A 72,089-nucleotide genomic window follows, 5' to 3' on the forward strand; every position below is an offset into this window, starting at 1 on the left:
ACTAATCAATATATATATATAATGATGCTTAATTTTTAAAGTGTCCGGATTGCCGGGTCGAGAGCTGTGGTTAATTTGGATACTTGGGTCGGATTGTGGGTTGACCCGTTTTTAAATTTAAAACGGTTAAAAATAAAATTAAAAATGCTAGAGGTATGTTTCGAACTTGCAACCTAACAAAACAAGTACAACTCTTTAACCAACTAGGCTACAAAGACTTTATATTTTAAATTCAACACCAAATTTGATAAACGCGGGACGTTTTAATATTAATATAAGTTCAACTTTTTAACTAACTAATCTATATATATATAATGATGCTTAATTTTTAAAGTGTCCGGATTGCCGGGTCGAGAGCTGTGGTTAATTTGGATACTTGGGTCGGATTGTGGGTTGACCCGTTTTTAAATTTAAAACGGTTACAACTAAAATTAAAAATGCTAGATGTATGTTTCGAACTTGCAACCTAACAAAATAAGTACAACTCTTTAACCAACTAGGCTACAAAGACTTTATATTTTAAATTCAACACCAAATTTGATAAACGCGGGACGTTTTAATATTAATATAAGTTCAACTTTTTAACTAACTAATATATAATGATGTTGAGTAAATGGATACTTGGGTCGGATTATGGGTTGACTCACCCATAAACTTAAAACGGTTAAAAAATGTCAAAAAATGTTATCCGTAATTTGATAAACGCGGGACGTTTTAATATTAATATAAGTTCAACTTTTTAACTAACTAATCTATATATATATAATGATGCTTAATTTTTAAAGTGTCCGGATTGCCGGGTCGAGAGCTGTGGTTAATTTGGATACTTGGGTCGGATTGTGGGTTGACCCGTTTTTAAATTTAAAACGGTTAAAAATAAAATTAAAAATGCTAGAGGTATGTTTCGAACTTGCAACCTAACAAAACAAGTACAACTCTTTAACCAACTAGGCTACAAAGACTTCATATTTTAAATTCAACACCAAATTTGATAAACGCGGGACGTTTTAATATTAATATAAGTTCAACTTTTTAACTAACTAATCTATATATATATATAATGATGCTTAATTTTTAAAGTGTCCGGATTGCCGGGTCGAGAGCTGTGGTTAATTTGGATACTTGGGTCGGATTGTGGGTTGACCCGTTTTTAAATTTAAAACGGTTAAAAATAAAATTAAAAATGCTAGAGGTATGTTTCGAACTTGCAACCTAACAAAACAAGTACAACTCTTTAACCAACTAGGCTACAAAGACTTTATATTTTAAATTCAACACCAAATTTGATAAACGCGGGACGTTTTAATATTAATATAAGTTCAACTTTTTAACTAACTAATCTATATATATATAATGATGCTTAATTTTTAAAGTGTCCGGATTGCCGGGTCGAGAGCTGTGGTTAATTTGGATACTTGGGTCGGATTGTGGGTTGACCCGTTTTTAAATTTAAAACGGTTAAAAATAAAATTAAAAATGCTAGAGGTATGTTTCGAACTTGCAACCTAACAAAATAAGTACAACTCTTTAACCAACTAGGCTACAAAGACTTTATATTTTAAATTCAACACCAAATTTGATAAACGCGGGACGTTTTAATATTAATATAAGTTCAACTTTTTAACTAACTAATATATAATGATGTTGAGTAAATGGATACTTGGGTCGGATTATGGGTTGACTCACCCATAAACTTAAAACGGTTAAAAAATGTCAAAAAATGTTATCCGTAATTTGATAAACGCGGGACGTTTTAATATTAATATAAGTTCAACTTTTTAACTAACTAATCTATATATATATAATGATGCTTAATTTTTAAAGTGTCCGGATTGCCGGGTCGAGAGCTGTGGTTAATTTGGATACTTGGGTCGGATTGTGGGTTGACCCGTTTTTAAATTTAAAACGGTTAAAAATAAAATTAAAAATGCTAGAGGTATGTTTCGAACTTGCAACCTAACAAAACAAGTACAACTCTTTAACCAACTAGGCTACAAAGACTTCATATTTTAAATTCAACACCAAATTTGATAAACGCGGGACGTTTTAATATTAATATAAGTTCAACTTTTTAACTAACTAATCTATATATATATAATGATGCTTAATTTTTAAAGTGTCCGGATTGCCGGGTCGAGAGCTGTGGTTAATTTGGATACTTGGGTCGGATTGTGGGTTGACCCGTTTTTAAATTTAAAACGGTTAAAAATAAAATTAAAAATGCTAGAGGTATGTTTCGAACTTGCAACCTAACAAAACAAGTACAACTCTTTAACCAACTAGGCTACAAAGACTTTATATTTTAAATTCAACACCAAATTTGATAAACGCGGGACGTTTTAATATTAATATAAGTTCAACTTTTTAACTAACTAATATATAATGATGTTGAGTAAATGGATACTTGGGTCGGATTATGGGTTGACTCACCCATAAACTTAAAACGGTTAAAAAATGTCAAAAAATGTTATCCGTAATTTGATAAACGCGGGACGTTTTAATATTAATATAAGTTCAACTTTTTAACTAACTAATCTATATATATATAATGATGCTTAATTTTTAAAGTGTCCGGATTGCCGGGTCGAGAGCTGTGGTTAATTTGGATACTTGGGTCGGATTGTGGGTTGACCCGTTTTTAAATTTAAAACGGTTAAAAATAAAATTAAAAATGCTAGAGGTATGTTTCGAACTTGCAACCTAACAAAATAAGTACAACTCTTTAACCAACTAGGCTACAAAGACTTCATATTTTAAATTCAACACCAAATTTGATAAACGCGGGACGTTTTAATATTAATATAAGTTCAACTTTTTAACTAACTAATCTATATATATATAATGATGCTTAATTTTTAAAGTGTCCGGATTGCCGGGTCGAGAGCTGTGGTTAATTTGGATACTTGGGTCGGATTGTGGGTTGACCCGTTTTTAAATTTAAAACGGTTAAAAATAAAATTAAAAATGCTAGAGGTATGTTTCGAACTTGCAACCTAACAAAACAAGTACAACTCTTTAACCAACTAGGCTACAAAGACTTTATATTTTAAATTCAACACCAAATTTGATAAACGCGGGACGTTTTAATATTAATATAAGTTCAACTTTTTAACTAACTAATATATAATGATGTTGAGTAAATGGATATTTGGGTCGGATTATGGGTTGACTCACCCATAAACTTAAAACGGTTAAAAAATGTCAAAAAATGTTATCCGTAATTTTTTTTTACGATTTTTATATTATTACTCGTGCTAATGCACGGGCTAAATGCTAGTTTAACTAATAAGATAAATTAAACTAGCCATTTTATCTAAATCTAAATAAAAGTTTAGTCCAAGGGTTATTCAATTCAGCTTATAATCATGAATAAGTATCAAATTAACCAAGATAACTAGTACATCATCTATGAGAAAAGCAATTAGACATATTGGGTTCGTTTGAAAATATTTTGTCGGTTATTTCTCGTATAGATCCATATTCAAATCAAAATCGAGAAACTGTAACAATTCGAGATGTAAGAAACAAATTCAAACAAGATCAGAATTATTTTGCTCTAGCAAATAACAAAAAAAATCTAATCAAACTTGAATAAACCGAATATTATAAAACATATATATGATTATTTAACAATTAAACAAATAAGATAATCAAACTAGCCATTTTATCTATATATAAACAAAAGTTTAATTAGGTATTATTCAATTTAGTGGTAAAACTCAACTTAAGAAACTAAAATATTATGGATTCGATTTCATCTAAAAACACTTGAGTTTAAATAGGGCTGTAAAGTATAATGTTAGTTCTCTTTTAATCAAAAACAAATTAACTCATAGTAAGATTTTTTTTATCAAAGAAGTGAATAAACCAATCCAACTTCTAATTTTCAAATTTGTTCCATCAGGATGCACACCCTACAATGAAAAAATCATCGAAAAACATCTTTTGGACTATTTCTCACATTGATTCAGATTCAAATCCATATCGAGAAACCAAAATAATTTGATGGTTTCAATGTAAACAACAAATTCGAACAAAATCAGAAGATTTTGCACCAGCAAATAACAAAAAAAAAATCAAGCATATTTAACAATTTAAATAAACAGAATATTATCAAACATACATGATGGTTTAACAAATAAGGTGTATCAAACTAGAAACTAGCCCAACATCTCGATTTCAAATCTGATTTATCAAGATGCACACCCCACAATGAGACAATGAATTAGACATATTGAGCTCGTTCGAAAACATTCAGTTATTTCTCATATGGACCAGATTCAAATCAAAATCGAGAAACCAAAACAATTCAAACAAAATCAGAATAATCTTGTACCAACAAACAACAACAAATATAATCAAACATACAAATGATTAGCAAACATTTCTTGTCGATTAACAAATAAGATGAATCAAACTAGCCATTTTTATTTTGATCTAAGTAAGAGTTTAATTAGGGGTTATTCAATTCAGCTTATAGTATCAAATTTACCAAGATTTTAACAAATAAGCTGAATGAAACTAGCCCAACATCTCGTTTTCAAATCGAATCCATCAAAATGCACATCCCACACATTCCCACAATGAGAAAATCAGTTAGACATATTGGACTAGTTCGAAAACATCTTTTCGGTTATTTCTCACATGGATCCTCTATTCAAATCAAAATCGAGAAACCGAAACAATACGAGGGTTTCAATGTAAGCAACAAATTCTAACAAGATCAATGATTTTGCACCAACAAACTACAAAAATAGACATCAAAATGCCTTGCCTCAAAAGAAGTCAATATATATAGTTTGCTTCCTTAAACACTCACATCAATAACTCAAGAAACAAAAACAAAAACAAAACAAATGCAACTCCAGTCAGCTTCTGTTCATCATCCCCCACAATACCAATCTAAGAACACAATAATGTCACCTATGTGCAGTAACCAATGTTTCAATAAACCTCAAACCATCAAATTTAGGGACAAATTTCTCCTCTTTCACAGAAGTTACACTCGAATTCATACCATTTCCATTGAAACTCTTCAAAAGAGTTGAAGAAAACCCCTGAAATACATGATCATTTACAAATCAATCGGTTTATATTCCTAGATCTGTTGAAAACATCAGAAATCAAAACAATCGAAGAACCCAAATGCAAGATAAGATCGATAATCAAGAAACAGTACAAAAGCCATACGATGAATGAAATACAGAGAGATTAAGAGAAAATCAAACCTCGTTTGAACAGATGTAGGAGATATCGCGGTTGTTTTCGAATGAAGAGAAGGTAATCATTGTAGAAGCTGCGATAACCGACGCGAAAAGAGTACAAGGAACCTTCATCGTCTGAAACAAGAACCGATCTTTAAAATGGAGATGAGATTCCGAAATTCTTGTGCTGGGTTTTGTTGAAGAAGATGAATCAGGTCGAAATCCGACGAAAGTCGCCGGATCTCGCCCTTTTCTCTGATCTCTCTTCACGCAACCTTTCGATGTTCTTGATTACCTTCTTCTTCTTCTTTGCTTCGATTCGACGCTTTATAGGTTAATGATGGGCTTAATTCAAACGAGGCCTTAAGTTGAGACAATGTAGAATAAAATAAAAATCAGGATTATATTAATTAATTAATATTGAACCTATCACTCCTCATTAATTAATATTGGAAGATATTTAAATTTAATGCGAGAAAATATTTATATATTATATTAATTTAAGACTAAAAATTGACTTATATATTATATTATATTTCAAGAGTAAAATAATATAATGTTATTATATTTGATATATTATTATAATATTTATATTATTGAGAATTATATTTATTTTAAAAACATAAAACGTCAAATTGAGCCATTTACTGGGTTGAAATTTCTGAATATTTTAAAATAAATAATTTATATATATATATACTTATACATAAATAATTTATGTTTTTAATTTAATTATCAAAATTTTAAAAAATTATAGTAGAACTCTTATTTTCTCCTGAAATTGAGTAATTAAATTATTAATATTAATATTTATAAATATCACATATATAATTAACAACTTTTAAAATTAATATAATATAATCTTTATTTGAACCTTGATAATGAGGTCAAATTATAAAATTTGAAAAATAATTGTGTTAATACAGATGAATATATATTTTTAATTATTAAATTTGAATCTTTTCAAATTTTCTCTATAAAAGATTTGTTTACTCTCTCATTTATTATACAATTTTTTTTTTGTTATGAACTATTATTGTAATTGACAAATATCTTATTTAATTTGTTTAAATGTAAATTAATTTTTGTATTAGGAAATATTTATTATATTTCTAATTTAATATAAATGAATACCTCACATGATTTGTTTTTTAAATATTTATTAAAAAATAATGACAACACATGTCCCATTGCCACTATGAAACAAAACTGAATTAAAGTATTGTTTCAGTTCCGACTTCACACATTAGCGTGTTAAATGAGGTGACAGTGATATAGAAATTTTTATTTTATTTTATTTTTGGTAATAAAGGAATTATTTTATATTTTAATAAAATGAGTTTGTTTAGTGGAGAAAAATAAATAATTATTGTTGATAATTTTGAGAGTGAGTGATTATTTTTAATAAAAATAATAATTATTATTTTAATTTTTTTTACTTGTTTCTCTTCCTTATTTTCAGATTAATTTTTTTTTTAGCATTTTATGTTTTTTTAATTCAATGCTTTTTTCTTTTTCTAATTTTTCATTAACTTCTACATTATCCTTATTCATTATTGATTCTTTCATTTCATTTTCTTATTTTTTTCTTAGCTTTCTATTTTCTATTTTTCCTTAATTTATTTTGCACATTTAGTTCTAGCATGTTATAAAATATTGCAGAAAATACATCTATTTGGCCTACATTCATATGAGATTTTCATGACTTTGAATTTTCATTTTTTCTATCAACAACTATCATGTTCTTTGAAAGTGTACTTTGATGATGCACTTCAATGTTTATTCTAACAAAAGTAAGGTGTTTTCCTCCTTCTATAATTGAGACTATATATAATGGTTTTCCCAATAGACTAACAAAGTGACTTAGAGTTTCTGCATTATACATGTGTGTTGGGATGTGAACCATATTTAGGCTGTTTCTTTTAGCTTGCTTAGAATGTTTAATTCTTCAAATCATTTCTCCAGCTTCATACGGTTGGATCAAATATAAGTATGCTCAATTTTCAGAATATCATCCAAGTTTGTTCCATTTTGAATTGCAAAAAATAGAGATAATTGATGTTTGCAGAAACCTTCTAGTCCCTTCCACTCTCATTGTTTCGTTAGTGTTTCCTTGGCGATAGAGAAATATACACCGTTCTTTCCTATGTAGTTTCCAACAAATACATTTTCCCATTATGGACGCATTTCTTCTCCACTTCAGCGGACAATTTAAATTCAAAAGGAGAGTTGGAAATCTTGACTTTTGTTTTAAACTCACTCAAGTGGATTTGACCTTTGTATATAATTGCAACCCAACTACCGTTCTTGAATATAATCGCAACCCTAATTTCGCGACCCAAAGAGGCAAAGACCACGACCAAAGATTGTTAACGCTTGTCGGTCGCGCCGATTGTGTCGACGGTGTCAATCGTGCTGATTCTTGCCCGGAATTCGTCTTCGTATCTTCGGATTATGGCGACAGTGAAAGCCTATCCTAATCTTTTGTGATGAAAAAAAATTATATATATATATATATATATATATATTATATGATTAATTGGTGTTAAGGAATTATGATAGTAAACATTACTAAAATAATAATAATAATTATAGTGAATATGAATCAGCTGTGTTCTACTTCTATATGTAGATCAAAAGCACTATTGGTATAAATGTAATTCAACCTAAATTCATTTATTTGTTTTACTAAACAATTTTTTTTAGTTATTAGTCATAAGTGAGTTAATAATCCCTTTATCAAATAAAATTTAATCTCATACTCTTCATATGTATTTTATTTGTTAAGAGATAAAAATAAATAAAACAGAAAACACAAAGCCGAGTTTCAAGGACAATTGGACCTAAGCCGTAATCCAACAAAACATTGTCTTGATAAATCCTAAATTTTGATATAAACCCAAGTTTCTCAAATAATGATTTTGTTATATTATGAATAAATTTAATATTTTTAAGATAAAAGAAGAAGTTTTAACCACAATTTTATTCGAAGACTAACCCATAAATAATGTTGGATGGAGCAAAAAAGCAACTTAGAGAAAGGTCTCAAATCCTCGCAGTTATCATCCTCCCATCTCATCCTTTATATATACCACAATTGTCTTTCTAAAAAAAATAATAAATTAAAAAAGAGAGATAATTTATTTCATAAACCTTGCTTCTCCCTATTTTTTTTTTTAAATAAAAGGGATTAACAAGTTCTTGATAATAATAATAATGAATTCGATGTTTAGTTCATTCGACGCGGTTAGTGCCCAAGTTTTATTGGGCCACACATTCGAGACTGCATTCACCCTTAATTCTCAACATCACCATCGGAAGAAATCCTCACCGTCTATTCCGCCACCATCTAACGACGCGGATGGCTCAAAGGTTGCCACTACTAGATTCGCACCCGAATTGGACGGCTTAAATTGTTTCGAGACTCTTGTTCCTTTCTAATCATGGTTCTTAATCTCGGTTGTGTATGGTGAAAAAAATTGATTCTTAAATTGATTCGTGTTGAAAAAATTTAGATATCAAATTATTATTTTTTTTACCTATTTTCCTATCATAATGAGATTTTAAAGGGGAATCAACTAAAATGTTTTTAATTTTTTTTCTCTAAACTAAAGTTAGATTTTAAATTGATACATTTTTTTTATTGAAAATTTGCCTATCAAATCAAATCTTGTTTGAATATTCATGATTATTAAAGATATATACATCTTATACAAAAATTGTGTATGACTTGTTTTCAATTGGTATCATTTTTTTTTTCATTTTATGAGGTTTCTTTTATTTTCCTTATAAAATAATAAATAAATTTTTAACTTTCGTTTTTGTCTATAGCTCCTATTTGTAAAACTATTTTTTTTAAAGGGGCGTGATTTTTTATTTTAAATGTATTATTATTTTTATCTTTTGAGATCTTTCTCAATGTTCTAACATTGGAGCGAAATGTAATTTATTATAAATATTTTGTTGTAGATAGATTTTATTTATATATATATATATTTTTTAATTTTTGACATATCATTACATTTGTCATTATTTTTTATATATACAAGAGTATATTTATATCTATTCCTTGTCATTCTTAATGAAAATTTTCAATAAATAATTTATTTATTAAAAGAGTTTGGAGTATAAATACATGTTTAGGTAATTTATAGTGAAAATTTAATTTAAACAAATTAAATATCTCAAAGTTTAATTTTACTAAAATCGTATTTATAAATAATTAATAATTTTGTCAAATTGTATAAACAATTTATAAAAAAAAATTCTCAATTAAAAAGACATAATCATTATTTGGTGAGGGTCACTTAAAAAGATGAATTCATTAAGTTCATAAACAATAAGGGTTCGAACAAACTAATGAAACGATGTCGATTATTTCATTACCAATTAAAATTACCCATAGACGATGATCGTTAAGAAACACAGAAAAAAAAATCCTGCCAAATTATATGGCTGAAATAATGAGAAAAGTCATACAAATCATGATATGATATAGGTAAGAATGTCTCGATATAAAAGATCAATTTTAGTAATTTTTTATTAAAAAAATAAAAAATAATTTTATATCCGATAATTTCGTCTATGTTATTGTTATGAAAGGTGATAAATACAAAATCAAGAAATGATCACCAACACAATCGAATGTATCAACTTAAAAAATTGGGGGTACTAGAGGAGAAAAAAATTAAATTTAATTTTTAACTTTGTTATATTTTCTTTTTTTGATAAATTCAAAAAATATAATAATTTTATATTATAATTAATAAAAATAATATATTTTAGTTGTTTAAATGTTATACTATTAATGAGAAGAAACAAATATAATAGAAAAAACCATAATTTCTTACAAAAATATATTTTAACTTCTTTATAAATTCTTTTAGAGAGAAAACTAGTTTTTTTTTTAAAAAAATAAAATATCTTACATTATATATATACCTATAATAAATATCTAACTGTTTTTTCTTATTTCCATGACTTTGTTTATATGTTAAATAAGACCCACTCTAACTCTATGCAAATTGTTACACTCTAATTCTACGACAAATTGTTACACTCCAATTTTACGACAAATTATTATGCATATTTACTTCAAACTTCTCCAATTTTATGCTAAACAGAAACTCAAAACGCAAATTTCAGTCAATTTTCTCTCATATTTGCATTCATACGGTTTACAAACTCAAAATTTAATTAAATTTTAAAACGACCTTTAAGTTATTAGTTTTTTATTTGGATAATTTAAATTTTTATATAATTTATTTAAACATTTAATTTGATCCTTAACTTTTAATTTAAATAAATTTGTATATTTAACTTTTTTTTATATAATTTATTTCTATGTTTAATTTTTTTATCCTATATATTTTTATTAATATTTTTACCTATCATAAATTTATAATAATGAAATATATTGATAAAAATATAACAAAAATAATTTTATTAAAATAAAACACAAAAAATAGAAAAAAGAATTTGTAATGCATTAATTGATTATTTGTGAGAGGAGAACACTAATTTGGAGAATTGATATATCGTATATTTTTTTTTTAATAATGTATGTTTTTGTAATAATGTTCTCCTTTAGTGTAATTTGTATTTATTTATTGATGTTTAATTTATTTTTTTAATAATATTTATTTTAATGTAATTTTTTTTCTGCAGTGTAATTTGTGTTTATTTAATGATGTTTAATTTATTTTTTACGTGTACAAATTATTAATTTATAATTAATTTTATCATAATTTTTTTTATTGGGTATAAGTTTTAAAAAATATTGAATTTAATTTATAAAGTTATTAAATATTAAGGTAGTTATTGAAAAAATTTAAAAGTTTGTATAAGAAATAATATTTTTAAAATATTGTTTTGAATTTGATAGAATTTTTAGATCGTAGATGAATTAACGTGACATTTACTCGTTTTGAATTTGAGAATGAAAAATCACATTTTCACTCACTTATTTAGATGATCTTATCCCTTCTTTTATAAAATTAAGAATTAACTCTTAAATAATTTGAATATTAGAAAATTAAACATTGAATAAATTGAATCAAGATGTTTAAAAATTGAATCAAGATGATTTTTAAGAGACTAATTTTGAATATTATTATGTTATCCGAATTAATTTTCAGACATTTTCACTAATTTGTAGAAGAAAAAAAAAATTACATATCAACCTTGCCAGCAAAAAAGCTGGATTGTCACTAAAATTTTTTTAAGTATGTTTTAGTTTAGATTTAAACTTTTATGTCACACAAATAAAATTTTAGTTAATAAGACTCAATTTAATTGAAAGTGTTCTTAGTTAAATCAAATTTAAAATTTTATTCTTTTAATTATAACTCATAATTTTTTATTCTATGTTTATCATTTCTATAGTAACTTATTTAAATACATTGAATTTTTTTTTAAAAGTTTTGATTTGGGTTAGTTTTGAGAATTTATAATTTTTTAATAAATTTTTTATTTAATATTTTAGTTAATAAATTTAGTGATATAATTAATAAGATTGTTGAATAATAATTTTTTTTTTTAAACTAATAGAAATCACAATAAAAAATTATTAATCTTTATTTCAATAATTATTTTTAATGAAAATATTAATATCATCTTTGCTAAAATATTTCAAATAACTAAATTTTATAATTGCTCAATTTGGAAATTTTGTTAAAATATTTCAATTTAATAGCTTTTATATTGTCCAAATTTGAAAATATTTCAAAAGATGGATTTGATTTTCTTTTTTATTTAAAAAATATATTTTTAATATTTTATTGGTATTTAGATAAAATAATTATTGTAAGATATTTTAATTATATATTAACAAATCTAATAACATTTATCAAGTATAAATACTTAATTGGACCCTTATAAATAATTATTTTATTTATTTTTAATATTTTATTTTTATATTTAAACGACACTCATCTATATTATATTATATTAAATATATTTTAAAAGAAAAAAAACTCAAATTTATTTTTTTATCTAACAAAAGAAATTTTAATTTGCAATATTAATGTTTGAATATATAAAATAAAAAGGAAAAAATTGCAATAATAAAAATGAATGAGTGGTGACAAATACATCAAAAATGAAATGAAAATGAAGAAATGAATTATAACAAGTGTAAAGCTATGAGCTTTGATTACCGGCGTGTGTCTTTCCTCTTTGTTTTCTCCGCCTCCTTCTTCTTCTTCTTCTTCTTCTTCTTCTTCTTCTTATAGAGCTTTCCTTCATCACAATCTCATCTCTATTTCCTCCAATTCTCTCTTGTAGAATACACCCACAATTCCTTCTTCTTCTTCTTGTTACCGATTCAAATCGGCCACAATCACAATGCCTTCCGCTTCCTCCGCCATCATCAACACCATTCACTCCATCCCTCGCAGTTTCGATCCCCCTTCCATCAAACCCATCTCTCAATTTCTCGGATCCACAACCAAATTACGCCCATCACCTCTCAGAACCCATTCCTTAACATCATCATCAATCAGCCGTCAATCTACAATCGTCGCAGTTTCTGATGTCGTCAAAGAGAAAGACCTCAAGCACAAATCATTGGTATAAAAACCCAGATCAGTTAAATTGTTTCTTCTCTTTCTCTTTCCCAGTTTCCTCCATTTGAATCTTCATTTTTTGTTTTGTTTTTGCAGCTAATCACGAAAGAGGAAGGATTGGAACTATACGAGGATATGATCCTTGGAAGAGCATTTGAAGATATGTGTGCTCAGATGTATTACAGAGGTAAAATGTTCGGATTTGTCCATCTTTACAACGGACAAGAAGCTGTTTCAACTGGGTTTATCAAACTCCTCACTAAAGAAGATTCAGTTGTCAGCACATACCGTGACCATGTCCATGCCTTAAGTAAAGGCGTCCCTGCACGCGCTGTCATGAGTGAGCTCTTTGGAAAGACAACTGGTTGCTGCCGTGGTCAAGGTGGATCCATGCACATGTTCTCCAAAGAACACAATGTCTTAGGAGGGTTTGCTTTCATCGGAGAAGGAATTCCGGTAGCTACAGGGGCTGCATTCACTTCTAAGTATAGGAGAGAGGTATTGAAAGAGAAGAATGCTGATCAGGTAACTTTGGCTTTCTTTGGAGATGGTACATGTAACAATGGACAATTCTTTGAATGTTTGAACATGGCTGCTTTGTGGAAATTACCAATTGTGTTTGTGGTGGAGAATAATTTGTGGGCAATTGGGATGTCTCATTTGAGATCTACTTCTGATCCTGAGATATGGAAGAAAGGTCCTGCATTTGGGATGCCTGGTGTTCATGTGGATGGGATGGATGTTTTGAAAGTTAGAGAGGTGGCTAAAGAGGCGGTTGAACGAGCTAGGAGAGGAGAAGGACCGACTTTGGTCGAATGTGAAACTTACAGATTTAGGGGACACTCTTTGGCTGATCCTGATGAACTTCGTGACCCTGGTTAGTACTACTCTAAATTTATCACTTGTTACTATGATATGTTGAATCAGTTTGCCTTCGCCTTAAGTTGACTTTGAGTAAATCCATAATGTCTCACATAAATGATTTAGTTTAGCCTTGCTAATGGTTGCAAAGAAGTGTTAGAGTTTTGGTGACCCAAATGAGTTTGTCGATTCAAGACATAAGAAAACCTAAATTTGCCATAACAATGCTGAGTTTCCACTTATATCTTGTTTAATTTACGTAGTTTTTGCATTTTACTTTGTCATCGAATTATTTCAATAAATCATATAATTTAGAAACACTTTATGGATAGGCCTGGCTGGATTTGGATCCTGATACTGATGAGAAACAGTCAATCAATTTTTGAATGTGTGTGACCTCATCTGGATCCAGATCCAGAAAGTTTTCCAAATAGGCCTTAAAAATTCACCCTTAACATCACACAATCCCTTGCTCCCTTAAGCCATCATTAAACTAGGAACCCAGTTAAGGTTGAGCATACTCCACAGTAGGGGTGACAATAGGCACCTTACTTGCAGCCTAAAATTCAAAAATATCGGCATTGAACTAATAAGCTTGTGGATATTGAAGTTCCACAAGCGATACTTCATGATAGTGTGTTTGAAGTTGTTGATTGAATTCCTTATGATATGCAATTGAAACATGTTATTGCTAATTGTAAAAATATGGATTTAAATGTGGGCGTTGTTCTTATTTTATCTTATGGTTTTGAATTAGCTTTCTCCAGATTCTTTTGAATTGTACAAGATTAGTAGGTTCTGACTTGGATTTGCATTGTAGATTTAGGCTTTAACATTAGCAACACCTTCGTATTATAGTAGGTTCTGACTTGGTTAGTAGCTTCATACTTTGGTTTTTGCATCTAGATCCAGATATGTAAACAAATTTCTGAATTTTTGTCACACTAACTTCATAAACATGTTGGCAAATATGATCCCATCTGAATCTGGAAACACATAAGTGACTAGTATAACTTAACATCCTGATGAGATACTTAGAAAAAAATGTTTTCAAGAAAATTTATGTATGTTTTCTCGTCTAGCTCTAGCTCTAGCTCCAGCTCCAGAAAGTGTTTCTAAATGGGCTTGATTCGATATTTAACCTTCAATCTTGAGTTTGTGTATAATGGAAGATTATATATTGAGTTGTTTCACAATTTTTATTGCAGCTGAGAAGGCTCACTATGCAACAAGAGACCCCATTACAGCCTTAAAGAAATACATGATTGAGAACAAACTAACCGGAGAATCAGAGTTGAAAGCCATTGAGAAAAAGATCGACGAGCTACTTGAAGATGCTGTGGAGTTTGCAGAAGCGAGCCCTCTTCCCCAAAGGAGCCAACTTTTGGAAAACGTATTTGCAGACCCAAAAGGTTTTGGAATCGCCCCTGATGGAACTTATAGATGCGAAGATCCAAAATTCACCGAAGGTACTGCTCAGGTCTAGTTCTTCTATCCATTCAGTTTTCTCGTTTTTCGTATCGTGTTTTCTATTTTGCAGCTCTTTGTTTGAATGAATTATTTAATTGTAACTGTTGTGTTTTAAAGAGAATTGGCATTGAGTCCTTAACTCATATGTATGTCACCAAATTGTAGTCTTTTCATTGTAGTATTTTAGTTTTTGACCTTCCTTTTAATGTTGTTTTTATTTGAAAATGTAGTTGTATTGGATTTATATTCGCATTAAATCTTTTTTCAAATTACCCATTTATTGAGTTTCTTTCATCAATTTCACAAAAAAAAAAAACTAATTGTATTTTTAAATGGTCATAAAAAGTTTGAATCTACAACTTTATAATTGTGGTTCTAGAAGAGCCTTCAGAACTCAACCCTATATTATATAACATTGGATATTTGAATTGACATATTCAAGAACCTTTCATTTTTCTCTTGAAAATCATAATCTCTTGCCGATCTTCGCAAACCTTCTACCGACGCCAAATATGACAGCCTTCGTCAATAGACCACGGTCCAAGCTGCAAGCAAGTGCGATGGCTCCACCAACCAAAAGAATTTTCTGTATATTATTCTTTCCTACAACCTTCTCCGAATCAGAGGAATCCAAATTCGCGGTTTCAATCTCCAATGAGCCTCCTATTGAATTTTGCAAGGCTTCAAGGTAAAAGGAGTCTACTTTGGTTGTAATCCCGGCCAAAAAAGCACAACGAGAAAAGACTTTTGTCTCTTGTTGGTATAAGCGAAGGCCACGATCAATCTTCTTCACAGCTCCCCACATGCCTTGTCTAACTCCAAGTTTTGCGATTTCCCATGGAATACCCATGTCTTCGTGATGAAACAAAATCACCTCGCAATCAGTCATACCACCTTTCTTTGACTCGACTGATGAAAAAAATGCATAAGTTTTAAATTTGATTGAAAAAGATGGAAATTTTGACAAGGGTTTCTTTCTTGTAATTACCTGGGCGAATACACCAGCTTGAGTAATATAAATCGACTCGTCTCGGTTTGTTACGTCTTGGAACAGTTGAGGAAGGTACTCCCTTTGTGATGCAGTAGTATGTTCCTTCTGATTCCCAAATACGTCGACCAATTATGTATTCTCTATCACTACAGAAGAAAGGAAACTGAAACCAAACATGAAGAAAACCTTTCAGAAAACTTGATCAAACCAACCTTAGCAACAACATAGGATCTATTAAGGGTCATCCTAATTTGGATTATGTTCCCAAACACTTTATGTTTCTAGATCTGAATTCAAATCCAAATCCAAATGAGAAACCGCATGTAAATTTATGAATGTTTGACTATGTTTATGTTTCTAAACGTGATCTCATCTGGATCTAGACAATAATATGTCAACGAATTTATGAATATATGTCTAATTCAGTTAGGTTCTAACATTATCTTGTTCAGATATTCTTAACAAAAAAAAATAAGTGTTCCCAAATAAATTTATCGACGTTTTCTTGTCTAAACCCAACTCCAGCTTCAGAATTGTAAGTGCAAACTTATATTTTTCATTTTAAATCATTTTTTTTGCGATAAGTACCCTTTCAATTTTTCTTATTGCAAACGAATATTCATTTAGTTACAATTAAATTTCAATCTATTTTAGACAAATAGTATCCATTGGAAGTCATACCTTGCGTACCCATTGAACAACCATTGATCCATTAGAAGGAAATTCCTCCAAAATTTCAGCATGAAGAATCATATCATCCCATTTCATTCGGAATTCATCGTCCCAAAAGAAATCCCTCACCATCTCGGGAGTGATATCCTCATACACCGTTCTACTACGATATTGTGGCGGTCCATTCTACATTTCAAACATAATCGAGAATTACAAATGTAAGTTGTCAGCAACAAACAAACGTACAAAACAAAACACCAACAAATTTTTTGAAAAGAAATCGATACCTCATTATCTCTACGCCAAGCTTGATAATTCATTCTCGTAGCGGATTTATCCATCATTTGAATCCAAGCCGGCCCATCATCTTTCTCCTCCACAAGCCGATATAAATGTCTCAAGTCATCTTCATTAACTACACTTGATTTCCCTTTCTCTACTTGTGATGAACTAATAATCCAAGTAAAATCATTGTTAGATTCTGTGACATAAACTCGATAACATTTCAAATAATTACAATCCTTTATCAAATCATCCATAAAAATACTAAATTACCTACCTTTTAGTAATTTAACTCAACATAGAACAATATTTTCATTTCATAATCTAGATTTTTTTTCAACTTTAAATAACCCTAGATTAGTATTAACAACTTCATTCAACTCAATCCAATCCAATCAAATACAATTTCATTACCTGTCATCAAAACTTGGGGTTGAAGAAGACGATGAACTCTCATTAACCAAACCCGCATCAGAACTCCAAGAAACACAGCCAGGAAGTTGTAATTTCAGAGAATTCAGATAAGGAAAAGACCCAAAACTAGTATTTGTGATGTTTGAAGAAGAAATTGAATCCAAACCATCAACAGACAAATTTACCCATTTAGGTTTCCATGACCATCCAACCAAAACCCCAACAAAAACAGCAATCCATATAGGTATAGTCAACACAAACAAATCAATCATAATATCCCAAACTGTCGGACGCTGTAAGATCTCCCATAAAACAGATGTCAACGCCATAAAGAAAACCCACGATTCAATCACCGGAAAAACAGGCGACGAATCGAGGGTTTCAGAGGGGAAAGAAAATGGAATGAAAGAGTAGATATTTAAACACAAACAAATTAAATAATAATATACTAATATGTGATAAGGGTTTAACAGAGATTATAGCCGCGGAAAGAAGAGATGAAGACAAAAGAAGTAATGGTTGAGGATTGAAGATGAAGATTGAAAGGATAGAGACCTTTATCTTCTTAGGGTTTATCCAAAAAAATCAAAAGAAAAACAGAAAATGGTTTATAGATCCGAATCAAAGATGGAATCTTTTGTTGGAGAAGATGAAATTAATCAAAATTATAGAGAGATATAGAGAATGGGTATAAGATTTAAGAATGAGATAGTAAGAAAACAACTACTTTAAATAAAGGAAGTGTGGTCGGTTCTTCCTTCTTCCTCATTGGTAAGCCGCGTTCTCATTTTCCACGTTCAAAACTCAAAATCTCAAAGTTCATACATTAGACTATTATCAAATCAATACTCTTCTTATCTTTAATCCAATTTTAAAACCCATTATTGTTTGGAGATAGATTTGACTAAATGTATGTATCATCAATAAATTTGTAAGATTGTAATATGAAATGTATAGTATAATTAAAGATGAAAATTACAACTATATTTTCTTTTAAATTGATTAGTAATTAATTCATTAAGATTAAGATGGAGATGGTATTTATATAATTTATAAATACCCATTTTTTAGTATAATTAAAGATGAAAATTACAACTATATTTTCTTTTAAATTGATTAGTAATTAGTTCATTAAGATTAAGATGGAGATGGTATTTATATAATTTATAAATACCCATTTTTAAACATTTATCATAATTGTATGATTTTTTAATATATTATACTATATTTAAAAAATATAAAATAATATTTTTTTAGAATATAATATAAATGCTGTAATGATAAATTCATTTATTACTTTAATTCATACATAATATTTAATATTGTTATCTCTAATCGTACATGATACATCATATATTGCATTATTTATATTATAAAACTTATCTCAAATTATTCTATATCACGAGTTCGATTTTTATTTAAAACGTATTGAGTTAAAGTAAAAATCATAACGGTAATGATCTAGTTTTCAACGTTAAAAAAAAATAATCGTGAAAAAATATTAAAAAAAAAATTAATAAAAGAAATAGTACACTATAGATCTTTAGAGATTGATATTAGCATAATTGAACATTGATTTTAATCCGGGAACTTCTAGCACACTTATACTAAAAAAAAGAGATGAAACTAAGGTTTATTAAAAATTTGAAGAGTATAGTTATATTTTATTAAATTAAATGAGTGATCTTTCTTATATGTATAGTCAAGTCAAATGTATTATACATCATAGTTCAATTTGCAAACTAGCCAGAGTCATCTAATTTGACCATTAGCTACTTAGCTTTACACAAAATTAAAAGTAAAACATTGGAATTATATGATAAAATAAGATTTTTTTGAAATTTTTATATTGAAGTTGTTGAGCTTTGAAGAAAAAAAAAACATTTTACAAAAATGCCAATTCCTTTTCCTGCTGGATTTTGTGGGAGCATGTATTATTCTCATTAAGTCAAAGATAGATTATTCTCCACTAATTATGAACCCTAATTCAATAGGTGGGCGTGACGGTGGTCATACAATATTATGTGTTCCTATTCATAAATATAATCTATTGACTTTGCCTTTATGCTTTTCCTATATTCAAAACTAGTTTTTATTTTTTAATTTTTTGTAACCAAAGTTTATTAAACGGATAAAAATTAGTTCATCTTATTCATGATATATACCTTAATTTAAGTAGTTTTTAGTAATAATAGAATTTAAATGTTTAATCTCTTGACCGAAACTCGTTTTACTAAATTTTTCATAATTATAACAAGTATCTTACTATTAGCAAAAAGTTGGAAACGATTTAATTTGATAATTTTCGTACTTCAAATAAATTATTGGTATCAATTTTTTAAAATTTTCAATATTAAATTTGTTTGGTTATAAGATCGTTCAATAAATTAGAAAGAAAAAAATATATAATAATAAATTAAATATGTCTAAATTATTATTTGATGTTCGAATTTTGAACAGGTATTTAATGCTCAAATTTTAATATTTATAACAAATTTAGGGTTTTTTTATCCTAACAAACATCTGTTTATAGATATCAAAGTGGTGTTTCTTTGCATAAGATATTTTATTATTTAAAAATTTATATATTAATTTTTTCTTTGGCAAACAGTCTGTTTAAAAAAAAGTATCATATAATTATAAATATTAAAGTTCCATTTTTAGATGACACGTTTAAAACTTCGAATTTTATATAAATATATAATATACATAATAATTGAAGCTAATTAAAGATAAAGTATTCAAAACTTAGACACATTAAAATAATACAATATTATATTAGAAGCAGATTTCATGTTTTAAATGGTATCTTATAATTTCAACCATCACCACTTGCTATTATCAAAACTACTAGTTGAGTACATTCCATTAAAAACGTTATATTTTAAGCTTAAGATCGTGTTAGCTTCGTAAAAAAATTTTTAAAAAAAAATGATTTTTCATTACTTTTGTAATCTACATTATCATTGTAAGCTATGATAATGATTTTTTAAGTAAATAATTATGACAATTTGACCTATTTGGGGCAGGTAAAGAAGAGATTTATTGAAGTTTATTGTATAGGAACTAAGAGCAAAAGTCTAAACCTATATATATAATATTAGAGTGGTTAGTGATATTACATAAATAAATAATTTTGTAAATAAAGTTTGTTCTTTCATAATAAATAAATAATTATTGCATTCCTTAAATAAAAATGACTTTAGTTTGTTAGAAGAGCTATTATGGTCCAACAACTTGTTTGGTTAATGTATTTACATTGAATCTCACCTCTCTAAATTAGAATCTGATTTACATATTATCATTGTTTGGTTCATTAAGGATTTTATTTTTTTAAGAAAACCTCGTTTAAAATTGTATTAAATGATGATGAAGTATATATGGTAAACAATCAACCCTAAATCTGTCTTACTTATTTCGTTCCATTGTTATTTGAGAATCAAAATTAAGTCAATTTTATTAAATGTGTTCGAACTTTGAAGAATTGTATTATATGAAGCTCGAAATATCAAAATTTTAGTTATTTTAAAACTTTTCTTAAATGATTAATCATTTTCTTTTTTTCTAATTAATTTATAATATTTTTAAATTAAATGATATTTAAAGACGTTTTGGACGTACTTTTTTAAATTGAGTATTGTTTTTAAATTTACACATTCTAATTTGTAGAAGTTGTTTTTGGATAAAACTAAAAAATGTATAATTTATGGAAAGAGTTGAGAAATTTTGAATAAAGATAAATTTTGTATTTATTTTTCAAATAACTTCGTAACGATATAATTTTATGAACGGTCTATTAATTTAGACGTATTCTTGTTTTAAATGAAGTTTTTTTTTTTCTAGATATACTCGAATACATTTTGAAAGCCTTTAAAAAACATGAAATGTGTAAGAATAATAGAAAAATAATAAATAAAAGGAATTGTTAATTTATTTATACAAATATGATCAATTAATTCAGAAAAGTTAAACCATGTCCGTTTTTCGTTTCTGAAATGGCTAAAATGTGATAGATTAAGATTGATATGACACAATTTAATATTCGACCCTTATTTAGTAAAAACGATTCAAGTTCAAACCTCAAATAGTAATAGGTCTTCCTTGTCTATGATTCTAAGCAAATAAACCGGCTCCACATTTCTTGATGAATAGATCAAATATACATGATTCGTCTCCACATTAATGATACCTCTATATTGATGGTCCTATCATATATCTCAATCCTCAAGATCTTCACAATATCTTTAAAGAGAGAAAAAAAATCAATAATTTGCCTATCATTTAGGCTAGTGGCCTTTCAACAGGTCAATTTCCCAATGTGAAACAACAAACTGTAGAATCTAATAATGGCAGCCCTTCACAGTCTATTTCACAAATGCAATGCATGTTTATCACATGCTTATTTGAAATTCACATTTTATCTTGTAAGATAATAATAGATAAAATAATCTAATATCAATCGAAAACCAAAGTGTTCATGTTCATTTCTATCTCATTTCTTGTCCATTGAACAAAATGGCACCAACTGTCCTACAGATAAAAAAACAAAAAGTTGAGCAGTTGATGAACTACACAATGCTCATATTGATCGATAGGTATGTACTCTATATGATCTTTTATTTATCGGTATCAGAAACTGGTGTGCCAGATCGCTCCATCGCCTTCCCCACATCGTTGATGAACTTCCATCATTCTCTCCACTGATTTGCATATACCGCTACAACTCCAATCAAATGTCGCTGCACAGGGATTCCCAGCTTGTGTTTTCCATTCACAATCTACCAATTAAAAAATAATTCCATGTCAACTTTCAAGAAACCGCGAAACATTGGAGAACACAGAGCTTTTTGAGGACTTATTTATTTATTTAAAACCACGGACGATAAGGGATATGGAATAATTAGTAAAACAAGACTTGGAGCTTGTTCGGTTTTGGGTTATTTGGATAACCAGATGGTTATTTGAAAATTGTTTGGTGTAGGTTAATGAAAATTGGGGTATTATGGTATAAATATCAATTTGGAAACACACTCTGAAGCTGAAACTCGAGTATGAATTTGAACGAGAAAACCTCAAAAAAGGTTTTGAATAAATGTCTGATCAAGTTACTTTCCATACCATTATAACATCTAAATTAACATCCGGATGAGAACCAAACAAAAATATTTTCAAAGCAATTTATAATGTCTTCTCATCCAAGTTCAGACCATGATTCAACTCCAGGAAGTGTTATTTATAAAAATAAAATTATAGGGTATTTTGATTGATGATTTAAATGATGTGACAATGAAACTCAAATAACCTAGATTTAAAAAAAAAAAGAAAAGAGGAATGGTATTTTAGTTATTTGATTGATGATGTTTGTCTGTCTGTCTTACCAGGTGGTGAACCACAACAAAGACTTCGATCATCAATATGCTCAACATCTAGACCGATGAACCAAGAACCGAGAGAGACATCCTCGTTTGCATACTTATGAAGCAAGTTTCTGCAAAGATATAAATCTAACAATCACAGACAATTTCCTGTTTATTACTAAATTACCAAAAAAAAACAAAATATATTTACTTGTTAACCGAGATATAGGTGGCTAAGTCCTTCGAAATAGCGTATATCTGTCCAGTGGCATGCCTAAAATACTTGTTCCCATCCTCCCCAAATTTCCAATATTCTGGTTCATGGTATTTCACCCCTCTGCATGCATGTGGGTATTTCTTCGAATTAAATGAACATTAATTTACTCTCAAATTTAACTCTAGAAAGTTCGATTGCCCTACTTCTGTGAAAGGACAGGTCCAGATTTCATGCAACCGATATAAACACGAGGTTTTGACCGATGACGAGCCAAAGTGGATCCAACCATACCTGATCAGTAAAAAATAAATAAATTATGACTTACCAATAGTTGAGCCATACAAGAATGTCTTTATAGTATTTATGCTGACCTAGGTTAACGTGCACATCATCGTCAACTTTCACATAGAAATCCGCGTCCCATTGTGAAGATGCTGTTGAAAAGTAAATTTGGGTTTTTGACGATAATTCGTGGTAACCTTCAATATGGTTCTGCAATATATGGAAGATTGAGTTTTCAGAAACCGTGAATTGATCAACAAATCATCGCATATATCATTTGGAAACACTTTCTGGAGTTGGATCTGGATCTATGATTGTACGAGAAAACATCAACATATTTATTAATATATGTCTAATTATCGACGTCAACAAAAGTATTTCTAAGGAAATTTATCGACATTCTACATCAGGCTCATTCAATGTTCATGTATAAATATGCCATTTTTTTCTCTTTATGTCAACTGATGTTGTGCAATAAAAAACTATAAATTACCAGTGGCAGGAAATCTTGATGTTGTTTTACTTCTGCTTCAATAGCACGATCAAGAACGCCGCCAGGGCTTGCGCTGTATGGAAACGAAGAACACATGATCGAGGCTCGTATTCACTGACACAATGTATAATCAACTTACCTATGTCCTATAACAAATCTTATGATGATGCCCTTTTCTTTCTCCAACTTCATCAGTTCATCTCCTACAAGAAAATATCAATTAATGCAATTAGATATTGGTTCATTAGAAAACATCTTTTATGGCATAGATATCATCCAAGTGTGGATCCAGATGTATCTGAACTTAGTCTTACACAGATTCATAAATTTATTTAAATGTCCTTCCAATAGGGTTACTAGGCCCCATTTGAAAAAATTTATGGAGTTGGATATGAGTCTGGGATTGTACAAGAAAATGTTCATAAATCCTTCGAAACACCTCTTTTTGCCAAGTACTTCATCAGAATGTTGATTTAGATAAGATTATATTCTGAAACATAACTTAATTGGAAACATATTCATAAATTTGTTCACGTTTTCTGATCCAAACTCATACCCAAACTCAGATTCAGATCCAAAAAGTGTTTTCAAATGAAATCATTGTTGTTTTTTATCTAGATCCATTTTAAGCTACAAAAAAATGAATTTTGACTAAATTTAGGTTCCAAATGTTTAGTATCTAGAACCGAATCCAGATACAGAAATTCGATCTGGGAGATTTTTAGATTTTTTGGAGTTTTCTAAAAATCTCTCCATTGTCACATTACTATCATTCTAATCATCAAATCACTTATTTAATCAATTAAAATACCATTACTGTACTTTTATTAAATACAAAAAGACATTTTTTTGGTAATTTATCTTATACAAGTCTCAAATAACTAGTTTTTGTATCAAAATAAAAATCCAAAAACCCAAGATCAAACGAGCCCTAAGTGTTTCCAAATTTGGAAATGTTCAAATAAAATCTATATATATAGTTAGAATAACCTTGAGGCATCCAAGTTTCTCTGATTGAATCCCTGCGTTTTCTGCTGCTAAACGCGGTCATAATTCCCATGACAAGAAAAACTTTTGGTCGATTACTGAACAGTTTGGATCCCTCCTCATCAACATCATCTTTGGGAGCAGCCCTGGCTGCAGCAAGCTGCATCTCCAATGAAGAAATAGTTTTGTCCAGAGTCCTAATGTTTGTAAAAAAAATCCATACATGGATCTTGTTAGAAATAGAAAAATAACAATGTAGTAAAATCAAAGATATTATTATGATTCGGGTTATTCTCTTACATAATTGCCTCATGTGTTTGAGAAACTTGTGTGAGAATGTCCCTTCCATCCAGCAAATGGTCCTGTAATTCCAAAAATAGAAAGAAAATGCAGCCATTGAAGAATTTTTCAAATAAAAAAGGGCTCTTGAAGGATATTGTTAGAATTGACTTGCCTTCTTCTTCTCGCTGCATTTGACAGGGATTGGAAGTTCTTTGTTGTCATATTGTTTCCTTGACAAAGTAGTCTCATTTGTTTGGTCTGACGAGTCCTCCAAAACCCAAAATCTAGAAGGAATAAAACAGTTCAGTACAACAAATTAGTATAATTTGGTAAGATTTATGTGACCCTCAACTAATACAACAGTCCACGATTATTATCACTCAGTTCAATATGGTAAGATCAATGAGAATGGTAAACACCTTAGTCCAACCCTCTTAAACGAATTCCTCAAATATTCATGTTTAACCTCCCGGCTAATTCAAATGGTAACAATCTTGAAATATGCTAATGTCTCAACTTCAATTCACACTCGAAACACCTTATTTAAAGTAGGAGGTTATGAGTCATGACAGTAAAATGTTGTGCTAGTCTCTCCAATAAAACATTGATGTTCTAACGATTCTTTCCTTCTCCTTCTCCTTCTCCTTCAGCTCAATCTTAACATACTCATTTCAATACAGTACATCAATGAGAATTGAACCAGAAACTTCATGATGTAAACCCCTTAGCTATAAATAAACTAGCAATCTTGAATTATAAGGTTAAGGTCTCAAATGAGAACTCTTCAAGGAAAAATATCATTTCTCAAAAAGAAGAAAAAAAGAATTGATGTTCTAGTAATTATTTCATTCTCTTTAAGCTCAATCTTCACATTTTGTGCTAATCTTCTCTGTATCATTCAATTTTTATCGCTCAATCTTAACATACTCATCTCAATATAGTGCATTCAATGAGAATTGAACATAAAACCAAATTCAATTCTCCATGAAACCACCTTATTTGAAGTCAAAACTGAAAGTTGAGCTAGTCTCTAGTCTCTACATTCTCGTCTAATGGAGTTAGGTTATTCAACTGACATAGAACAGCACAACTTCATCATTCTTAAACAACATAGATCTCTAGAATCAAAACATAGACCACGAATCAAGTACTGTAATTTCTCTGAAAATGGGCATGGCTAAAAAAAACCCATTAAGCAGAAATTCAGAACCAAACAAGATCAAAAGAGAAAAAGGGGGGTAAGAATTAAGAAACCTGTTAACAACGATGATACCGAAGCAGAAACTGGCAATGCACAAAACGAGAACCCATCTAGAAGAAACACCAGAGGGAATGGGTTTGTGCTTCATCCCCATTTTTTGTAATCAAAACCCAGAAAGCAAACGGCAAAAGCTACTTATTTTTTCACTTTCCCAATGGAGCTTGAGACGAATAATAACCGAGCAAACATCATAAATGTAAAGCACTTGATCGTATTCAGAGGGTGGAATCGAAGATCTTAGTATGAATGTTTTTGAAAAACAGAAGAAAGATTAAAGATTTAGTGAAAATTTAATGCTTCTTTGTTTATAGAAGACAAAAGAAAGACTGCAGCTTTCACTATCTTTCTGCGGGGACAGCAGTGGAGCAGGCAAAGAAGCAATTATGAATTTACTATTTCACCCTTTAGTGGTTTCTTGAACTAATAAAGGTTGGGAATTTATGGTGGGTATAATAGTAATTAAACGTTTCACCAAATTTTGTTGGTATGATATTTGAGCATGTTTGAATTTGAATTTATTTTTATTTTTTTGAAAAATAATGTTTAATAATTATAAAAAATATTATTTTAGATTTTATTACGATTTATTAAAATTAAAATTTAATAAAAATAAATAATTTAATTTAATTTTTAGAATGATACATATATAAAACAAAATATCCAAAACCCATTATATTAATACACTCCATGAAAAAATGTTAATATATTTCTTCTTTCTTTTCTCTTTTTTCTTACAATTATTTGTTTCTATTTAATAATAAAAAATATGAATATTAAGTTTTTAATAATACATGATTTGCTAAATTGTAAAGAGGAAATTGAAGAGTGTTAAAAAAATTAAAAATTGTCAATCTACACATTTGATATGAAAAGTGTTAAAATGAAAAGTGTTTAAAATTAAACTTTTAAAAATATATATATTATTTTTATTTTAAATACAACGAATAAGCATGACATGAAAAAATAAATAAATATTTAAATAACTCACAATCTTTTATATATTTCTGAAATAAAATATATCAATTTATTAATCAAAATTTTTTTGTCTATTTCTAAATAAAAATAAATTTTATTAAATATTAATAACTCAATTTGGTGAGAGAATGACTTGGCATAATTCGAAAAAATCAAATAATTTCTCTTTTTTCTCTTTTTCCTCCCCCTTTTATATTTTCCAATCAATGAAGATGATGTCAAGTTATTCCCTCACCAAATTCTCTCTCTATCACTCCTCTCTTCATAATTTGTATTAAACAAAATTGTGTAAATAATTCAAATAATTGTTTAAATAAACCAATATCCATTGACACTCGCCCCAATATTTTTTACTCTTTTCTTTCCTAAGCTCTTAATGATCATTATCTAAGAATGATAGCTTGGAATATCTAGTGATTGCTAAATCCACCCATTTTTTAAAAACGAAATTTAAATTTATTCATTATGAAGATTTGTTTCTCTTTAAAAAACATGTTTATATGTTAACTTATATAATATAATTTGTTTAGAAGTCTAGCTATATTTAGAAGTCTAGCTGTATCTAAAATCTAAATCCACTGGATAACTCAAAATAGAAATGTTCAATCTCTATTGACTTAAACTCTACGTTAAAATAAGGTTATAATCGTAGAAAGTAAGGATATAATTGTAAAAAACGTATTGTTGAACAAGTAAAAAAAAAATAATGTAAATATGAATGATAATGGGTACCCGTATAACTAATACCCGGTGGTTATGATCAGAAATGAGAATGGTAGAATGTTATTCGATCGGGTTCGGGATTGGGAATAAAGAGTATGTCAAACCCGAAACTCGATACTCTGACAATATTAATATTAAAAAAATATATAATTTTTTTTTAAAAAAAAAGATGAGTTTTCAAAATTTTAATCATTATAATTATTAAAATAAATATATATCATTTATTATACTCACCTATATTTCATGTAAACCAAAATATTTATTATTCATCATATTTATATTTATTTCCCTCTTCATTTTACTCTTGAATATCGTTATCTTTACAAAATGATTTTCTCTCTCCTTATTCTTAAACTTTAATATCATTTTCTCTACATGATATTATTTAACTTTTCTTAAACTTTAACATCATTCTTTTACAAAAGGTTATTTATCTCTCTTATTCTTAATCTTCAACATCATTTTCTTTACAAAATGATATTTACATCACTTTATTTTTCATTATCAACATCATTCTCTCTAGTTTTTTAATATTATTTTCTCTAAAATTTCTTCAATGTTATTCTTTTATCTCTCCTCATTCTCAATCTTCAACATCATTTCTTTTACAAAATTATTATTTTCCTATCATTATTCTTAATCATCAACATAATTTTTCTCTTAGTTTTGTAATATTGTTCTCTCTAATTTCTTCAACATTATTCTTTATAGTTTATTCTTCAATTATAATAATTAAAATATTGTTATATTTTTTTGACTAACATATTTTTTTTTATATTATTAGTATTAAAGTTATATTTTTTATTTTTTCAATATCTAAAATCTTATAATTATTTAATCGGGTAATGGTGTAACCATAAAGGATTGGGTACCCAAAAATTAGGGATGGGGACACAAATAGAGATACCCGTTGGGTTCGAGATCGGGTAGTATAAGAAAAATCGGGTTCAAGGATAGGTATCTCACTGCCCGACGGGTAGGATAGCCGTTGTCATCCCTAAATGTAAGTCATATTTAAAAGTAATTAAATTTTATGTGGAAGATGATTTTCTCAAAGAGAAATTATTTATACAACACCTTTATACAATATCTTTATATAGCACCTATCTAATTTGACCAAAAATTTTTTTATCTCTTTTATATTTTTTCAAGATATATTTTCTATTTTTGCCAAATCAGGTAGGTGTTGTATAATGATGCTGTATAAATCATTTCGCTTTCTCAAAATAGTTTAAATACTATTTTTAATATTCTTCTTAGTTTAAATGAAATTGGTCTATCTTATAAAATTAATATTTTGAGTTTTATAACTTAATTATGCTATATTGTTTTTTTTTTTCTAATGATTTGGTGAGTTTTTATCTTAAAAAAATATTATTGTTGTTGAAAAAACAAATTATTTGGACTTTTAATTTATGAAATTATTATAATGTATTTTGTATTAATTTTTTTAAAATAAAGTAAAAAGTATTTAAATATTTTAATTAATGAAAAGAGTAGTTTGATAATTGGATTGATAATGGTGTAACAGATAAAAAAAAATCTCAAAATACATATATCATTTATCTTCTTATTTCTTATTGTCTATCATATTACTAGATTCATTAACTTAAATAATAAAATACTTATTTTTTCTCTTCAAATTATTCAAATAACCCTAAACATAACAATTCCGAAATATTAATCCAACTTTACCAAGATTATATATATATATATATATATATATATATATATATATATATAATACTATTCCAATTATTAGATTCCAAATTCAAAAATTAGTAAATAGTATTAAAATAAACAGATTCATATATATATATATATATATATTAATTATTTTAGGCAATCAATTTGAATTTTGAATTTTTGGCCCGCAAGTTGCATTTGTAATGTGTTTGCTTGGGCCTATCTTGGGGCACGAAATGGTTGGGCCGGTGACGACTGTAAATTTGAATAGATTTGGTTGTATAAAAATAAATTCATTTAAGGAATAACAATATAAACACTGATTTTTAAAATAGTGACAAAAATAAAATAAAACAGCTATCCACGGTTCTAACTAAGGATGACAATGGGTATCTGTATATCCGACACCCGTGGGTATCCGATGGTCGGGTTCGAGTTCGGGTATTTTAAATCGGGTCGGGATCGGAAATGGGGACTGAAAATGATTACCCGATCGAGTTCGGGGATGGAGAATATATAAAATCCAAACAGATACCCAAAAATATAAATATTATATATATATATGTATATGTTAAAAATTAAATTAACTTTTCAAATTTCAAATCAATACAATCCTTATAAATTTACATTAAATATATTAATTAATTAGTTATATCAACACTCAACACTCAACCACCCACTCTCTACGTCATAATTAATTTAATTTATATTCCTCATGACTCTTAATATTTCTTTCTTTAATAACAAAAATTTTCCCTCTCTATTCATTTCTTATTTTCAAGATTAACATCTCTTATCTATTTTGTTTCAACATTTTCTCTAATTTTTGTTGAACTTCTCTTTAATTTTTGTTGAAGTTCATATATGTATATTGTTCAATTTCTATAATATAACTAGTAATTAATATTTTCATATGTATTTTTAATATTTAATATTTAGTATATTTAGAAAATAATAAATAAAAATTCATATTTTAATCGGGTAATGAGGTACCCGGTGAATCGGGGATGGGGATACAAATAGATATACCTGTCGGTTTCGGGATCGGGGATGGGTAATAGAATAAAAATCGGGTTCGGGGATGGGTAATTCACTACCCGGCGAGTAGGGAAGGGGCGGATCCATGTACAAAGTTACCTGGGTCGTAGCCCGGGTAGCCTAAAATACTTTGTATGTATTTGACAATAACGACGGGTTTTCCCGTTGTTATTGACAAGTTTCATGTCGCTAAAGTATAACATTCACATTAAAACTTGATATTATTATCAAGCTAGTCCGGATATATTTTGTATAAAAAAAGTTAGCTCGAGTAGATTTCAAATCCTGGCTCCGTCCCTGGAGTATGGTTTCCGTTGCCATCCCTAGTTCTAACATAGCAGCCTTGGATACCCAGACTCTTCGAGGTTCTGATTTCGAGTTCGTAAAATGGCAAGTTCCGATCGTTTTGTTGAATATGTGTACAAGCTATATTTTTAATCCGCGAAAATTAGTCACGCCACCCGAAATAAATGCAAAATCCAACTTCTTTTTATTTTATTAATAAAAATATAAAAAACTAGTGAATGGGAAAGAAAAAAAAAAGTTAAGCTCAACACATAACAAAATAATTAATAAACTTAATAGGTCAAAGACATTTTTATTTATTTATTATATAAGAATTCAATTATTTATTAAGTTAGATAAAAAAAAAAAATAATAAATCTAGGACAGCTAACTGTCAAACTGTCAATGGAGTCAATGAAAGATGATCAACTCACGAATATAAAATAAGAGCAAATTATTGGGTTCAAATACAATATAAAGCAATTAACTTAACTTAATTACTACTTTTGAACCATTTACTTTGATATTTGTTTTTGTTAATTTGAGGAAATTAGCTTCCCTTCACCATCATTATCCCTAATTCAACATGATTTTTTATTCAAAATTTTGTAACCTTTTAAACTTTAGTGGTTGATTAAGACAATTTAAAAGTTAGAATATGATAGTACAATGTTACCAAAAAAAAGGGTAATTTTCATAAGTTGTAAATCTTATATTCATGAATTGACTACCTTATAAAATAATAACGATTAAAAATAGAGTCACAAACAAATCATGTATCAACAAACAAAACATGAATCAACAAACAACACTCTTGTTGAGTTAAAAATTGTATGTATAAATTAACAATAGAATAAAATGCTTGTTAATGTTTTTTTTTTAATTGTTTAATTTTAATTTTTTAAAAGTTTATATTAAGAATGAAAAAAATCGTTTAAGCACACAACGATAAAATATGACATGACATGAAAATAAAAAATAAGAAAAAACGATATTCAATAAATTATCGAGCTCGTAAATCATAAAAAAAAACGATTAAGTTTCAGACAAACTTTACTGGTTTCTTGAACGAATTTTAGAAAATGTCATAATATATAATAATAGTTATTATGAATGATACGCGTCAGACAACTATGATTATTGAAAGCTCGTCGATTTCTCTCCAACCAGATAATCCACTAAAAAACAATTGGGATAATAACTCAAATATGTAGGTCATCAATCCAATTTTTTCAGAAACTACCCAAAGATTCGAGCTCAAATACCAGTCACCCATCGACAATGCAAAACTAAGTGAGTTGCCGATTAACTTCTTTGTGACTAGTTATAATACAATTTTTTTTTTTTTAATGTAAGTATCATTTTTTTAATTTATTAAATTATTATTTTTATATTTAAAATTATATAAAAGTATTTTAATATTTTAACTTGGGTATATAAAAAGAAATAAAATGTGATAAAACCAAACAAGTTTAGATGGATCCAGAAAATTAAAGGTTTAATTTTTCACACCCAAGAAGAGTCACAGTCTGCTAGCGCGGTTTACCCATACTATCCACTTCGTCTCTTTGCGGTCATAGGCTCTGCTATGAGCTCCAAAGATCGTGTCTGTCAATGTCAGTGAGATTTCTAGAGCGATATCATTAATAATTTGGTTAATTCCCATCTGAATTTCAACCATCCGAAGCTTGAAGGTAAGCCCTAATGCCATTTTTCTTCTTCCTTTTCTATTCAAACAAATGGGTTATCATTGATATTCAATACCCTTCATTAAATCTGCAGATTAGGTCTTTTATTAATCGAAGATTTCTGTTTTTTGTTTGATTGTGGATTGATTCTTGTCATTTTATAGCCAACGACATTTCAACCTTTTCCCCTGAGTTATTTTATATGGTTGTGTGGATCTTGTGATGTTTGTTCTTGTTCATGGTTATCAATAAGTTAATGGGTTTTCATTTATGAAGTTGGATTCATTCAATTCTATGGATCAGGTCATAGTCATACCATATGTCTTTCTTTTTCGTTTATCAGGACAGTAGTAACGAAAATGGATCATGTTTCTTTCTGTTAGTTAGGGTTTCATTCATCTGACTAATGGGTTTTCTATTATGATTTGAATCTTAAATTGGGTTGAACTTGATTTTGAATATTTGCGTTTAAAATCTGTTTTCAGTTTCTATCTTTGACTGTATTGAGGTTTGATTGAGCCAATTGATTTGACTAAAACCTTATCCTTTTTTTACTTATGATTGGATTGTTCTTATCATTATGTATCTGGATGATGAGAATGTTTGAAAACTAAACTTAGTCAAAATATATTGTCTGTTTCTCATCTAGATTTGGATACAGAAACATAAATTATAACTGTTTCCTAATGGGTACATGCTTGGAAGATAGGTAACTCAAATACCCTAAATTTATTGGATTTATCATATGAAATCTTATCTAACTACTTAGGAGTTGCCTAATTTCTCCTGTAAGATTGATAAACTATATCCTTCTCTGTTCTTTTTTTGTGTTTAAATATGATTTTCTGAAGTTGGGCCATATTTTCTTCTCAGATGGAAGTGCATATCAATGAAGATGAACATACGACAAGTGGTGTTATCGTTAAGAAATTTTGCGGGGAAGTAAAATGTGGGTTCTCAGATTCCAAGAACAGTTCGAATGAAGAACAAGAACGTACAGCCTCTATGAGGAAACTAGGTATCGCGGTTGGACTCTGTGTCATCTTTATGGCAGTTGAAGTTGTCGGAGGCATCAAAGCTAATAGTCTCGCCATTTTGACTGACGCGGCCCACTTGTTGTCTGATGTGGCGGCCTTCGCGATTTCCTTGTTCTCGATATGGGCATCGGGGTGGGAAGCAAACCCTCGACAATCCTATGGTTTCTTTAGGATTGAGATACTCGGGGCCTTAGTTTCCATTCAGATGATTTGGCTTCTTGCGGGTATCCTTGTTTATGAAGCCATTACGAGACTCCTTCACGAAACGGGTGAAGTCCAAGGATTTCTTATGTTTCTCGTCGCTACTTTCGGTCTAATTGTCAATATTATAATGGCTGTCTTATTAGGCCACGATCACGGGCATGGTCATAGCCATGGGGACCATGATCATGATCATAATGGGCATGGTCATAGCCACGGGGACCATGATCATGATCATCACGAGCATGATCATGGAGATGAGGAGCAACCACTAATTAAAGATGGAAAGAAGAAAAAAACGAGAAATATAAACGTGCAAGGGGCATATCTTCATGTGCTCGGAGATTCGATACAAAGTATTGGCGTGATGATTGGCGGGGGACTTATATGGTGGAAACCGCAATGGAAGGTTATTGATCTAATTTGCACACTTGTGTTTTCAGTGATTGTGTTGGGAACGACGATCAATTTGTTAAGGAATATCCTCGAGGTTTTGATGGAGAGCACTCCAAGAGAGATTGATGCGGGTAAGCTAGAAAAGGGAATATGCGAGATGGATGAAGTGGTGGCGATTCATGAGTTGCATATTTGGGCGATTACGGTTGGTAAGATTTTGTTAGCTTGTCACGTGAAAATCAAACCTGAAGAAAATGCAGATTTGGTACTAGATAAGGTTATAGAGTATATTAGGCGAGAATACAATATTAGTCATGTTACTATTCAAATAGAACGGGAGTGAATATGAATGGATCGGAAGAAGTGTCGTTTGAAATCCAATTGTGTCTGTCTTTTCGGAATCAAGGTGGTTCTAGGGTACTTTTTTCGGATGGTTGTTATGAGTGGTTTTGGCTTGAAGATGTGTCCAATTACTATTATGTTGAAGTAAGCATTCCAATGTTTTATTTTTAATTCGTTTCAAAATGTTTGGTAGTTTGAATGAAGATGAAATTGTGTTACATTGCTTTTTATGTGCAGTCTTAACCTTTGTCTATAGTTATGGATGACATTCATTAAGTATTGTTATGTTAATTGAAAAAGCTCAAAATAAAAGAAAAAGAGGATGATTAGAATTTGGCTCTTGGCATGGAGATTCTATGAGGAAAATGATAAGTTTGGGGTAAGGGCAATTCAGGCTAAGTATGACATAGTAGGGATGGTTTTCAAAGAAGGTTTCTTAGGCTCTGTAGAAAACACCCATTTCAGTGTGGTTTGGTGGTGAACGAAAATTTAACTGAGTTTTGGTGTGTAATATAGTCCTTTTTTTTATGTTAACGCAACTCATTCGGAGTTACGGCTAAACCCCGAGTTAAGCACACATAACCCGGCACTCAACCATCTTATGATGTTTTAACCTCATAATACGACAATTGATGACATGTTTGATATTATCAATGCAAAATTTGTGAATGTCTTAGGTTTAAACATCTATTTCAGATAACGATGATAAAATAAAAACGATAAAATAAAAAGATATGCAAGTTTAATGTAATTATCCTTTTGTCGATTATAAGGAGTGGGTGCTACAAAAATGCATTTTTAGTGTAAATTGTAATGTTTTATAGGAAATCATGACATGCTAAAAGAAATTGTATCCATAAAACATACAATAATTTTGGACCAAGAAGAACATGAGAGAATGGAAGCAAAAGAACATCAAAAATAAAATAGTAAAAAAATAAAATGAAATATTCACAACCACTTCAATTATGAGAATAACAAATTGAATGATTCAAAATTCAACAAGGTAACAATGTATAGATCAATGTCAACATAAGTTCTTTCAAAAATCATGATGTTCTTAATTAGTATTTTATATATTTTTGATATTTAAAAAATCATGATATTCTTTATTAGTGTCTTACATATTTTTGTTATAATATCTTTTTATGGTTAAATGTTTTGAGCATTTTGAATGTTTATAATGTTGTAAGTGCTTTTTAATTCATTTGTGTTAACTAATATTACAATTTGATTTGTAATGGTTTCTTTTCTCGCTTTTTATTTTTTATTTTGTTGTTGAACATTGATTTTTTTTTATATATAAAAAAAACAGAGTGATATTATAGATGAGTTTTTGATCCCATATTCTATCAACTACTTGGGATATTGTATGATTGACTAAAATTAAAAATGTAATCAGTATAATGATAAAGAATATTCTAATTTAAATTGAAAACAAGGCCTAAAAATGGATGAAAAAGCTGTTCCAGCTGTTTTTTTTTAAGTGGAAAAGTGGGGGCCAAACCTCTCAATGCTCTTCTATATTTTATTAGGTAATTCTTGTTTGGTTGATAAGTTGGTTTAGAGCTTAACTAGGGATGATTTTAGAGAGCCGAAGAGAGGAGAGAATAACTCAAAACCAAACAAAGCTTAAACTGTGTATGTACTTTGGATAAAACTAGGTCCGGTAATTTCTATCCCCACACGAACACAAACCGAACTAAACAATGAAAAAAATCATGTTATGGTAATGTATTATTTAAGTTTGGGTCGAAATTAAGTTGATATTTAACCTGATTATTAAGCCGGTTAAAATTGGGTCGACCTTAAATGACCCAAAATAGATCGCCAATTTGTTTACTATTTTCTTTGGTAAAATTTTGTGTTTTCTATTTCCTACTCATTCATTTTTTTAGAGTTGATGTGATATTAATTACATCGACTTAAATCGGATTGAGTTCGAATTGAGTCAAATCAATCTGTTCAATTACAAATAAACATGTTAGGTTTATGTTAGAGATTTTGACATGAATTACTAAATATGTCAATTTATATTAATATCGCTCGTTAACCTCCCAATCTGAACATGTAAACCACTCATCAAACTCTATCATAATTTTTACACACTCAAAAATATATATTTATTTGAGCCCATTAAGAAGTCATTTGATTTGAGATTCTTTGAAAAGAAATATTAATCAAAATTTAGGGATGCTTGGTTTTTGGTTATTTAAATCAATTGTGTCGAGTTAAGGTTTTATGTTAAAGATTTTAATTTAAATTACTAAATAGGTTAGTTCACGTTAATATGGCTCAACTTATTAATTTATCATCCAACTCGTAAACTATGAGGCTCATGGCTAAGTCTCAAACTATATCATAATTTTTTACACACCCAAAACTATATATTTATTTGAGCCCATTAAGAAATCATTTGATTTGAGATTCTTTAAAAAAAAAAAAAATGAATCAATATTCAGAATGAATGGTTTTGACAAACTTAGACTATTTTTTTAATAATTATTTAATTTATTAATCAAAATATTAAAATATTTTTTATATTAAATTATAATTTTTTATTTATCATTAAATATTAATACATATTAAGTTTTTTTGTAAAATAAAATTAAAATCTCTTCAAAATTATTACCAATAATTAATTTTTAAATAAATATTATATTTTTAAAACTTAAATCTGAACCATACCTAGTTTACAGTTAGATACTAAACTCGGAATTCATTAATTGACATATTAGAATACTTATTCTGAAAAGTTCTACAAATACATAAAAAATAATTTTACATAAAATAAATCGCCATGAGGAGGAATCATTTTACATATTTCACCTGTTTGAAATTTAAGTTTATCTAAATTTTTTTTGTCTCAATAAGTTTATTTTGAAAATATTTAAAGTTTGAGTGGAATTGAGTTTAATGAATTTTTTTTATTAAATTTGTTAATATATATATATATATATATATAATAAAATATATTTTATAACATTATTTCATCTAAATTAATATAAAAAAATATTTACAAATAAATTTATTAAAAAATATTAATGCCCCCAAATTAACATCTGGATTTTTTTTATTACAACAGTTTAACAATTTTTTGAAGCTGTTTGATTTATGTTTCTTAAGGTTTTTTCTTTTTATGAAAAAACTTATATATTATATTTGATTTTTTTTACAAAAATATTAAAATATTCATATTCTTTTATAAAATTTAAATTTTAAATAAAAAAGATATTATAATAATTTAACACATTAAAAATTCAAATAAACTATAATTTTAGAAACAAATATTTAAAAACATTAATCCATCATCAAACAAGCTCTAAGAAAAACACAATTGAATGACAAAATTCTTTATTTGTCTTTATTTAATCAAACGTGGTATGCATATATTATATATTGGGTTCACACTCATTTTTATTTGATTTAAAATTTATTTTATTTGTATCTTATAAAGAAGAAAAGAGTACAAAATTCATATGCTTGTTTGATTTAACTTATTTTTAATATTGAAAGTTAGCAATGGAAATTATTTTTGTCACTTGAATTATCTTAATGATTTAATTTATTTATTAAAATTATTATAGCAATTTATTTGAAAATCAATTCATAAATCAAACTAGCCTTCTTAGGCCTAGTTAGATGAGGGGGGTTTTTGGGATAAAACCCAGTTTTTATCCCAAAACCCAAACATCTTATCAATCATCAAATCAAATAATTTTATCATTCAAATATCAAAACTACCATATAATTTTATCTTTTCTCTCTAAACCACCATTCTCTCACCTACACCATATCTTCTAAAGTCAAAGGGCAAATTAGTCTTTAAATTTTAAAAACCAATTTTTTCTTACTTTTTATCAAACAAGGTTTTTTTTGGATAAAACCCAGACAAAATCCAAAAAACCACTTCCTCAAACAAGGCTTTAGTCCTTGTTGGGTTTGAATTTTCACTCTCCTTTTTTCGTCATATCACTTAATTCATTAACAAAAATAATAAAATATATTATATTTTTATTTTTATTTTATTATATATAAATATCATTTAAGTCTTTTTATCCAAAATATTTCAATCTTCTAAAAATTATCGTCAATCATTATTTTTCAAATAATACAAATATATATATATATATATGTCCGAATTGCCGGGTCGAGAGCTGTGGTTAATTTGGATATATATGTGAGAGTAAATATATATTTGGGTCGGATTATGGGTTGACCCGACCATTAACTTAAAACGGTTTAAAATAAAATTAAAAATGTCGAACTCGCAACCTAACAAAACAAGTTCAATCCTTTAACTAACTAGGCTAATAACACTTTATATTTTAAATTAATATCAAATTAGATGAATGCGGTGCATTTTAACAATATAAGTTCAACTTTTTAACTAACTGATATATATATATATATAATGATCCTTAATTTTTAAAGTGTTCGGATTGTCGGGTCGAGAGCTGTGGTTAATTTGGATATATATATGTGAGAGTAAATGAATATTTGAGTCGAATTGTGGGTTGACCCGCCTATAAACTTAAAACAATTTAAAATAAAATTAAAAATAATATATATATGTTTCGAATTAAAAATGTTATCGTAACTTTTTTCCATAATTTTTTCATATCATTATTCGTGTAAATGAATGGATTACATGCTAATATGTCAGTTTTCTTAAAAAAATCTTATTCGAACATGTCTTTAGATGTGAGTTATGTGATTGGAACATGCAATACACGTCCGTTCCCATTGCAGTCTGCAAATAAAATACTCATTATGATTTGTCAGTTCATTATTGTATCTTAAATTTTTTATTTGTCTAGTTGACTATGATTATTAGGCTTATTCGATATTGGATTATTTAAATAACTGATTATTTAAATAACTGATTATGGTGGGTATATTTTTAGTAAAAAATTTAAAAAATATTAATATAATAATAAAATAAAAATAAATAAAAAAATAAATAAAAAAATAAAAGGTATTTTAATATTTTAAATAATGTATTAAATGATAGGATAAAGATTAGTGATATTAAAATTTTGAATTATTTAAAGAGTTAAAAAGCCTTATTAATTATTTGGTTTGTTATTATGTTTAAAAAGAATAAAAATAAGAGAGATAAACTAATGTTTTTAATAAGAGTGTTTAATCTTGAATTTTTTTCAAACTATGTTTAATAAAATAGTATGTTATTTACATTTTTTTTTATTTATTTATTAAAATGTTGTTTTGTATTTAAAATTTAAATTTAATAAAATAAAGTAGATATATTTTAATTGTTGAATGAGTGATTTGATTATATAAGAATATAGACATAATTTTATAAAAATCCAATAAAGTTAAAAATTCTCTAAAATTTCAAATGAAATTTGCTTTAATTTTATTTTTTAACTATAATTATTTTAAAAGTTTGTTAAAAATAACTACTTATTCACATGGGAGTGGACTATCGGTCAAAATTAGGGGTATATAGATATGGTATATCTTATCAAAATTTTCGGTATATACAAAATTCATACTTATACTTTACCGATAATTTAGTATATCGAAATTTCAGTAGGATACAAATAACATACCGATTATATCGAATATTTATGATATATCGAGATTTCGGTACAATATCAATATTTTATTGAATCTTCGTATAATACAAGAAACATAACGATATATCAAATATTTATAATATATTGAGATTTCAGTATAATATCGGTATTATATTATTTATACCGAAAAATATATTTATTTTATTTAGAAAAAATTGTAAAAAATAAAACGGTACAAATGTTAGAAGAAATAATATATTTACTAAGAGTTAGTTTTTTTTAAGAAATAAAATGAATCTTCTTAGATTAGAGATATATTTTTTTTTATTAAGAGTTGAGTCTAAAATTTGTTTGAATAATGAGAGAAAATAAATAGTTTAAAAGTTGAACCTCAAATTTAGATAAATTTTTTGTTTTTATAATATGTGAATTAAAAATAAAATAAAATTAGACTTAAGTTATTTATAATTTATTAGACATTATTTATTTAAATATAAAAATTATATATATATATATATATATATATTTTTTTGTAATTTATAAATATTATTTTGATATTCATTGATATATCAAAATTCTGACAAATTTATACAAACATTGTACAAATCATTTCGGTATAATACCATATCTTGTTTTTTTATTTTTATTATATATATATATATATAAAAACAAAACATTTTTAATATTACTGTACAATATTTTTTTTTACCGAAAATATTAATAATATATTTTGAGTGGGTTAGCTATTCTTAATGATCCATCCTTATAGGACTAGTTTGATTTAACTTCTGATATTATTTAACTTATTTGAATTGTTGTGTTTGATATGTTTAATTTTTTTAATTTCAAATTATTATATATATATTCGATTTTATTAAAATATATATTTGTAAATTTAATATTATAAGAGTCAAGACTTTTTTTTAAATATAATGAAAGACCTACATTTCAATAAACCATGTTAGGTAATAAATAATAATAATATTAGGTTGGTCAAAGTAAAAAACTGTTCAAAATTGAATGATCCAACGGCTGTAATTCATTCAAAAATATATATTTCACTATCAGAAGCATCACATGTTGCTATAAAATACACCCAGAAGTAGACAACTCAGAAACCAGATCCCTTTTTCTCTTTCGTCGTCTCCTCAATTTCTCAGGCCGCCATTTTCACCAAATTTCAAGCTTTTTTCTCTTCTGGGTTTCGACCGATCTAACTTAAAGGTACTGTTTTTTCATCTCTAGTTCATAGTTATTGATATTTCTTGTGATACCCATTTAAGATTTAGAGATTTTGGTTATGATTTGTGATCTTATCTTTGTGATTGAATTGTTGATTTTCAGAAATATGAGTAACGAGGGAGGAGTGCCAAGTGGTGAAGTAGTTAACAAAAATCTCACAAGGGTAACTCCCCGTTTGAATCAAAGGATTCTTTCTACTTTGTCCAGGAGATCAGTTGCTGCTCATCCATGGCATGATCTTGAGATTGGTAATTTTGTTATTTATAAATCAAGATTCTGTTATTCTTATTATGATATATGGAAGAAGATGAACTGATTGATTAATTAATCTTGTTTTCAGGACCTGGAGCTCCACAAGTTGTTAATTGTGTATGTATTCTAAATTCAACAAACAAGAGTTTGATTTGATTAATTAATCTTGATTTGATTTTAGATCACGAGTCAACAAATAATCTTAGATTATGACTTAGATTATGACTGATCATTCTTAGTGGGAATCGAATAGGAGACATTTGGTCTGTCTGATAGGCAAGACCCTTAAGACACACTTGAGATCGGGTCATAGATCGTGATAAAATACTAGTTTTCAAATATGCTCATCGAGGAAACCCTACCCCAAAGCTTGTTTGATCTGGGTTTATTTGAATGTATGCTCATCGATATTGATTTTAGTTGATGATTTGAATGATTAGATGAAAGAAGTGATTGATGATGAAATATTAGTTTTATTTAAACATGGCTAAATCAAATTATGTAGTTAAGACTAAAATTTAAGGTTAAATTAGATCTTAATTTTGTTTTGTAGGTGATTGAGATTCCAAAAGGAAGCAAAGTCAAGTATGAGCTTGATAAGAAGACAGGGTTGATTAAGGTAACATGATTATGTGTTCATCTATTTTCCTTTTAATCTGGTTCAATACTAGACACATCCTCTTAAAGAACATTGGAACTCAAACCTTTTTTGAACGCGTCAGTTCTTTTTATTAATGATTCATGTAAATGGCTGGGCAGGTTGATCGTGTGCTGTATTCGTCGGTGGTTTATCCTCACAACTATGGCTTTATTCCGCGAACATTGTGCGAAGATAATGATCCTTTGGACTGTTTGGTCCTCATGCAGGTAATGTTCATGTCTTTTGTTTGGTCTATTTTTGGTTTTTGGTGGAATTGGAATTAGAGATTCAATTCTAAATCCTTTGTTTATTGGGTATATGTTTTTTTAAGTTTCATTTTCATATTCCCATTTGAATTTTTTACTTATTTTTGAAATCAAAGTTCATTTTCTAGAATCATGTTTTTTCTTGAACTAGTCTATCTCCATGGCATTGTACAATTCTAATTCTGTATAATTTATCATAAATTCACTATTTTAAATGTACTTTATTAACTTTATGCTAATAATCAAATTTTATTAATTTACATATTAGTAAAGAAGAACAAAAATTAAAGTTTTATAGATGAGTCACTTTGAATCGATAATTTTCTCAACAATACTAATAATTTCTCCAAATTCAATTCCAATTCTAATTCGAAGTAAAGAAACATAGCCTTATGATTGGATTCTTGGTGCAGGAACCAGTTCAACCTGGTTGTTTTCTTCGAGCCAGGGCCATCGGATTGATGCCCATGATTGATCAAGGAGAAAAAGATGATAAGATCATTGCTGTTTGTGCTGATGATCCTGAATATCGCCATTACACTGACATCTCGCAGCTTGCTCCCCATCGTCTGGCTGAAATTCGTCGTTTCTTTGAAGACTGTAATAATTTTTTTCCTATATTCTTTTTAAACTTTTATCTCTTTCGAATGAGAATGAAGAACAACATTGACTAAACTTGTATTTTTCAGACAAGAAGAATGAGAACAAAGAAGTTGCTGTCGACGATTTCCTGCCTTCGACTACTGCTCATGAAGCCATCCAGTACTCCATGTAAGTTTTGAAAACGTGTCGCCTTATTATTCGTATGTTTCTTTCGTGTTTTCGATTGTTTGTTTGTTAAGATTTGAGAGTAATTATTTGTATTTGGCAGGGATCTTTATGCTGAGTACATCATGCAAACCTTGAGAAGATAGGTTAATGATGGTGAAAATGTTCTTACAATGATAAATTTGAAGGATGAAATTTTCTAATTTTGTTTTGGTTTTTCAAATAATTCTGAGATGTAGCCAAATTTATAAACTTTGGGACATGGCCATTATCCATTTTCATTTTCAAGTTATTAATGAATTTTCTTTTGTAACCAGCATTTTTTTTTATGAGTAATCTCCTTTATAATATTTATGGTTCTATTTCTTCCCAATGTAAGGATTTTCTTTTTAAATGTTAAATTTGTATTATTAATAATATTTGTTTTTTGTTTTTGTTTAAAGTGTGACATAGATCATTAGAAAATAACAATTTAACATATCCAAATGAACTATTCTATGGAAAATGAATAATATATATTTCTATCATGGACAGCAGAAATAATATATATATATTTTTTATAATTTTAAATATTTATCTTATTTTAGAATATAAAAAAATTATTAAATAAAAGTATACATTTTTTTTTTCCAAAAGTGATATACATTTTATACATCGAAATTTTAATAGCAAAGAAGTTTAAGAAGAATAGATCGATTGAAAATAAAAAAAAGAATAAAATTCTCAAATACTTAGTTGCATAAGTGTCGTTTTCCCGAATTCTTTCTTTCCTCCTCATTTTATTCATTGAGTTATTTTGATTTCAGTTCAATTGTCGAGAATTAGATTCGTCAACAACTTGCTCAAATTCACTATAAGAATGTGTAGGTAACGAGAAGTATGCTTTGTCTCAAATTTTAATAAACGTGCAATTTTGATTTTTCAAATTTTTTAATACCGGTAAAAAAAATATAATTTCTCCATTTTTGTTACCAATCTTAAAACTTGCATTTCAACAATTGTAACATTATAAATATAAGTTGATCAAATCAAAAAAACTGTCCAACAATTCAATTAGATTTAAGAATATTTTAAAAAGCTGATTTTTCAATGCCATTACATTTTGTTACTCAAATTTATCAAACATAAGATGAACCTACAAACATTAACAAATCAAAACTATAGCCAACCTAGGATAATAATGAATTCCAAACATTAATAATTAATTATATTCAGATAAATCTCTCCAAAGAAATTATACTAAACAAAATGCAAAATTTCTCAACAATTGATCAAAGTAGCCAGCCAAGCCAACAAAGGCCATCTTCAAAAGTTCTTAACCTTGAAAAAGTGGTGTTATTATGAAAGATCAAATCAATCAATATATTATTTTTTGGGCTTTGTTTGTTTGCAAACTTTCAACGGCCAGAGTTAAAAAGTGCCCTGCTCACAATACCCGTGGCTTCAATGTATCGTTCGACGCATCTGGATACACAGCTGCTTTCGCCACCACTCAAGCTACTTCCCGGTTTTGTAATGCACCTATCAAAGCATTTCCCTCTAACAGTCTGCAAAATTCAGTAAATTTAGAACAAATTATGAAACCATAGTTTATTCTCTCGAGGAAGCGTTCTTAGTGTGAAACGAACCCAAGACTTTTGGTCCACTTGAGCTACGGTAGTAGATTATGTTGGGTATCTTTAAGTTTTGGTTACTTATTTTGTAAGTGACTTTGTATTTCATTTATTAAATTAAGGTCTAGCATTTCAAAAAATAGGAATTTTAAAAGCTCCACATTGATCACATGACTATTATAAGTACTCAAAATGTACCACTAGATGAGAAGAGAATGAACCTAAGCCCTTAAATAAGATAATCATATTCAATACTCTTTCATTCATAACTCCAAATAATACATACTTTAATACTAACTTTACTCTAGAAATTACCCATTTCTTAGTGGAATTGAACCTGATTTTAATGACCTTTCCACTAGAGTTACCCTAGTCGTGTTTTCGAAAGACTCGAATCTGAAACCTTAGGTGCTGCTACTAGTTATCATACTACCATTATACTCTGGAAGAATGTCAGCATCAATGACCAAAACAAACTTTGTAAAACCATTACAGTCAATTGTTAAAATATGTATTGAGACACGAGGCATCGCAAAATTCATACAGTTATAGCTAACATAACCATTACAAACAAACGCAGATACGAAAATCAACTGATCAAGCCACTGTAATACTAATCAGAATTAATCTTATATCATCTACAGCTGAGAACTAATGTGTTTTCTTTATAAAAAGGAGGAGATTTCAGATAAAACTTATAATCTTCATCAATAAATGGAAGACTTGTATACAAAAACCATACATTGATTGCATAGTTTGATGCCAATTAACATTCAATATCTACTGAAAATCAAAACAAATGAACTGAAACTCATCGTTAACATTAAGGAGCATAATCAACCAGCCATCAAAAAGATTGTGTTCTATCTAAGTAAATTCAACAAGATCAGACTAATTCCTCAACATAAGAATCCACCAATGCAAGTTATACAACTACAGGATGCACTATTCTGTTGCAAAATCTACATGTTTCTTCAATTAGGGTTCGTTCTATCGTGTTGTTGTTATATGATAATAATGAATTGAGTTTATTGGGGCGGAGAGAAAGAAAGGAAATTTGAATACCTCAAGGAACTCCTCAGCATAGGCCTGAGCAAGCTGAGTTTTGAGCTGATTCATGATATCCTCCGTCGATGGTTGATGCGATGATCCGGAAGATGATGATGAAGAAAACGAATCCATATTTCTCTGAATCGTCTTTACTCAGTTTTCAATTCTCCCTTGATTTTGAACTCAGATAGCGAGAAACAAGAACCCTAGTTCCTTTCTCTTAAAATCCAAACTAAGCCGCCGCCGAAAGCTTATCGCAGAACGCAGATCGCACGGTATAATTAATTTGTTTAAATAAAATAGGAAATGAATTCTTCTTTCTTCTAGCAATTGCATTTTTATTTGTTTAATAATTAATTACCCAATTAAATAAATAAAGGTTATAAAATTTATATAATAAATAAATACTACAATAATTTAATTAAATCTCATTATATTCTGTAAGCCGACCATTTTGGATATGGCACGGAAAAATAAGGTTAGAATCATGTATTTTTTTGTTCGGGTCGAAATCAGGTAGATCTGTTTAACTTGATTAATAAACATGTCAAAATCAGGTCAACCTGACATGACCCAAAGGAGACCCGATAACCCGTTTACAAGTTTCTCTTGTTGAGTTTTGTGTTATTTTTTCTTAGTCACTCACTCATTTTTTTTTTTTGTAAAATTTTGTATAAGTGAATTTGTGATTTAACTTCATTTTTATTTTGTATTGATGTCATTTTAATTTGAAATAGAGATATAAATTAATTACAATGGGTTTGGTTCTAGTTGAGTTAGGTATATCGGGTCAAACAGGTCAGGTTCAGGTCAAACACAAATAAACAGGCCAAGTTAGAGATTTTGACGCGAATTATTAAACATGTCAGGTTTATATTAGAATCGTTGAACCTGTTAAGTGTTAACTTGTCAACTCGAACCCGCCAATATAACAAAAACTCAAGGATGAATCAACCTAACAAAGTCGCTTATGGTTTCAATTTAACACAACATCATGACTATGAGAGGTAAGTTTATGTTTACTTTTGAGAATTAAAAAATAAATAATAATTTAAATTAAAAAAATAAAAATTTGGGAATTATGTTATATTTTTAACATAAGATTTTTTTTTTCTGTGTGTGTAGAGCCGTCTCAGACGTAACATAGATCCACCTAACTAAACTATGCAGTTAGCCAAACCCTAAGAGTAAACTTGGATTATAAAACCATGAAAGAACATAAATAATAATTTCTAATGATTATCTAATAATATTTTCTTACTATAATAAATGGCAATATTATATATATAAAGAGTATAACTTTTCATGGTATTAGAGAGTTTTAGGAAAATCATTCTTCATTATTTTATTCTCTTCCGCACCTTTGCACAACACTTTAGCGTCACACCTTTGCACAACACTTTAGCGTCACACGCATTTTCACCCTCGATTGGTAGTCATTTTATTTATTTATTTTCCTAACATGAAGAGCCTTACTTACTCCCATCACTCTTGAGAGGAAGAATGTCCCTAGCTATTTCGTGCGGCAGTGTTAGCAACTAACCCGGAGGTCGTGGCGACATTAAGAACGATTCAAGTAGTGTGGTAGAAATAACGATAGTCGCAACAGTGACCAACAACAACATCGACCGAATTCTCAACAATTGTTCAATTCGTGGGGGAAAACAATGGGCACTTCCTCCGTGGATAAAGTGGGTCGTTTCACAGTGCCCTTACCCATCCAACTTGTGGGCTCGCCCCTTCTCCCCAACAACAACAACATGGAATCATTGACCCACGACCTCAACAACAAACTTATTTATCCACTACATATAATCCAATAAATATTGATATTGTCATGCACACTCTCGATTAGGGCCGACCTTGGGGTAATTCGGCAAGCCCTCGGGCTAGGACAATTCACCTCCCAAGACAACCCATTTATGTCAAATAGTAAGATATTTAGTCAAATTTATTGTATTTGTAAACATAAAATATTGTAACTTAGTGCTAGATAAATCTTTAGAGTTTATCCCCTCTTCTAGCATAGTGACAACAAGAGGTGGATATCCCTCAAGCCTCCATGAGGTCTTGGGTTCGAGCCCGTCAGGCGGCAAGTTCTGCGCCTAGTTAATTGGTTAAGTATGTTTGCGGGATATGTACTTAACCCGCGGGGATTAGTCGCACTCCATAGGAGTAGCGGAACCCAGCGTTCTCAAAAAAAAAAAAAACTTTAGAGTTTTTATTTGGTTATTGGTTCAACAAACTATTTTTTATCAACTTTATAAACTAGACCTAGGGCAACAAAAAAATATCAACATTTTTTTTCTACCGGGCTGGGTAGCCCAAAACTTGGGGCCGACCCTGCTCTCGATATTACTCCTCCAGATGTAAACTGGTACATGGACACATGTTTCACCTCTCATATGACATCCACGCAAGGTATTCTCACGTTATATTTGAGTTTGAGCAATAAACATAGAATAACTGTTGATAATGGTCAATCAATTCAAATTCATGTATATGGTTGCACAAATCTAGAGTCTTCTCTTCCTCCTTTTTCTCTAAAAATGCCTTTCATGCTCCAAAGCTTATTAAAAACTTAGTGTTAGTTAGAAAATTTACAACTAACAACTATGTTTATATTGAATTTGATCCTTTGGCTTCTGTAAAAGATTTAAAGACAGAGATGAGTCTAATGAGGGGTGAGAGTCGGAGTGAGCTCTATGCCATCACCAAGCCACATTTCTCCTCAACCTTTATATTTGTTGTTTTAACTCCTCCCTTTTAGCATACACATTTAGTCATACAGACGATTCTTTTTTAAGTTTTCTTACAAAGAATAAGTTTATTGAATGAAATAAATCTAGAGATTCCAAAATTTTCATTCATGTACTCTTGGAAAAATATTAAGCTGCCATTTCTTTCTTCAAATTCTTTTACTCTTATGTCACTTGAGATTGTTCACACTAATTTATGGACATCTCCTGGTTTGAGTTTTTCTGATTACAATATTATATATTGTTATTGGATGATCATTCTATGTTTTTGTGGACATTTCCTTTATCAAAGAAATCTGATGCTTATTCTACGATCTTAGATCTTAAATTTTAGAACGTTTATTCGCTATCGGTTTGAAAGGGACATAAAAAACATTCAATGTGATAATGGTCGTGCATTTGTCAACAATTATTTTTAGAAATTTTGTATCAACATGGTATTTTGTTTCGTTTGTCGTGTCCTCATACATCACCTTAAAATGGGAAAGTCGAAAGAAAAATCCGTAAGATTAATAATATTATTCGTACTTTACTTGCCAATGCTTTTTTACCTCCATCATTTTGACATCATGCATTACAAATGACAACATACCTCCTCAATATTCTTCCCCCAAATTATGAAATTATAAATCTCATTTTCAGATTCCTTATAAAAAAGATGCATCATATTCTCATCTACGAGATTTTGGATATTTGTGTAATCCTCTCTTCTCTTCTACCATCATAAATAAATTCCAACTCCGCTCTACTCTGTGTGTATTTTTGGGATACCCATCAAATCACCGTGGTTACAAATACTATGATTTATCTTCTCGAAAAATAATTATAAATCGTTATATAATGTTCGATGATACCCCATTCCGATTTTCTAAATTACACACTCCTCAAACTTATACGTTTGATTTTTAGATAATTTTTCATCACCCTATTTTGGTCCATTATTTATCATCTCAATCCCCTTCTATTTATCCAAACTCGGATGCGCTAGAGTTCACTCTCCCAATATAATCCGTAGTAGCCAACCGCCCGTGATAGTATTCGGCCAACAACCTTCTTTAGTTCTGTCCATCCTGAACAAAACTTCTATTTCTAGAACCCTTCACCCAAATCCAAATTCTCCTCCAAATCGAACTAGTTACTAGAGTTACTTTTGGCATCATTACTTATTGGACGCAACAACTTATTTTACCAAAAAAAGTGATGAAGGAGAATAATTAGATTATGCATGATTTTATTTGGAATAGTCAGGGTCGGGTGGAAAGAAGGTCAAGTGAGAACATGTATGCTTGTCCAAGGAGGAAGGCGCGTTGAATATCAAAAACTGTGTTGTTTGAATTGTTGGTTCCAATTATCGAATCTTCTAAGAGAAATGATGAAGAAGGGAAAATAAGAAAAATTTGGGAAGAACAATGATATATATGTTAAAGAGGAAAAGTTTTAGGAGTTTTGAGTGCTGTATTTCAACATTTGTAAACAACCATTTTAAAAGAGTAGATTAGCTCAGAAACCCTAAGTTACACACAAACCCAAGTCCATTAATAATTAAATAAGCCCTAATTACATAAAAGACAATAAATACCAACAATTTTCAAATTTATTGATAATCAATGCTTAGACTCACAATCTCTCTTGTAAGCTTGATTTGTGTGGAATTGGGCCTAGGGTTTTGAGGCCCAATTTGGCGTGCCTCAATGTTATGTATAAAAAGGGAATGAAGATATGTGCAATTATTTGTTGGATTCAAAAAGATATGAAATCACATAATGGTGAATATGTCAATCAAATTGTATTATAATGGAAATATTAACTAAATCGCCACAAAATCATATCATGGTGGAGATATCAAAGATATCACATGATCTTTACCCTATTTATGAATTCTAAAAGCCTATATATATACATTGTAAACGAGAAGAGAGGGTGTGATACTAAAACCTAGAACAAACTGAGAGAATTAGAGTCTGTAATCCCTATTATAACTCTATTGAATCGATTTTCCAAAAATAGGACGTATGACATTGTTGGTCTAAACCTGGGTAAGATTCTTGTGTCATTATTTCGTTCTTTATTTATTTTTATGCTATTGTTCTTTATTTCACCATGGTTGCTATTATTCCACTTTCATTCGTAGGGTGAGAGTTTTCACCACAAACTAGTATCAAAGCCAAGTTGGGATAAGGCAGTCGCGATTCGATTTTTTTGGTGAGTTTTTTTCTTGATTAGGTCAATTATTTTGAAGATTTAAGATGGGGTCGAATTTTAAGGTTGATATCGAGAAGTTCTATGGGATGAATGACTTTAGGTTGTGGAAGATGAAAATGAGGGCACACTTAGGCAACATGCGAGTTGCTAAAGCACTCGAGGGGAATCGCAATTACCAGCCTTGATGGACGCAGAGAAAAAGATAGAGGTGTTGGAAATGACCTATAACACATTGATTCCTAGTCTTAGTGATAAGGTGCTGCGTGAGGTTGCAGTGTCACGACAACAACAAAGGTGTGACTTCAGTTGGGGTATTTTTATATGACTAAGACATTGTCGTCTCAGATCTATATCAAACAAAGATTCTTCAAGTTTAGAATGAATGAGGGGAAGGACTTGTAAACACATCTCGACGATTATGTTAAGATTCTCATTGATTTAGAAAACATTAGAGAGAAATACAAGGATGAGGATAAAGCACTAATACTTTTGAATTCTTTACCGAAGTCATATGAGACATTAATAGCCATACTCGAGCATGGAAGGGACAAGTTTACCCTCGATGATGTGATGAGTGCATTGAGATCGAATGACCAAAAGAAGAAGAATGAAGAGATCTATGTAAGTGGATATGGACTCTTGGTTCGAGGAAAAACCAAGAGGAGAGACAATAAAAGCAAGAAGAAGAGGCATTCGAAGTCTCTCGGGAAGATATCTACTAAGTGATATAATTGTGACAAGGAGGGGAACTTTAAGCGAGATTGTCCAAATTTGAGTAACGACAATAAGAAGAGCGAAAAACCGACAATTGTTTAAGAGGTCGAGAATGGGTACGAAAGTGAGGATGTTCTTGTTGTCTCCACTAATTAGTCTGAAAAGCATTGGATTATGGATTCCAGGTGTTCATTTCATATGACACTTAACAAGAGTTGTTTAGAGACCTATGAGAAAACTTCGGTGAGCGAGGTTTTACTAGATAACAAGTCTTACAGGATGATGTGGATCAGAATAGTGTGTTTGAAGACGCATGATGGAATCAAGAGGGTATTGATAGACATACGACACGTCCTAGACCTTCGGAGGAATTTAATCTCTCTCGGCTCACTAGAGCAACTTGGTTTTGCATGGAAGGGTGAGAAGAATGTATTGAGAGTCACAAAGGGTCGCTAGTGGTAATGAGAGACGTGTAAGAGAAGAGTCTTTATGTCTTTCAAGGAATCACCTTAGTTGGTGATATGACGATAGTGGCGGAGCCTGTGTCACCCATGAGTCAATGACATAAGAGATTGGGGAACATGAGTGAGAGGGGTTTAAATGAGTTGAGTAAGAGAGGCTATTTTGGAAAGGAGAAACTTGATGTTTTAGAGTTTTGTGAGAATTGAATATATGGTAAAGCTATGAGGGTGAAGTTTGGGCAGTCGGTTGAGGTGACTCGGGAGACACTCAGTTATGTTCACTCAAACTTGTGGGGGTCGTTGATGACTACAACTCTAGGTGGGGGTCAGTACTTTATCACCTTCATTGATGATTATTCGCGAAGATTTGAGTATACATCTTGAAGCACAATGATGAGACATTTACTAAATTTAAGGAGTGGAAGAAGATAGTAGAGACTCAGACTGGGAAGAAAGTTAAAAAGCTTTGACCAGATAATGGTTTAGAGTACCTAGACGAGGATTTCAATTAGTTTATCAAGTAAGAAGGGATGATTTGTCACAATATCGTCCGAAAGATACCGCAACAGAATGGCACGGTAGAGCGAATGAATAAAATGCTACTTAAGTGTTTCTGGTGTATGTTATTATCAATTAGTCTATTGAAGCGGTTTTGGGGAGAGGCGGTTAACACTACGACTTATCTTATCAATCATTGTGACTTTGTTAACAATTAGTCTATTGGAATGCAAGACACTAGAAGAAGTTTGTAATGACGCTCCTCCAAAACTCGACAACCTGAAAGTATTTTGATGTGTGACTTTCATGCACCAACGTGATGGAAAGTATGATTCGAGGGTGCATAAGTGTATGTTCGTTGGATACCCTAAGGGAGTAAAGAGTTAAGAATTTGACGGGAATCAAGTTTCGGAAATGTTACGACTTGATTCATGTCACAAAGGTTGGAATATAATCGGAGAAGTAGGAGGATCAGTTCCAAGGTGTTCTTGGTGTTGAAGCTCATTCGTTTGACAATATAAATAGAGGCAAAGTGGAGAATTTGTGAAATTGGGCATAGGGTTTTGATGCTCAATTTGGTGTACCTCAATGTTAGGTACAAAAAAGGGAAGGAAGATATGTGCAATTATTTGTTGGATTCAAAAAGGCATTAAAATCACATAATGGCAAAGATGTTAATCAATCATATTATTATGGAAATATCAACTAAATTGCCACGAGATCATATCATAATGGAGATGTCAAAGATATCAAATGATCTTTACCCTACTTATAAATTTTAAAAACATACATTGTAAATGAGAATGGGGTGTGAGACTAAAACCTAGAACAAATAGAGAGAGTAAGATTTTCTAATCTCTATTATAACTCTATTGAATCGATTCTCCAAAAGCATGACGTAGGACATTGTTGGTCCAAACTAAAAAAGATTTTTATGTCGCTATTTCGTTTTTCTTACTTTCACGCTATTATCCTACATTCCACTACGATTGCTATTATTCTAATTTCATTCTTAGGGTGATAGTTTTCCCCACAATTTGGTTCGAGATTCTTCATGCCGAGAAGCTCTCGCAGGTCCGTAAATTTAATTCTTGCTAGCACCTTGGTGAGAATGTTTGCATGTTGCTCTTTAGTGTTTACGAACTCTACGAAAATCTGTTGGTTCTCGACACATTCACGGATGAAGTGGAACCGAGTTTCAATGTGTGTACTTCGTCCATGAAATACTGAGTTCTTTATTAATGCTATTATAGACTTGTTGTTGACATAGAGGGTTACCAGCCTCGACTCGCATTCGAGCACCTTGATCAACAAGGTTCTCAACTAAAGTCCTTGACACGAAACTGTAATAGCTTTCTATAAGCATGAAAATTTAACTTACCCTATTTGAAAAATAATATTATTATGTTTAATAATATTAAAATAATATTTTGGATTTTTATATTCAAAATAACTTGAAAGAAGGAATTAAAACATAATTAAGGATTAATTATTGTGATAATTAAACCTTAATTAAGGAAACTTTCCAAAATTCCAAAATAATTTGAGGATAAAATATTTGTATATATTTTACCCAAATTAGACCAAGGAAGGGGTTACAAATATTTAATAAGGATTTATTCATGATTTATGTTTAATTCATGACTTAAACCAATTAAATAAAATACTCTAAAATTCCCCCAAAAATAAAACATGATCATAAGACTATCCACAACAGGGTGTCTAATAAGGTATCAAATGAGTGTTAAAATAATATCAAATAGTGCAGCAGAGTATCAAAATTAAGTGTTAAAATATGGGTATCAAATTTTGATACGGGACCAAATTTGATGTGGCCCAATTACAGCGTGCCAAGTGGCAGCGCTGGTGGTTACTTTTTTGTTTTTGTTTTCTTTTTTAAATATACTTTTGCATAATTATTGATAAAAAAAGAGTATATATCATTATTTTTTATTTTTCGAGATCTATAAATAGAGACTTGGTTTGTGTCATTTGGACACCAAAAAATTTATGAAATTTTCCACCATATTATCATCCTTGTTTGTATCACATTTCTTTTGAAATCTTCAAACTCTTTCATGGATCCTTCACAAAACTACAACTTCTTTCCAAATTACTTCCCAAATCAAGCTCAAAACCCAAATATACAACCTTCGAACCAAAACATGATGAATTACCCATGGTTAAAAAAAATGTAATTATGTATAAATGATGTGGAAGTGAGAGAAAGTGAAAAAATAATTTTGATACCTTGATTAACACTCTGCTGTAGGATATGCTAAAAAGTGGGTGTTAAAATATGTGTTAAGCTGACGTGACAGGGTATTAAATGAAAAAATTTGATACCCTGCTTTGGATAGTCTAATTGTTATTATAAATCTAGAAATATGTTTTGTGAAATTTTTGGTGAAAAAATGGATTTAAAAGGAATTAAATTCGATTTTAAATAATCTTTTAAATTAAATTTAAAATTGCATAATCCTGTGTGACTGATTTTATGTTTAAACTTTGCAGTAGGATCCTAGACCATCAAATGAGCGCCCAAATCTCATCCGACAGACCAGAGCGCGCTAAAAACCAGCTGTAGCGGAACCACGCGTGCGCGCCCGCACCGGATCAACTAACGGGATGGACTAACCCCATTAGTCAATACCGCTGACCGCGGACGGAAGGCAGATGTCGTCAGGAGAAACGACGTCGTTTCAGCCGTCTTCTTCGTTGGAACATAGGGGTCGCCGAAATCGCGACCTCGCCAGCGTGTTTCTTCTAGAAGTTCTAGCTTCGTCCACATACGATCAAATCCGTTGATTTTTTCGCCCACGTGATCCCCTCGTCAGCGCCTACGTTTCTCCCTTATCTAGAAACCTTATCTTCCCCGGGATAAGACTGCCACGATTTAGGAATAAGAACGCCGACGATCAAAATCAAGTCGAATTAGCTTTCTATAGCCGACCTATCCACCCTATAAATACTCCCGCACCATCCTAATACCAATCCATTAAACAATTTCCACAAATTACACATCAATTCAACCTGATTGAAGATTTGCAGATTTCGGCGAAGAACAGTTTTTCTCAAAACTTTCTCCAGTGATTCAAGCTTCGATCCAGGCTTCTAGATCACTTCCAACACTGCTCAGGAATGTTTTCCAACTGTTGGTATGATTCTAGAAACCTTGAATTTTGATTTGTAATTGAAAATTTTGAATTTCTTCAAATTTAATGTTTGATCAGTTTGATCATGTTCTTATGCTCGATTGTATGCTTTCTTTGTTAAGAATCATTGTGTACATCATGTGAGAGCTTTTTGTTGAAAGAAAACCGATCAAATCATCTTGAATCAAGATTTTGCAAAAATTAGTTTGAAAACTGATTTTTTTTGAAATGTTGTGTTCTTGGTTTAAATCTTGAATTGTGGATCCAGATAGTTGTTATACGTTTTTATAAACATATTTGAATGATTTCCATACAACTGTAATCAAGTTTTGATAATGTTTGATCAAACTGAAATTTGAGAAAAAAGCTTGAAATTTTGGATTTTGAAAATTATGTGTTCTTGCTTTTAATCTGATTTTGTTAGTTCAATTAGTTATATTACAAGTTTATAAACATGTTGGGATGATTTTTATGTGACTGTAATCATGTTTGATCAAATTGAAATTTTGAAAAAAAAGTTTAAAAAACTAGATTTTTGAAATTTCGTGTTATTGCTTCTAAGTTGGATTTGTTGATTCAATTAGCAGTTATACATGATTCTTAACATGTAAGGATGAATTCCAAGTGACTGTTTCACCCTTTTGAACATGTTTGATCAAATTTAGTTTTAAAAAAAAATTAGATTTTGATTCAATCTTCAAAACCATTTTAATGATGTAATGATGTTCTTGTTTTGGTATGGATTAACTATATTCATAATTTCAAAGCTAATGGAACAAAAATCAGGTATTGAAATAGCCTAATTTAAAAGTTCCCAAAAATTAACCTAGAAATGGTGTTTTAAAATTGATCCTCTTATGATCTTCAAAATCGTGATTTATATTAGAAGGCTTTTGTTCTTCATGATCATATGAACCTACTGCAACTTACGGATTGTGATTTGAACATCCCAATCAAAAGTTATGACCTTCTGAAGTTTCAGACCAAAACAAGAACACCCGGTCCTGGAATTTTGCCTTAGGACCGAGGAAATTGACCTAGGACCGAGGGAAACTGCCCAAGACCATGAGCCTAGGATCGACAAAACTAACCTAGACTAAATTAACCTAGGACTGACCTTACCACTTGACCTAGGATTGACTTTGACACATAACCTAGGACCAACAATTAAACTTAGCCTCAGCTTAGCCTATGACCAACAAAGCCAAGCCCTAGCCTAGAATCAAGCCCCCACTTAGCCTAAGACCGTTACGCCTAATCCTAGACCTAGGCCTAAGTCCGAACCCTCACTCGAGATTGAACCTCTCAAACCCTACTAAGCCCAGATTGACAAGATCGGACTCGAACCTAGGATTTAATCCTAGGTTAGTTTGGTTCCAACTTTCAAAAATCCAAAACTATTCTAGAACTAAAACCCATTTTTCTAAAAAATGGTATTCTCAAGGTCAGAAAGTAACTCTCAAGAATCTCTGGGATGTTTCCCAAATCAAATGTTTTTGTTAATGTCTTGTTTGATTATACTTTCTAATATTTTTTTCTGATATTTTCAGGTTTTGTTAAATTTGAACCTCAACGCAACAGGTACACACCTCCTTTAAATGATTTTGTACAATTATTTAAAGTCTATCCTCATTTAAGACCCATGAACTACTAATTAAAGATAAGGAATGTTATAATTAGATTTATAGAAGCCAGACTTTGTTTATTTTAGAAGGATTTTGATTACCGTCCTTAGGCGGGCGCAAATGACATAGCGCGAAAGCCCTTTCCCGAGCGTAAACAGACAATGAACCACCTTTTTTAGAAACTCTGGTATAAATACGTTTGTACACGTATCATTTTCATTAAAATCTCTTGGCGACTCTAATTTTCAAATAAATAATCTTTAAATTGATTATGTTTAATTGATTTAAATCGGGCCAGGTTAAATTGTTATTTAGCCTCCTAGATTATTAATGTTTGAACAAAAAAATAATTATTTTACATAATTAATTTCTTACCGCTCCAGGTATTTTCAAAATCTTTTAAAAACTAAATGTTTCATTTTAAAATATGTCTAGCACGCAAACCAAGGTTAAAATCATTAAACATCGAGCTGCCTCACGGTATTCCTTCCATATTGCCACGTGTCTCACAAACACATGATAAGCTATGGAACGGGACATAGACCGGGGGGAAGATAATCAGATCAGTTTACACTTTCATAAACTCCGTCTCACATGAAGATAAAGCAACAATTTGTTACTTCTGAGTTGCCAGGTGATAAGATTCCCGTTGAGATAAAATATCATCCCTTTAATGCTTTTTTTGTCGTCTATGTCACTAGATATATCGTTGTCATTAAAACCAATAAGTTCTTTAACTTTCTGTCCTCTTCTTAATTGAATTCCATAGCTCGTTGTTCCATTCACGCAACGAAGAATGTGCCTTACTACTTGTTGGTGTAGAGTGGTAGACTACTCCATGTATCGTCTCACTATGCCAATTGCGTAAGAGATATTGGGTTGAGTGTGTGTTAAGTACCTAAGACACCCGATGATATGCTTATACTCCTTCGGATCCACTAAACTTCCTTCCACATCCTTTCCGATCTACTACTTTGCTTCCATCGGATACTTGCTTGAGTTGCAATCATACATTGAAAATTGTTTCAACACCTTCTTCACATAAGCTTCTTGCTTCACCTCGATTCTATCTTTCTTCTGGTCCACCTCGATACCAAGATAGTACAAAAGTAGCCTGAGATCATTCATCTCGAACTCCTTCATCATCTATTTTTTGAACTCCTCAACACCCTTGATGCTTGATCTTATCACGATCAAGTCATCGATGTATGCTCCAACAATGAGTACTTCTTCTCCATGGTTTCTCATGTATACAACCTACTCTTAATAATATTTTACGAAGGCAAAACGCATAATTAATTCTCTTGTTGAGGCAAGTGTACCACGCCCTTGGGCTTGACGTAGTCCGTAGAGAGCCTTGTATACCTTATACACATTGTTTTATTTATTTTTGACGATGAAGCCTTCAAGTTGAGCTACATAGACTTCTTGTTCGATATCACCATTTAGAAATGCTGATTTGATATCCATGTTGAGCTGCAATGATAAGAATTAGCCTAATTGTGTCAAGTTTCGCCACCGATGAAAATGTCTCCACAAAATCAATGTCTTGCTTCTACACATAGAATTTTGCTACAATTCTCGATATGTGCTTGAATGTTGCCTTCACTGTCTCTTTTCAACTTGAAAACCCACTTGAACCCGATGATATTTTGATCGGGTGGTAAGTTAGTGAGCTATCATGTCTTGTTCTTCCTAATAAACACGAGCTCTTTCTTTATGGCCTCTTTCCACGGATCTTCGGTTATCGCCTTGTGATATATTGTTGGCTCATCGATGGTGAACAACAACAATTCATCAAGATCTATCTCTACCAGTGATGCCTTCACATTGACATCGACGAGGGAACGAAGTTTGATGGGCCAATATCATTTGTAGATCCACCCGAGCTCTCTTGATGACGAGGGGAGTTTAGTGTAACTCTTGCATTTTCCAACTCTACTAGGTTTTCTTTATCACGTAGGATTCAAACTCCACGAAATTTGTACAAGCTCGTAGTTATCATTGCACCACTCCTACTTCTTCTCCACCTCGAACACAACATATCTACTCAAATGGGTTTTCCTGTAAGTTGGATTAAGAAACCTGTGTGCCTTGCTTACGTCTTCGAACTTCACATTTCTAGTGATTTTCTCTTTGAGTTTATTGAACTTCTATTGATGGCCCTTCATATGGTTGCTTGTTCCATTGTCAAGGTACCACATGTCGGTGTGATTATACTCATCGCCACTTGCGAGAAGGTTCACCATGACTTTCTTTTCATTGAGAAACACCACCTCTAGTTCCTCCTTGAACGATTCTTACACGAACTCTTTGAGGTTTGTCTCCTCATCTTTGGGCAAAACGTTTGTCACTCCCTCAACAAACATTAATGATGGCTCCTCGTCATGGAAGCTAGTGAAGTTTGCCTCATTATCAGGCCTTTTATTAGGGCACTCGATCATGTAGTGCTCGTACTTTTGATAAGTGTAACACTTCATTGTGCTCTTGTCTTTGTAGGGCTTGGTGTCTTCTTATCGAGGTGAGCTTTCTTCACGACCTCGATTATCTCTATCGTTGCCTCTACGACTCGATGATCTAGAAGAAAAATTAGCTTCTTTGTTTTTCTTCATTCGTGAAATCCATTCATCATGCGTGAGCAATAAGTGCTCCTCGTCTTAGTCTCTATAGCTGCGAAGTCTCTCATTATAGACTTTGAGACGACCGACAATCTCCTCAACGGTCATATTCTTGAGGTCACTAAATTGCTCGATTGCGGTAACGATATGCATGTATGTTTGTGGTACGACTATAAGGAAATTCTTGACAACGAAGATCTCCCTCACCTTCTCTCCCAACGAGTGGATAGTAGTCACGATAGATGTCAATTTCATGGAGAAATCATCCACCGACTTCCCGTTCTTCATATGAATCGCCTCGAAGTGTCTCTTTAAGGTTTTCACTTTTGTCTCATTGACTCTCTTCACTCCAACATGCATCGTCTTTAGCGTGTCCCACGCTAGCTTGTCGAAATTCTTCTTGGCCACCATAAGAAGGACGTCCTCGGGGAGCGCTTGATAGATATCGACGATAGCCATTCTATCCTTCCGTTGTCGACCTCGTCGAGCATCACTACTTCCACCCTTCTTTTTCTTGCAAGTTTACCCATATCTTCAATGCCCACATCGAGTAGTTACTCTTCGTGAGTAACAAATATGAATGTTTTATGTTCCCTTCTCTTTCGATCTTCATTGCTGCCGCATCTCTAGTTGATTTTGTCGACGACATGTTCTTTAAATATGCTCTAATACAAAATGTTGGTTCCAATTATCGAATCTTCTAAGAACAATGATGAAGAAGGAAAATAAGGAAAAACTGGAAAGAATAATGATATTTATGTTGAAGATGAAAAGTTTTAAGAGTTGTGAGTATTGTATTTCAATCTTTGCAAACAACCCTTTTAAATGAGTAGATTAGCTCAGAAACCCTAAGCTACTTATACATACAAGCCCAAACCCATTAATAATTAAATAAGCCTTAATTGCATAAAAGATAATAAAAACCAATAACTTTCAAATTTGATGACAATCAATACTCAGACTCACATGAATATCTTTGGACAATTGAAAAGAAATCTGATTCATTATGGGTTCGTTGATTTTATTCTAGATTCATGAAAATATAAACAAGTGTGTGGACGTGTAAAATCAAGGAAGAAATGTCATGGTCGCTCAAGAAGATTCTTAATCTAAGATAAGAGGCTTACCATATGGTAGAGATTGTCTTCGTTGATGGTCGTGGTCCCTATTTTGGCATTCTCCATGGTTTGAAAACTTTCTTATCTACCTTAAAAGAGAATTTAAACAAGTTCGAATTCGTAGGGAGTGTCTTGTAGCAACAATTCTCGGTGTTGTTGAAGAGGAATGTGAATCAATTTTGAGGTGTATACCATAAGGTATGAGAATTCTAAATTATTTGAGGGGTTTACAATTTAGGGAAAGTCCAGAGGCTTGCGTTTGGAAGATTGAAAAGGATGGTAAATTCTATACTAGTCTTACTTGAGATTTTATCCGATATAAGGGGTTGGTTGGTTGACATCATGTTGTTTGGTCCTCTAAGGTAATTCTTAGACATTAATTCTAGGGGTGGGGAAAATTACCGATATTAAAGGTATATCGAAAATACCGTACCGTAATATATCGAAAATATCGACTTTTAAGGTATACCGAAAAAAATGTAAGGTATGATACCGATACCATAATTATTGGTACGGTAAAGGTATGAGATTTTTAAAATTTTGGTATATCGAGATATATCGAAATACCGAAATAATATTTATAAGTTAATATATATATATAAATATATATATAATACTTATAATGAAATAATTAAATAGATTTGAAATTAATTTAATTATAGAAATATAATTTTTGAATAACATCAAAATATAATTATACTGAAATATTATTCCATATATGCAATCTCTACCTTACCGATGGGATTGATTTTTTTTAAATTAATATATTTTTTAGGTATCAAAGGTATAATACCGATACCGTACCGAAAATAAGGTATACCGAAATTAAGGTTAGGTAAATGTATGAATTTTTTATATATCGAAATTAAGGTATATCGAAACAAGGTATACCGAAATCAAGGTAAGGTAAAGGTATGCATTTTTTGCATACCGAAATTTTAGGTAAGATATAAGGTATAGATAAAATATTAAAGTATACCGTACTGACCCACCCCTAATTAATTCTTCCTTTGACTTGTCTTTCGTGAAAGACACCCCTAATTAATTCTTCCTTTGACTTGTCTTTCGTGAAAGATTATCTATAAGGAATCGCCTCCAAAAGAATATGAGTATTATTCATTTTAGATGTCCCTTATGCATGGAGGATGAGGAATGCATTAATCATCTCTTCATAAAGTGCTCTTACGTCTACTTTTGGGACAAATTTTTTAATCACATGATTCTCCTCAATTTCTCGAATAAGTAATAGGATATCAAAAATATTGTCACTATTAAAGCTAGGGAAAATAAGTTACATGCTATTGTTTTCAGATGCTTCTTCGGCGCCATTATCTATATCACCTTTGGGCTAAAAGGAATGAAAGAGTTTTTACACGGGGTTTTAGGACGATAGATCAAATTTGAAATGATATTGTCATGGACGAAAACTCTCTCACTCGGATGTGGAGGAGGATTCCCACGAATGAACAAAATTGGAACCTTAGCCAAAATTGGAGCATTCCTTTTGGTGAAGTCACTAGTATTATTGATCTCTTCAAGGCGTTTTAGCTTAGATTAACTTTCGTTTGTGTCTTGTATGTATATTCTTGGTTGATTTCTCTTTGTATTTGAACTCTCAATTTCTTGAATTTTCTTTTAATCAAGGCAAATGGTGTGTTTTGCCTTAAAAACTCATGGTTCTTTTCCCTTTTAGTTTTTTTAATAAAATGACGTTAAGTCGTTTTACTTAAAAAAAATATATACAAGTCAAAGGGATGAGAGACCAATAACCCAAAAGTCAAAAGCGAAATATCAAAGCATCGAACAATAATCTCGAAGACTATCGCCCGCCACATAATAACCATCTAGACAATTTTCCTAAGTTTCTCCAACATGTCCACCAATTCCCATTGAAGTAAAGGTCTAACTGTTCACCTCCACTAATTTTACGTAAATAATTAAGACAATATGAATGCAATTAGCTAAAACGAGCCTCAAGAAAAGTGTTGTATTATTTCATAATTGGTCTAGAGTAGTTTATGGCTTTATTGTTGTTAATTTCATTTTGTGTTTGAGAATTTTTCTAAACATTAAGCTTATTGTACTATTTTAACCTTATTTTGTACTTTTGCCACTTTACTTCATATGAATCAATGTTAATGTTAATGTTAATTTAAACTTAAAAAAAAATACTCATTACATATACATAATAAATTTATGGACATGGTTTTGATGAATAGTAGTTAAATCACTACAATGGTGACTCAAATATATAACTCAATTTGTGTTTCCTAGTTGAGAATCTGTAGGGACTAGAGTTAATGATGAGAAGATCAAGATTATATATTCTAAGTAAGCAACTAACTCTAGTTGGAAAATGACTTTATTCACAACTAAAATTTGTAATTAAAAAGTATAATAACCAAGATAATAATAATAATGTTAAACTAATATGAGACAATTATTTCTCATTTTTTATACCTGAGTGAAAAGTCGTGAGATCTATCTGATTAAAATAATAAACGATACTATTATTTGAAAAAAAAATTGTATCGTGCGTCGAGTCAATACCTAACTAAGTGAATTATAATACTGTTGTTAGCATTAAAATAAAGGAAGAGATGTTTCAATGAGATTAATTTTTAGTACTATGATCTACAACTAGCTAGACCATGGTCCTACACCTATATTTTGGCTACAATAATTGGTTGTGTTGTACTACTAGTTTCTTATATAAATTGTGATTATGCATAAAATAAAACATTGGATGTTCATGTTTCATACCTTGCTTTATTGGTTGGTGCGGAAAAATAACTTTTATGTAGTCCATAACAATAGAAAAGTTCAAATAGTAGTGTTAGAAGTATATTTTGATAAAAGTGACATTTTTAAAACCAATGTAGACAGATATATCACTAACAACCCACATCTATTTTTTAGTTTTTCATGACAAGACATGAACTAGGGTTAATACAAAAATAAAACTTGAGATTATTGGCTATAAAATCTTAATACGCAAATATATGATGGCGACCACGTTGAAATGGAAGAATGTATTAGTGTTAGAGATCTTTGACTAGTAAGGTTTTTTTAAATATATTATTTAGTAAGAGTTATACGCTTAAATACGATTTTCATTAAAATTGTCTTAAATTGAAGGTGATTAAGGTGGGATGAGCAACTTCTTACAAATTTAAGAAATTTAATTATTAATGTTACCACCGAATATCGATCACAAGTTATTTATTTATCTTGTTTATAACTATCAACTTATGAAGAGAGGATACATTGGAGCAACAATCACATAGTGTCCAAATTTTATGAGATTTTAAATTTTTAAATTTAATTTTCAAAATTAATTAAAAAATTATTATTAAAATACAATATCATTCAAAATATAAACTTATACTACAAACTTCAACCCACTTAAAATGCATGTTCTAATTTTATAGGAGGAGTATTTTTAATTTAGGAAGTTAACACGAATTAAAGTCATGATCCGATTTCACTCCAACTTATAATATTTATGATGAAAAATTGAACATCTGAACTTTAATTTTTATATTAGATATCAATGAGTTTTCTATAAATATTTTTTATGCAATAAAATTTTCAAATTAAAAAATGTCTCTTCTCCTAAATATACAAATAAATAAAAGTAATTCATCACAAATTTATATATATTTATAATATCTCTAATTAGAGTTTTTTTTTAGAATGTGTGAAGATTTAGTAGATTGTATACTCCTTTTTAATGGTATTTATTTTGGTCCATAATAATTCATATTAATCCTTTTTAAAGTTTCACATAATAGAATAAATGACAATATATATTAGGCAATAATATTATTTTCATAATAATATTGTAAGGATATTTAAGAATTTTTATATGAATGAATATTTTAAAAAAAGTTCATATAAAATTATTAAGGAGTACATTTGTAAAGAAATGATGTTATTAATGAAATGACAAATTAATTAATACATTTGTTTTCAAGATTTGAGTGTCATATATAGAAAATAATACCCCTGTCACAATTGCATTGACATTTATTAATAAGTGAATTTTTAGTTTTTGATTACTTAAACCTAGTAGAGAGTGTCGACAGACCTGGCCAATCATTTTAGCTTGTTATTCTAAAATAATCTATGATAATATTTAATAATATCCTTTTGGCTTTACCATGTTTAAAAAAATAATAATAAAAGTTAAATTGCTAGTGGAAAATGAAAAAATTATCTTCTTTCTATTTATCATTTAACTTCATACATAAACTTATTTAATTTTTTTAAATTAAAATTTATTTCTTAAAAAAATGTAAGAGATTTTTTATGACTATATGATCTTCACTTTCATTTTAAATGCAAAACTTTTGAAACCAACCATTTTGATGCACTGTGTTTTTTTCTTTGTTAATTTACAATGGAAGCAGCAATAATTTTTTATCACTTTCGGAAATGATCAATAACACCGATAGCATGCGCTTTTATATATGGACAATTTGTGCACGAAAAATCCTTCAACTAGCTCATCTTGGTGCATTAATAAAAGAACATTCACACAAATTCTTAGTGTTATTTTTTTGTTTTTGATTACCGATATAATTTCAAGTTCTCTAATACCTAGCTATTATTCGTTTCAAAATTAATTTAGAAGTTAATAAAACGTGAGTAGTAGCATTAACTACTTGTTATTAACTTATAATACAAAACTATTTTAATAACAAACACTAAATTATTAAATTTACTCATTTTGTAATGTTTGACAATTATTTGAATGAAACACATATTTCTTAAAAAAATATCTAATAGTTGAAATTTTATATTTTTCTAAAAATTTATATTTTTCAAAAAAATATCAATAAAAAGTAAGTGGTAAATAGAGTTAGGACGCCATAGGGATACCCTTTGGCCACGAGACACTACAGTAAAAGAGGTGGTCCTCATGTTATGGAACATTTCTCAATCATTTTAAATGTTTTAATTTTTTTATTTCAAAATTTGTTTGGTTGTCACATTATATATATTATATCCTTAAACTATGAATTCATTTTGATATGAATCTCTTTAAGCAATAAGTTTCGGTTTTGGTTCTATCCACCCTGCCGCTAACCTTATTTATGACTTGGGGCCTGCCCTTGTATCAACTCCTCTTTTTCCGGATATAGTAATAGTAATAAACGAAAACTTTAAGACCAGGACTTATGTTCCACTTTCGTTAGGAAGAGTTGGTTTACTTTAGCTTTTAAGTTAAGTTGATTTGATTGAGCTTCCAGGTTCATTTTTTCTCCCCGCGATAAAAATGGTTAAATATCAAAATAGTTGAATGAATTATTTCAAAATGATAATAGAAAGTCAGATATAAGAATCCACATTAATTTAAGGTTATGTTATTGGTTCATAATATTTGCAAGCCGATTACAAAATTAAACTCAGAATGATCCTCGAGAAAGTCATGGAACTCTCTTCTCTACTTTTTCGGGTTCTCGTGCCTCCTTCATCGCTCGATTGTTAATGAGGCTTGGATTTTTTTTTTTTAAAGAACTAACAAGTTTTATATAGGATAATAATACTAAATGTTATAATAAAGATTATAATAAATTATATTTAATGAGGCCGCCCATCTATATACATGGACCACTGAAAATAATCAACTAACTTGACTACACTATATTTGTATCTTCTATGTATATGATCAAGTTTAAAAAAAACAATATATATATATATATATATATATTATTAATTTCATTAATACATAAAAAGCATAAAATGAATAAAACAAGTTATCTTTCAAATATGTTAATCAATACAAATACACATGAATAGTTTTGAGAATCAATTTGATTAATTTTATATTATGAGTGATGTTTTATCTTATTATGGTCACCTCCAAGTTTGAGGTCTAGTAGAAAAACAAAATATTTATATTTTTTAATTTGTATGTTATATTACAAAATGTAATAGTTTTATATTTAAATTAATAAAATTAGTCTAGTTATTTAGATTTTTTAACACTGCCAAGGTCACGGGTTCAAGTCTAGGAGGTGGGCCCTAATCGGCTGTCTAGATTGCCTCAGCCTAAGTTCGGCCTTATATAAAACTTTTAAATGTTTTTATTTTTTCTTAAATATTGAAATTAATAAATGGTATTTCGAGTATTATATCCTTATAAGAAAAAGTTAAATATTGGGATATAACAATTTTCTAAAAAAATTGATATATCAATGTTACTTTCTCTTAATTACACCTTTCTATATCAAGTTACATAGACTCAAAATGAAATAAATCAGGATTAAACCTAACTAACTTAATTGATATTATTAATCATTTCTCTTAAACTTGAATATTCCTTTACTAAATTTCTGAAATAGATCTTTTTTTTCTCAAAGTTATGACAACACATTAACAAACAAACAAAAAGTTAAATTCTTCATTAAATTTCATTGCCAAATTAATTGTTATTTTTTTATAGTTAAATCAATTTCCTAAAGATACATCACTAAATTTGATATTTTTGAGCTTTGGAGTTATTGTAACAATTTTTTTTTAATAGTGACGCGTCGCTATATATATATTCTTTAAAATTGGGATCGGGTTAACTTAATAAATTGAAGGAAAAAATCATTTAATTTAAAAAATAAAAACTAGGAGTGAATAATTCTGCCTCTCTTATGTCTCTTGTTGGGGGACTATGGAACATTTCTTTTACATTGTCTTAATTGTATATATAAAAAGACTATTTTTCGGAAAAAAAAAATACATTAGACAATCGTAAAATATACAATAGACTTTTCATCGACAAGTCAAAAACATTTGAATTCCACAAAATATTTGGATCATTGACCGCAAATTATTTTATCATATCCTCTTAATGATGCCAACTCAATCGATTCATACCGACGACATCGATCATGTATAGAGTTTCCCTAAACCTAATTAAGCTTGGTGTAGATGAGTATTTATATTGAATCAAGTTGACAAAATTATATAGAACGTGCATCTTATTAGGTTATAGTGTTGAAATATAATTCATTAATTTATTTCTATAATAAAAAATTGATGAAATCATATATAATATATATAATAGAATGTCCGTACAAACCAAACATTTAAGTCTTATATAATCCCATTACCCTTTCCTGTCCGACACTGTTCTTGAACATGGCTTATATTATATTATTATATGATTATAATTTAACTGTACATTAATTATTTTAGTGAATCAGGACCACCCAAACATGGTGTTTTTAATTAATTCCTAAGAAATAGTTAATTATTTCTTCTTTATCTAAGCGTGCAACCTTCACGAAATAAAAAAAAATATTTATTTTACAATACATATAAGCTAACACAGATCATAATTTTTAAAAGAATTCACGATAAATTTGGTAATTTTTGAACAAATTACAACATATAATAAATGAAAACGCAGTGAAATTCAACGATCAGATTGAAACTGTAATGTATTTTTGGTAATCAAAATTTTAATAAAACTTGTTAAAACTCTATATTTTGTGTGTTATATTAGGATCGACCCCAAAATTTGGTGTCTTAAATGAAAAAAATAGTATGACACTCCGCAATCTCTAATCTCTGCTTTAACTCAGATTGTTTCTAATTAGAATCGAACTCGTAACATTTTAGTATGGTAAGTCAAACCTTTGTAATTACGCTAAATTTACAATATTACATTTGTATAATGTTTGATCGATGTACGCTATAAAGTGAGACGTGTTTATTTATTATCACAAATGGTCGTGTTTTGCATCATATGTGTGGTTATGTTTCATTGGTTGACACTGAATCACACAAAATTTATAAAATACATTTTTATTAAAAAAAACAAAAGTGGTGCTTCATTATTTGGAAGTTCATTGTATTATCCTTGTTTTCAAAATTTTGGATAGAATCAGTAATCACTATTACTCCATATATCAAGATATTAAAAATTGATCTTTGACTGATATGACCCAAAAAGAAATTAAAATAATCAAGCTCTGAAAATATGTAATTAAATATGAAACATGGAAACAAACGGTAGGTGTGACAATATTTAAGATTTAACTGAGAACAATTGATAATTTATCAAATTAATTAAAGTTTTTTAATCAGCCATGACACATTTTATATGTATATTTCAAACTGAATTACCATTTTATTTGGTTCACAATCAAATAATAATGAAAGAATATATATATTTTGTTGGGAAACATTTTTTTTTAATTTTAAGCAATACTAGTATAAAACTTGAGGAATAAATATTTTATATATTATAATTTTGTGTCTTAATATATAAAATTTTACAAATAGTCATTTTAATCAACATATTAATATTTAAAAAAATTAACACAGTTTGTGTCTACATAATTACCTTTTCAAAATAAATGTTTGAAAAATTCTCCTACTAAAAAAAATAAAAAAAATATTTTGAAAATTTAATTATTAATTATATTTCATAGAATAAAATTAATGTAACAATAATATTTAAAATTATTTTTTTAAAAAAAAGTATCCAATCATTTAAAATGATAACAATATTTATATGATAAATATAATTCAAAATTTTATTTTATTTTTAAAAACTTCGTTCACTCTAACCAAAACGTGTTATGCATTGTGGTGCGAGGTTCAAAAGATTTGAAAAAAATATTTTTTCTCAAAATTATATATATATATATATATATATATATATATATATATATATATATCATTTTAATGTTATTTTTTAAATTTAATTATTTTTAATTTTATGGTAGTTCAATCCGGAAATTAATAAACCCACATATTTAATTTAACCCTCCCCACCAAACATGTCGTAAAAATCTAAAATTAAGCTTTACCAACCTTTTATTTTTATACCGCAGAACCCATGACAATATTTATGTTACGTGATGTTGCAAAGGATTCCCGACTTTTCACTAATATTGTAAACATAAATAAGTAATTACAACAAAAAAATTATCAGGAGAAAAATAAATAATAGGAATATATATATATATATATATTTTGTTTTAATATATATATATATATGTATATTTATATATTAAAAAAAACAAAAAAAATAAATAGTTACAATAAATTAAAACAATTTCTAAAATTGCACTTAAACGCTTATATTGGCATGTTGGATGATGACAGCGACAATCTCACATGAGCCCAACCAGATTATTCAATGGGTCCCTCACTTCAGCCCAGTACCATCATTTTTATAAAATTTTAGAATCAATAAGATATTATAATTACATTAGAGATAATAAATACTTAAATCCTAATTGCTAATAGTTTTTTAATTTATGATTTTTTTGGGTTAAAAATACTTCTGTCCACCCCTGGCCATGTTGAATTTATTCATATAAAAACAATTCATTAAGAACTAATTAATTTGATTTTAGTTTATTCTATCAAGTCATATGAACCGTAATGAATTTGTGTATTAGACAATAATTAAGTATTTTTTTTTGTTTGTTTGAGTTTGTTACTATCTTTATATACCATATTTTAATTTGTTTCAAAAATATATTATTTTTTTAAATATTTTTTATATTTAAATCAAGATAGTCAAAATTGAAAATTTATTTAAAATAATTGTCATTTGTATACTTGTAAGATTGAAAATTTATTTTATAAAAATATTGTTATATATTATTATTTATATATAATTAAGTATAAAAATAAAATTAAAGTAAAACAAAATCAAATTATAAATGAACTTATTAATTATTTGAATAAACTATTTTTTTTCATTTTTTAAATATAAATTGATTTTATTTATTTTTTTATGTAAAATAATATAAGACGATAAAAACAAAGTGATAATACGGTTGTTTGTCATATTAGTTCTCTTTATTTAAAAAAAATATATATACAACGATAAAATTAAACTAGTAAAATTTTAATATCATAAATTTAGTATTTAATAAAAATCTAATGGATTTAAGAATTTTTTAAATCAGAATTCATAATACTACAATCATAAAATCTTAAAACATAATTCTAGATTTTGCAAAACTTTATTTAAATGATGTCTTTTATTTCTTTTAGTAGAAATAATTTGTTTATGAAAAATGGGAAAGAAATAAAATTTTGTTTTTTCTCAATTTCATATTCTTTTTGAACAAGATTGCAGATTTTTGTTTTTGTTGTTTTGCCCCTAAACTTTGGGATCATTATCATTTTTTACCTTACAATCTAATTTACAAACAATTTTGGATTTAAAAGTCTTTTTCCTCCTCCTTCTCTATTTCTATATAGAGTAGGCATTTATGAAATGTAAGTTGCAACAAGTGAGATAGGGGCATATTTGGTCCATGTTCTATACAATTAATAATATAAAATTAAAACAATTTTTTTTTAAAATGATGCAATTAGAGAAAATAAGAGAGGATAGTTTAATCATATTAAATAACAAATAGAATGAAAAACTTGTAAAAGAATAAAGAAATAAACAAACTCAAATGAACTCAAATAGATCTCACAATCAAATACATTATCCAATTATTAAAGTCAACTTATAATAACGCATCACATCATATAAATCACAAGTAATAATACTATAAATCAATCCCGATAACATTTCGATCCGTACTTCTAAATATACTATATCATGTCATTTTAAAGATTAAAGGATCCATAATTCAAATTAAGTTAAATCATTCATCATATTAACTTTAAATCTATTTTCCCAAAAAATACACACCTCAAATATTAATTCCGACATAACAAATCATCTTGTTAAGAAACTTATCGAAAAATTTGAATGAAAAAACATTTCAATCGCAAACAAGAGTAACAGATTTACATTAGGGTTGAGGTGGGCCGAAGCCCATTAAAAAATGTTGATTTATTTTAATATAATAATATGATATGATTTTATATTT

The 72,089-nt window shown here is 29.3% G+C and overlaps 6 protein-coding genes across 6 annotated transcripts; 3 read left to right on the forward strand and 3 right to left on the reverse strand.

Annotated features, from left to right (window-relative positions):
* Window positions 1-12,355: 12,355 nt before the first annotated feature.
* LOC124941108 (pyruvate dehydrogenase E1 component subunit alpha-3, chloroplastic-like) lies at window positions 12,356-15,300 on the forward strand. Its single transcript, XM_047481376.1, has 3 exons — window positions 12,356-12,773; window positions 12,866-13,646; window positions 14,839-15,300. Exons 1-3 carry the CDS (start codon window positions 12,549-12,551, stop codon window positions 15,114-15,116), a joined length of 1,284 nt encoding a protein of 427 aa, XP_047337332.1. The 5' UTR covers window positions 12,356-12,548; the 3' UTR covers window positions 15,117-15,300.
* A 98-nt stretch (window positions 15,301-15,398) lies between these two features.
* LOC124941109 lies at window positions 15,399-18,096 on the reverse strand. Its single transcript, XM_047481377.1, has 5 exons — window positions 17,460-18,096; window positions 17,051-17,213; window positions 16,773-16,949; window positions 16,089-16,254; window positions 15,399-16,009 (listed from the first exon to the last, which is right to left on the reverse strand). The coding sequence occupies exons 1-5, from the start codon at window positions 17,786-17,788 to the stop codon at window positions 15,567-15,569; spliced, it is 1,278 nt and encodes a 425-aa protein (XP_047337333.1). The 5' UTR covers window positions 17,789-18,096; the 3' UTR covers window positions 15,399-15,566.
* Window positions 18,097-21,897: 3,801 nt separating this feature from the next.
* LOC124943842 (beta-1,6-galactosyltransferase GALT31A-like) lies at window positions 21,898-26,619 on the reverse strand. The gene is made up of 11 exons (XM_047484303.1): window positions 26,332-26,619; window positions 25,250-25,361; window positions 25,096-25,157; window positions 24,799-25,037; window positions 23,948-24,011; window positions 23,809-23,881; window positions 23,405-23,525; window positions 23,237-23,324; window positions 23,028-23,153; window positions 22,838-22,947; window positions 21,898-22,237 (listed from the first exon to the last, which is right to left on the reverse strand). Exons 1-11 carry the CDS (start codon window positions 26,430-26,432, stop codon window positions 22,089-22,091), a joined length of 1,245 nt encoding a protein of 414 aa, XP_047340259.1. The 5' UTR covers window positions 26,433-26,619; the 3' UTR covers window positions 21,898-22,088.
* Window positions 26,620-32,579: 5,960 nt separating this feature from the next.
* Window positions 32,580-34,927, forward strand: LOC124942243 (metal tolerance protein 1-like). Its single transcript, XM_047482704.1, has 2 exons — window positions 32,580-32,739; window positions 33,607-34,927. Exon 2 carries the CDS (start codon window positions 33,607-33,609, stop codon window positions 34,708-34,710), a length of 1,104 nt encoding a protein of 367 aa, XP_047338660.1. The 5' UTR covers window positions 32,580-32,739; the 3' UTR covers window positions 34,711-34,927.
* Window positions 34,928-41,353: 6,426 nt separating this feature from the next.
* Window positions 41,354-43,862, forward strand: LOC124941759 (soluble inorganic pyrophosphatase 1-like). The gene is made up of 8 exons (XM_047482112.1): window positions 41,354-41,473; window positions 41,595-41,742; window positions 41,835-41,863; window positions 42,300-42,365; window positions 42,506-42,613; window positions 43,066-43,252; window positions 43,342-43,423; window positions 43,524-43,862. Exons 2-8 carry the CDS (start codon window positions 41,601-41,603, stop codon window positions 43,564-43,566), a joined length of 657 nt encoding a protein of 218 aa, XP_047338068.1. The 5' UTR covers window positions 41,354-41,473; window positions 41,595-41,600; the 3' UTR covers window positions 43,567-43,862.
* A 741-nt stretch (window positions 43,863-44,603) lies between these two features.
* Window positions 44,604-46,325, reverse strand: LOC124942524 (mitochondrial import inner membrane translocase subunit Tim13-like). The gene is made up of 2 exons (XM_047483046.1): window positions 46,099-46,325; window positions 44,604-44,967 (listed from the first exon to the last, which is right to left on the reverse strand). The coding sequence occupies exons 1-2, from the start codon at window positions 46,213-46,215 to the stop codon at window positions 44,818-44,820; spliced, it is 267 nt and encodes an 88-aa protein (XP_047339002.1). The 5' UTR covers window positions 46,216-46,325; the 3' UTR covers window positions 44,604-44,817.
* Between the last annotated feature and the right edge of the window lie 25,764 nt (window positions 46,326-72,089).

This window comes from Impatiens glandulifera, chromosome 6 (assembly GCF_907164915.1).
Source record: "Impatiens glandulifera chromosome 6, dImpGla2.1, whole genome shotgun sequence".
Classification (NCBI taxonomy): Eukaryota; Viridiplantae; Streptophyta; class Magnoliopsida; order Ericales; family Balsaminaceae; genus Impatiens; species Impatiens glandulifera.

Excerpts from the sequence above, each read along its gene's own strand:
- LOC124941108 (XM_047481376.1), top strand. The coding sequence starts at position 12,549 with ATGCCTTCCGCTTCCTCCGCCATCATCAACACCATTCACTCCATCCCT. Across the intron at positions 12,774-12,865 it reads ACCTCAAGCACAAATCATTG|CTAATCACGAAAGAGGAAGG; the intron begins GTATAAAAACCC and ends TTGTTTTTGCAG. Across the intron at positions 13,647-14,838 it reads TGATGAACTTCGTGACCCTG|CTGAGAAGGCTCACTATGCA; the intron begins GTTAGTACTACT and ends TTTTTATTGCAG.
- LOC124941109 (XM_047481377.1), bottom strand. The coding sequence starts at position 17,788 with ATGGCGTTGACATCTGTTTTATGGGAGATCTTACAGCGTCCGACAGTT. Across the intron at positions 17,214-17,459 it reads ACCCCAAGTTTTGATGACAG|TTCATCACAAGTAGAGAAAG; the intron begins GTAATGAAATTG and ends TTGGATTATTAG. Across the intron at positions 16,255-16,772 it reads TTGTTCAATGGGTACGCAAG|TTTCCTTTCTTCTGTAGTGA; the intron begins GTATGACTTCCA and ends GTTTGGTTTCAG.
- LOC124943842 (XM_047484303.1), bottom strand. The coding sequence starts at position 26,432 with ATGGGGATGAAGCACAAACCCATTCCCTCTGGTGTTTCTTCTAGATGG. Across the intron at positions 25,362-26,331 it reads GGTATCATCGTTGTTAACAG|ATTTTGGGTTTTGGAGGACT; the intron begins GTTTCTTAATTC and ends TATTCCTTCTAG. Across the intron at positions 22,238-22,837 it reads TTGTTGTGGTTCACCACCTG|ATTGTGAATGGAAAACACAA; the intron begins GTAAGACAGACA and ends TTTAATTGGTAG.
- LOC124942243 (XM_047482704.1), top strand. The coding sequence starts at position 33,607 with ATGGAAGTGCATATCAATGAAGATGAACATACGACAAGTGGTGTTATC.
- LOC124941759 (XM_047482112.1), top strand. The coding sequence starts at position 41,601 with ATGAGTAACGAGGGAGGAGTGCCAAGTGGTGAAGTAGTTAACAAAAAT. Across the intron at positions 41,743-41,834 it reads ATGGCATGATCTTGAGATTG|GACCTGGAGCTCCACAAGTT; the intron begins GTAATTTTGTTA and ends TCTTGTTTTCAG. Across the intron at positions 41,864-42,299 it reads CTCCACAAGTTGTTAATTGT|GTGATTGAGATTCCAAAAGG; the intron begins GTATGTATTCTA and ends TTTGTTTTGTAG.
- LOC124942524 (XM_047483046.1), bottom strand. The coding sequence starts at position 46,215 with ATGGATTCGTTTTCTTCATCATCATCTTCCGGATCATCGCATCAACCA. Across the intron at positions 44,968-46,098 it reads ATGCTGAGGAGTTCCTTGAG|ACTGTTAGAGGGAAATGCTT; the intron begins GTATTCAAATTT and ends TGAATTTTGCAG.